At 37.0% G+C, this 72,089-nt stretch overlaps 1 protein-coding gene across 4 annotated transcripts; it reads right to left on the reverse strand.

Annotated features, from left to right (window-relative positions):
- Nucleotides 1–38,652: 38,652 nt before the first annotated feature.
- LOC145030903 (purple acid phosphatase 22-like) lies at nt 38,653–40,792 on the reverse strand. Of its 4 annotated transcripts, none has more exons than XM_078979348.1 (5): nt 40,620–40,792; nt 40,113–40,404; nt 39,450–40,018; nt 39,231–39,319; nt 38,653–39,072 (listed from the first exon to the last, which is right to left on the reverse strand). In XM_078979348.1, exons 1-5 carry the CDS (start codon nt 40,755–40,757, stop codon nt 38,853–38,855), a joined length of 1,308 nt encoding a protein of 435 aa, XP_078835474.1. In that variant the 5' UTR covers nt 40,758–40,792; the 3' UTR covers nt 38,653–38,852. The 4 variants fall into 4 exon arrangements, with proteins under 4 accessions (XP_078835474.1, XP_078835475.1, XP_078835476.1 ...); XM_078979349.1 differs by having other exon boundaries at nt 40,576–40,621; XM_078979350.1 differs by lacking the exon at nt 40,620–40,792 and adding an exon at nt 40,497–40,577.
- Nucleotides 40,793–72,089: the final 31,297 nt, after the last annotated feature.

A 72,089-nucleotide genomic window follows, 5' to 3' on the forward strand; every position in this document is an offset into this window, starting at 1 on the left:
GATGTCTTCCAACACTAATGCTTCAGGCTCTAACCCAACTGGTTCTTTCTCTCTCATGAATCTTTGTGGGAGGGTCATCTTTGATGGTTCCAACTTCATGGATTGGATTAGGAACATTAGGATGGTTACTCGTTATGAGGACAAAGAATATGTCATTGATAAGGAGTTAAAAGAACTTGATGAGTCTACTGCTACTCCTGAGGAGATCGCTGAATTTAGGACTCATGAGAGAGATGCTACTAAGGTGGCATGTATCATGATGGCCACGATGACAGCCGAGCTCCAAAACTCATATGAAGATTTCTACCCTTTTGAGATGCACCAAGACCTGATGGAAAGGTACCATCAGAGTGCTCATCAGGAGCGGTATGAAATAATCTCCTCCATAATAACTACCCGCATGAAGGACGGTGAATCCGTTATGGGCCACATGCAAAAGATGCAAAGGTATGTGGACCGTTTGCTGAAGCTGAATGTTAACATCCCCTAGGAGTTGGCAATTGACATCATTTTGCACTCCTTGCCTTCTTGTTATGAACAATTTCGAATGACATATCATATGAACAAGGAAGTTACCCTCAGCAAGATTCAAGGACTCTTGAAGACCACGGAATCCGGTCTTAAGGGTAAAGCGGTTGTTACCTCTACTACTCCTACTCTAACATCTACCCCTGTTTTAGCTATTGGGCAAGGCAAAGGGAAGAAGAGGAAGCACCCTTCGAAGGGTACCAAGGGAAAGTCTCTTTAAGGCTCATCATCAAAGACCAAGAACGGTTCTGCCACTCCTTCTGCCATTCCCAAGGATGCTGAATGCTTTTATTGCCATGAAAAGGCATACTGGAAGCGAAACTGCCCTAAGTACTTGCAGGACCTAAAGGATGGGAAAGTGAAACCCACCCATGCAGGTATTTACACTATATTGTCGAATTACTCAACATATTCTAACTCTTGGGTGCTTGATACAGGATGTGGTATTCACAAATGTTCTGATTTGCAGGGCCTAAGAAGAAGTGAGAATGTGGAGCACGGGAAGATAAACTTGATCATGGGGAATAGGAAGGCTTCACCTGTTTCCAAGATTGGAGTTTATAATTTGTTGCTTAATAATGGGTTAAAATTAGATTTGAATAAATGTGTGTACTCGTCTGAAATGGAGAGGAATATTATTTCTTTTCATGCTTTGTACAAACAAGGTTTTACCTTTTCGTTTGATAATGAATGTGGTGGTATTAATGCTTTCTTTAATAATGTGTTTTATTTTAAAGCATTACCTTGTGATGGTGTGTATGAAACTGTGTCGATTGTAGACAACTTAGGAAATAATGTGTTGTATATTGATTCTTCTACTAGCCTAGATAAAGCATCATTGTGGCATTGTCGTCTTGGACATGTAAACAAGAAACGCATAGGCCAACTCCAAAAGAGTGGAGTCTTGGAATCATTTGACCTTAAATTGGATGATAATTGTGAATCTTGTCTACTTGGAAAGATGACAAAATCACCCTTCATTGGAACCTGTGAGAGGGGTGAGGGTTTATTGGACCTAATACATATTGATGTATGTGGGCCATTCAAAACCGTCACAAGGGATGCTAATCGGTATTATGTGACTTTTATTGATAGATATGGGTATGTCTACTTAATCAAACATAAGTCCGAAACCTTTGAAAGGTTTAAGGAATTCAAACAGGAAGTAGAAAATCAATTGGGCAGGAACATTAAGATGCTTTGATCCGATCGAGGTGGTGAGTATCTTAGCACCGAGTTCCTTGACTATCTTAAGGAGTGTGGGATTGTCTCACAATTGACTCCTCCCAGGACACCACAGCTGAATGGTGTAGCTGAGAGGCGTAATCGAACCTTGTTGGACATGGTTCGATCTATGATGAGTCGAGTTTCGTTACCAATCTCTTTTTGGGGGTATGCCTTAGAGACTGCCGCCCATATCCTTAATCTAGTCCCTACAAAGAAGGTTACTAAAACACCTCATGAGATGTGGACTGGGAAGGTTCTGAATTTGGACCACATCAAAATTTGGGGTTGCGAGGCTTTCGTGAGGCGTGAAACTCATGATAACCTTGAACCCCGAAGTGAAAGGTGTATTTTCATCGGCTACCCACAGAAATCCTTCGGTTACCTATTCTACAAACCCAGTGAGAATGTGGTCTTTGTAGCACGAAGAGGGATCTTTCACGAGAAAGAATTTATAAGCCAAGGAGACAGTGGGAGGTAGATTGATCTTGAAGAAATTCAAGAATCAATTGGTGAAGGAACCTCAGACACTAGCAATCAACCTGAGGAGGAAACTCCTGTTGATCCAACTGACGAGTCTGTACCTCCAAGGCGTTCGACACGGGTTAGGAACACACCTTCGTTTTATTATGGCTTCCATATTACTACAGAAGGTGATACGTTTATCAGTGATAGTACATTGGTAAATTTGGATGAACCTAGCAGTGTTAAGGAAGCCATGGCAGGCCCGAAGTCTGCTAAATGAAAGGAGGCTATGGACAGCGAGATGCAATCCATGTATGACAATCAAGTTTGGAACTTGGTTGACAATGTACCAGGCCATAAAACAGTCGGGTGCAAATGGATCTTCAAGAAGAAGACCGACATGGAAGGAAAAGTGCATACTTATAAGGCTCGACTGGTTGCGAAGGGTTTTACTCAAACTCAAGGTATTGATTATGATGAAACCTTCTCTCCGGTAGCAAAGATTAAGTCTATTAGGGTTATGTTAGCCATTGCAGCATTTCATGATTATGAAATACAGTAAATGGATGTCAAAACCGCTTTCCTTAATGGAAAGTTGGCTGAGGATGTGTACATGAACCAACCAGAGGGTTTTGTCAGTGCAGAGTACCCTAATAGAGTATGCAAGCTTGAGAAATCCATTTATGGATTAAAACAAGCATCTCGTAGCTGGAATCTTTGTTTTGATGAGAAGGTAAAAGAGTTTGGCTTATCGAGAAGAGAAGATGAGTCTTGCGTGTATGTCAGAGCTAGTGGGAGTATAGTTAGCTTCTTGGTACTGTATGTGGATGACATACTACTCATAGGAAATGACATCCCAACCTTGCAGGAGGTTAAGTCCTGGCTTGGGAAGTGCTTTGCTATGAAGGACCTAGGGGAGGCTACCTATATCCTAGGGATAAGGATATTAAGAGAAAGGAGTAGAAGACTAATTGGACTTAGTCAGAGTATCTACTTGGATAAGGTGTTGAAAAGGTTCAACATGGAGAATTCCAAGAAAGGAGATTTACCGATCCAAAGCAATACCAAACTGAGTAAGACTCAGAGTCTGCGTACAGAGGCAGAGATAGCTGAGATGAGCCAATTACCGTATGCTTCCGCAGTTGGCTCAATCATGTATGCTATGACTTGTACCCGCCCTGATGTGGCATTTGCTTTGAGCATGGTCAGCAGGTATCAGGGGAACCCTGGCAAGGCTCATTAGACCGCGGTAAAGAACATTCTCAAGTATCTGCGGAGGACTAAGGATTGGGTACTTACCCTTGGTGGCAGTGATGACTTGAAAGTATTAGGGTATAGTGATGCTGGTTTTCAGACTGATAGGGATAATTTCCGCTCTCAGTCAGGCTGGATCTTTACCTTAAATGGAGGGGAAATTTCTTGGAAGAGTTCCAAGCAGGAGACGGTGGCTGATTCGACTTGTGAATCAGAGTATATAGTAGCGAGTGAAGCAGCGAAGGAGGCGATATGGCTAAAGAACTTCATCGGAGACCTTGGAGTTGTACCATCTATTAAGGAACCTATAGAGATTTTCTGTGACAACAATGGTGCAGTTACCTTAGCCAAGGAACCAAGAGATCATGGCAGATCCCGACACATTGACAGAAAATATCACTTCATAAGACACAAGATTGAAGAAGGACTCCTTGTGACAAGGAGGATATCGTCGGATGAGAATCCTGCAGATCCCCTTACGAAGGGACTGACGAGGGTTAAGCATTTTCAGCCTGCAAGACGCATCGGGCTGAGGGACGATATTAGTTTTACATATTAGATAGTTTTCCTGAAACTTGTAAAATGTAATCGACGTTTGATGATGAATAAAATTTTTGATTTATTTATGAGTAAAGTGTTACTATCATTGTCAATTATTTACTATTGTTTCAGTTTTGCATGTTTTGACTTCCAGAATAATTGATTTATTCAAACCTCCACAATCGATCATACGTCGGAAGTAGGTATGAATCAAGATTGTCATGAATTAGGTTTGTAGATGCCTTAAAGGTGTTTAGACATAGCAATGGTTGCTACAACATTCATGAGTACTCATAAGTTATGAGTATTGGTATAAACCCACGCTCACCTGTATCACTTCATGGAATTTATCTCGAGTGATCGTGAGACGGTAATATCATATAAATGTTTAAACCTAGAGATATGAGTTGTTACCTATGAAGTGGTTGTGCATTGATTGCACGTAAACGCATCAGTAACTTGATGTTATAAAACGTGCCTTTGTGTACAATTCAATAAGTAGTAGAACAAGCATATCAGTCGAAGTTTATCTGTTCCTTCTAGAAATAGAAGCGATATTTGGGCCCCTCGATGATTTTGTGTTGACCCATGTACCAGGCCAGGTCAGAACTAAACTGATGTGTTCAGTGAAGTTCTTCATCAAACAAATCGGAAAATCGAGAAACAACTGCTAGACAATAAGCAAGACATAGTTCCATGTGTTTGTCCGGCTGATATCATGAGAACAGAGGATTATGTAATCACTTATCTAAAATGGCGCTTCATAGTTTAACAAAGTCTTCATAGTTCAAGGGAGTTTTCGAGAGCTACGATTGCTGGTTGGTTCCTAAACTTATAGGCAAATACACTTATTAGACTTATCCAAGTGGGAGTCTGTTGGATAAGGTGTCTAAGTCCATAACTTATTTGGTATATACTTGACCCGACCGGCATGGTCCATTTGGGTTGCATCTCATCCAAACTATTATGGATAATTTTATGAGAGTTATACACATATGTTTATTAATATATTATGAGTTAAAATATATTAATATGAAGTTACGTTATTTAATTAGTTTTTATCTTAAATTAATTATGAATTAATTTAGAGATTAAAAGGAAGACTAATTAAATTATGGGCTATTTGTTTTATATAGCGTGGGCTAATACTCATTTGCTAATGGGCTAGGCTTATGTGGAAGTCCATGGATGATCCATGGAGCTTTTAACCCATGGATCCTTGGAAAAGGAAAAGACATGGGTTATTAGGGTTTCACCCTAACCATACACACTATATAAGCATGCTTATGGAGCATGAAATGGAGCCTAAGAGGAAACTAGTGAACTAGTGTGTGTGTGTGCATGTGTGTGGCTGATTTTATACAAGGGTGTATACTCTCTCAAAGTGTTCCAAGAGTTTGTGGTGTTTGTGATTCCATTTGAGGCATTCACACTATTGGTGCTTGGCCCTCAAACTCCTTAGAACCAAACTCACCAAAAGGTATGTAATCTCTTCTAACTCTTTTATGTTGAAATGTTCCCCGTGCCATGTTAGATAGGTTATAAACCTTGGAAAATTATTATTTTGCATGTATTTAGACAAACATAGATCCAAGGTTTATTAGGGTTGCATGCACACTTAGTAAGTGTTAGATTGCTCAAAACCCAACAATATGTGTATGTTATTTTCCCATACTTATGTGCTTGAAATTAACTCACTGTGCTGATGCTGACACTTGTTTCTTGTTTGTTCTTGTGGCTTTTGCATTGGTACATGTAGCTTGATTTTGATGGCCTGATATGTGGGTGGGATCTTTTTGCATATTTATAATATTTTGATTAGTGGTGATGATACTGATGGGTTTTGAGCATTCTAACACTTCCTAAGTGTACATGCAACCCTAATAACCTTGGATCTATGTTTGTCTAATTATCATGCAAAGCTGAATTTCAAGGTTATATTCCTATCTAGCATACATGGGGAACAATTTTTAACTTGAATGAAAGATAGAATAACTTACCTTGTTGATGCTTATGTTCCTTGAAACCTTGTGAGCCTAGCACCCCAAGTGTGATGCCTCAAATGCTTCACACAACACCAAATGCTCTTGGAAAGACTATTGAGAGAATGCACACTTCTTGAAATCGGCCTAGCCCTCTTGTTTCATATGTTTAACCGATTTTGGTGGAGAATAGGATTCGTATACAGTGTTGACACATCTAGGGTTACACCATGTAAACCCTAATGTGTCATGACTCTCCATTTCCATGACCCATGGGTTTGTAACTCCCATGGAGCATCCTATGGGTGGAATCCAACTTGATAATCCATGGAGCCTCTTGGCCCACTATACAAGATATGGATGATTTACATAATCAACCCATATATTTAATTAGTTATCTTTTGATCACTTAATTAATTCTAAATTAATTCTTGATCAAACTAATCAAATAATATTATTAATATATTAGAACTTATAATATATTAATAATCTCCAAATGTTATTTCTCTCATTTAGTCTATCCAATTGCATCGTGCCATGCAACCCAAATGGACCATGCCGGGTCGGGTCAAGTACATACCAGAAATAGTTATGGACTTAGACACCTTATCCAACAGTCTCCCACTTGGATAAGTCTAATAACTATTACTGAAAGTATGACTTCAGGAACTGATCGACAATCGTAGCTCTTTTCAAGGTTTCTCGGAACTGAGAAGATGATAGTACGCCATTTAAGATAAGTGATCATATAATCCTCTGTTCTAGATATCAGCCGGAAAAATACACGGAACAATGTGTTACTTATTGTCCAGCAGTTTGTTTCCCAATTTCCGATTTGTTTGACAAAGAACTTAATTGAACACATCAACTTAGTTCTGAATGGGCCCGGTACATAGGTCAAAACAAAATCATCGAGGGACCCAGATATCAGCTTCTAATCCAAGAAGAAACAGATAAACTTCGACTCTTATGTTTGTTCTACCACTCATTGAATTATACACAAAAGCACGTTTTATAACATCGAGTTACCAATGCGTTTTCGTAGAATCAATGTATAACCAACTTCTAAGTAACAAATCATATCTCTAGGTTTGAAGACTTATATGATATTACCGTCTCACGATCACTCGAGATAGAATTCCATGAAGTGATTCCAGTGAGTGTGGGTTGAGTCCAATGCTCAGAACTTACGAGCACTCATGATTGTTGTAGCCTTGTCCAACACCGTAGACCTCTGCAACCAATCATCATAGTCTTGATTCATACCTACTTCCGACATATGACCGACTGTGGAGGTTTGAATAATATGTTATACCAAACAACATTATTCTGGAAGTCAAAACATGCAAAAGAAATATAGTAAACGATCGACAAGAGATAGCAACACTTTACTCATAAATAAAACACCTTTTATTCATCATCTAATGTCAATTACACTTTACAAATTTCGAGGTTATCTAACTACTAAATCTAATATCATCCTTCAGTCCTATGCTCCGAGCATGCTGGAGATGCTTAACCCGAGTCAGTCCCTTCGTGAAGGGATCTGCTGGGTTCTCATCCGATGACACCCTTTTTGCTACGAGGAGTCCTTCTTCTATTCGATGTCTAATAAAATGGTATTTTCTGTCGATGTGTCTGGATCTCCCATGATCCCTTGGTTCCTTGGCTAAGGCAACAACGCTTTCACTATCACTGGAAAATTTCCATTGGCTCTTTAATAGCTGGTACAACTCCAAGGTCTCCGATGAAGTTCTTTAGCCATATAGCTTCCTTTGCCGCCTCGCTCGCTGCAATATACTCTGATTCACAAGTTGAATCAACCACTATCTCTTGCTTGGAACTCTTCCAAGAAATTGCTCCTCCGTTTAGGGTAAAGACCCAGCCCGACTGAGAGCGGAAATTATCCCTATCAGTCTGGAAGCTAGCATCAATATACCCTACAACTCTCAAGTCATCACTCCCACCGAGGGTAAGGACCCAGTCCTTAGTCCTTCATAGGTACTTGAGGATATTCTTTACCGCAGTCCAGTGTGCCTTGCCAAGGTTCCCCTGATACCTGCTAACCATGCTCAGGGCAAAGGCTACATCAGTTCGAGTACACTTCATAGCATACATGATCGATCATACAGCTGAAGCATAAGGTATTCGACTGATTTCTGCTATCTCAGCCTCAGTGCTAGGGCTTTGTGTCTTACTCAATCTGGTGTTACTCTGGATGGGTAACTCTCCTTTCTTGGAGTCTTGCATGATGAATCTCTTCAGCACCTTATCCAAGTAGGTACTCTGACTAAGTCCAATTAGTCTTTTACTCCGATCTCTCAAGATCCCTATCCCTAGAATATAAGCAGCTTCACCATGGTTCTTCATAGCGAAACACTTCCCAAGCCAGGACTTTACTTCCTGCAGGGTTGGGATGTCATTTCCTATGAGTAGTATGTTATCCACATACAATACCAAAAAGCTAACTATACTCCCACTAGCCTTGACATAAACACAAGATTCATCTTCACTCCTAGAAAAGCCAAATTCCTAGACCTTTTCATCAAAGAAAAGATTCCATCTCCGAGGTGCTTGCTTTAATCCATAAATGGATTTCTCAAGCTTACACACTCTATTAGGGTACTCGTTGCTGACAAAACCTTCTGGCTGACTCATGTAAACATCTTCAGCCCACTTTCCATTAAGGAAAGCGGTTTTGACATCCATTTGCCAAATTTCATAGTCATGAAATGCAGCTATGGCTAACATAACCCTAATAGACTTAATCTTGGCTACTGGAGAAAAGGTCTCATAATCCACTCCAGGAATTTGAGAGAAGCCCTTTGCAACCAGTCGAGCCTTATAAGTGTGTACATTACCATCCATGTCGGTCTTCTTCTTGATGATCCATTTGCACCCTACTATCTTACGACCTGGTACATTCTCAACCAAGTTCCAAACTTGATTGTCATACATGGATTGTATCTTTCTATCCATAGCTTCTTTCCATTTAGCAGACTCGGGGCCTGCCATGGCTTCCTCGTAGCTGTTAGGGTCATCTTGACCTACTAGTGTCCCATCACTAATAAGTGTCTCACCTTCTGCAGTAATATGGAAACCATAGTAATGCTCAGGTGCACTCCTAACTCTCGTGGAACGCCTCATAGGTACAGATTCGTCAATTGGCTCAACAGGAGTTTCCTCCTCAAGTTGAGGGCTAGTATTTGAAGTTCCTTCACCACTTGACTATTGAATTTCTTCAAGATCAATTTGCCTCCCACTGTCTCCTTGGCTTATAAACTCTCTTTCTCGAAAGACTCCTCTTCTTGCTACAAAGACCACATTATCACTAGGTCTGTAGAAGAGGTAACGAAAGGATTGATGTGGGTAGCCGATGAAAATACACCTCTCGCTTCGAGGTTCGAGCTTATCATGAGTCTCGCGTCTCACGAAAGCCTCGCAACCCCAAATCTTGATGTGGTCTAGTTTGGGTACTTTACCAATCCACGTCTCATGAGGAGTTTTGGCAACTTTCTTTGTAGGGACTAGATTAAGGATATGGGTGACAATCTTTAAGGCATACCCCCAGAATGAGATTGGTAGCGAAGCTCGACTCATCATGGAACTAAACATGTCTAACAAGGTTTGATTACGCCTCTCAGCCACACCATTCAACTGTGGTGTCCTGGGAGGTGTCAATTGTGAGACAATCCCACATTCCCTTAGATAGTCGACGAACTCTGAACTAAGATACTCACCACCTCGATCAGATCGAAGCATCTTAATGGTCCTGCCCAATTGATTCTCGACTTCCTGTTTAAACTCCTTAAACCTTTTCGAACGTCTCTGACTTATGCTTGATTAAGTAGACATATCCATATCTACTATAATCATCACTAAAAGTCATATAATAACGATTAGCATCCCTTGTGGCATGTTTGAATGGTCCACACACATCCGTGTGTACGAGGTCCAACAAACCTTCACCCCTCTCACACGAGCCTGTGAAGGGTGACTTTGTCATTTTTCCAAGTAAGCATGATTCGCAACTATCATTTGACTTTGGGTCAAACGACTCCAAGACTACATCCTTTTGGAGTTGGCCTATGCGTTTCTTGCTTATATGTCCAAGACGACAATGCCATAATGATGCTTTATCCAAGTTATTATTATTAGGAGAATCAATACACAAAACATTATTTCCTAAGTTATCTACAACAGATACAGTTTCATACACACCATCACACGGTAATGCTTTAAAATAAAGAACATTATTAAAGAAATCATTAATCGAACCAACTTCATTATTAAATGAAAAGGTGAAACCTTGTTTATACAATGCATGAAAGGAAATAATATTTCTTGCCATTTATGGCGAATAACAACATTTATTCAAATCTAAATTTAACCCACTACTTAGCGAGAAAGTATAAACTCCAATCTTGGTGACAGGTGTAACTTTCCTATTCCCCATGATTAAGTTTATTCTTCCTTGCTCCACATTCTCACTTCTTCTTAGTCCCTGCATGTCACAACAAATGTAAATACCACAACCGGTATCAAGGACCCAAGATTTAGAATGGGGTGAGTTATTAGAAATGATAGTGTAAATACCTGCATGGTTGGGTTTAACTTTCCCATCCTTCACATCTTGCTGGTATTTTGGGCAGTTCCGCTTCCAATGTGATTTTTCATGGCAATAGAAGCATTCAGCCTCTTTTGAGTCATAAGAAAGAGTGACGAAACCTTTCCTGGTTCCACTTGAAGAAGAGCCATCACGGGTCCTAACCTTGTTACCCTTCGAAGAACTCTTTCTCTTCTTCCCTCGACTTTTCCCGATTGCCAAAACCGGAGTGGAGTTTGGAGTAGGAGTGTTAACAACCGACTTCCCCTTAAGACCTGATTCAACGATCTTGAGAAGTCCCTGAAGTTTGCTGAATGTGTCCTCTTCCTTATTCATGTGATATGTCATGCGGAATTGATCATAGCACGATGGTAAGGAGCGCAAAATGATATCTATTGCAAGCTCCTTAGGGAAGTTCACATTAAGCTTCAGAAATTAATCCACATACGTTTGCATTTTCTGCATGTGGCTCGTGATGAAATCCCCATCCTTCATCAAGGTTGTTATCATGGAGTAGATGATTTCATACCTCTCTTGTCGTGCACTTTGATGGTATCTTTCCATAAAATCTTGGTGCATTTCATAAGGGTAGAAATCCTCATAGGACTTTTGGAGTTCCGCTGTCATCGTGGCGATCATGATGCATGCCACTTTCGTAGCATCCCTTTCATGTGCCTGAAAATCAGCGATCTCCTGAGGAGTTGCAGTGGTCTCATCAATCTCCTTAAGCTCCTTGTCAAGGACATATTCTTTGTCCTCGTAGTGGGTAATCATCCTGATGTTTCTGATCCACTCATTGAAGTTGGATCCATCAAAAGTGACTTTCCCACACAAGTTCATAAGGGTAAAGGAGCCATTAGGATTAGAGCCAGAAGCAGCATTGTTTGAAGACATCTGAAGGAAGAGTACAAGATTAGTTTAGATATTAACAGAGTCCTTAATAAAACACCCAAATGTATTATTAAGGCTAGGATCCAATCACAATATATTATAACTTAGAAGAGGTAATCCGTAATCCAAGCTATAACATATTTGAAAGGTAGGTGAATGACGATTCACCAATTTCCACCACGAAAACCGAAATATTAGATATTAGGTTTTTGATTGGTTCTTAGAAATTCCTAGATTCTTTGAGATTCAATGAACTTTTCAAAGGCATGTTTCAATCTCGAGTGTGCCCTCCAAGTTTTGTGATTGGGATGCCGAGGATCACAAAACGAGGTGTGAAGTAACCATGCAAATCACTTGGTACCCTTAAAGTTTATCACTCAATCCATATGCCGGTAAACCACACACGCTCCACCGATACTATAATAAACCTTAAGTCAACCTTTACCTACCTTGTTAAGTCCAAGTTAGTGTGCCGGTTAACCACACACGCTCCACCAACGACTTAAACAAAGTGAAAAGTGTAATTTCATGGATTAGCACCTTATTCACATTTTTCCTAAAGTAACTAAGATTGGGAATTTAATAAAACATTTCGTTACTTTATAATATTCATCATACTTTTAATGAGAATTTATAACTCCTTGTCTTACCCGTTCGGCTAACGACCCTCCACCAGTCAAGCAAGCGGTAGGTGAGAGTGGACACCCATTAAGTTGTCATTTTATAGGCAACAACCTTATACCCACCTTATAGACCAGCTTCGTGAATGTGGCGTACTAGCGGTAAGACGACTTTGTTCTTATACATACACACACACACACACACACATATATATATATATATATATATAATTATTAAATTATAATAATATAAGTATAAGGGTTGAATTTTAACTTTTAAAATTCTAGGGGTTGGAACTAAAGTTTTAAAAAGACTTTACTTGTTCCAAAACTTGAGGGCAAGTTTTGTAAACTTTCAAAACTTTTCATTTCTTGTAACTTATGAGTTTAATAGAGTAATAAAAATGAAGACTCTTTATTTTTCTAGCTCTTGTGTTCTTTTAATGGTTTTAATTCAAGTGACTTTTGGTTTTCCATAACTTGAGGACAAGTTATGGACTCCATCAAAACACATTATGATCAAGAATTAATCTACAACATAGGTTACAAATAATTCCTATGATCATCTAAACATCATAAGAACAAGAACATGAATATGAACACTTTCATAAATCAAAATTACGTTGAAAACTTTGTAATTTTGATAACTAGTTGTTGTAAATGAATTAGCAAAGACATTACACCATCTAAAACAAGTTTTCAAGTACCAAAACAGTTTAGGGTAATGTTTCTAGTCCATTTCCAGCAACTAAAGTCGAAAATCTGCACTTTGTCGATCATACTCGCCGAGTGCATGAACCTACTCGACGAGTAGGTTGAAGATACAAGTGAACTCGACGAGTCCCCCCATGGACTCGGTGAGTTCAACAGTCAGACAGCAAGTTTTTCGACTTTTTTCAACTTTTTAGCACAAATAACAAACAAACAAGCCTAGGCTCAGATATCACTTATGGGTTTTGAGCATTCTAACACTTCCTAAGTGTACATGCAACCCTAATAACCTTAGATCTATGTTTGTCTAATTATCATGCAAAGTTGAATTCCAAGGTTATATTCCTATCTAGCATACATGGGGAACAATTTTTAACTTGAATGAAAGATAGAATAAGTTACCTTGTTGATGCTTATGTTCCTTGAAACCTTGTGAGCCTAGCACCCCAATTGTGATGCCTCAAATGCTTCACACAACACCAAATGCTCTTGGAAAGACTTTTGAGAGAATGCACACTTCTTGAAATCGACCTAGCCCTCTTGTTTCATATGTGTAACCGATTTTGGTGGAGAATAGGATTCTTATATAGTGTTGACACGTCTAGGGTTACACCATGTAAACCCTAATGTGTCATGACTCTTCATTTCCATGACCCATGGGTTTGTAACTCCCATGGAGCATCCTATAGGTGGAACCCAACTTGATAATCCATGGAGCCTCTTAGCCCACTATACAAGATATGGATGATTTACATAATCAACCCATATATTTAATTAGTTATCTTTTGATCACTTAATTAATTCTAAATTAATTGTTGATCAAACTAATCAAATAATATTATTAATATATTAGAACTTATAACACATTGATAATATCCAAATGTTATTTCTCTCATATAGTCTATCCGATTGCATGGTGCCATGCAACCCAAATGGACAATGACGGGTCGGGTCAAGTACATACTATAAATAGTTATGGACTTAGACACCTTATCCAATATATACCAACTTGAAACTTCATGTGATGTTTCATTTACACTTGGGTTTTACAACTTTGGATTTTGATGAATTACTTTTGAAAGATTTCCTAAGTAATATTGGTGATGTTTTATTAATAAGCCTTCTGCTAACGTTTTCTATTATGAATTGGCTAAAAATAAAAGAAATTTATGGGTGAAAAATCAAGGTGTTAAATGTGGGTATCAGAGCCATGCTATGAGCAAACTAAATACCTAGGCCGATGTTCAGACTCATAGTGTTGACTAAATTACTTGCTTTAGACTCTTAAGGGGGAGGGTGTGTGATGAGAGTTATATGTTGCTTCTTATATTCATGTAGGACTCTTATTGTTTTCGATATCAGTAAATATCATCTTTCCTTTCTCACGGATCCTGAAACTGTTAATACTACTTATTATTCAAGGAAATAATTCCATCCTTTAGGAATTGCAATCGAAGGGTATCAAGAAGTTTTCTACATAAAGAAAAAAGTATTCAAGCATGTTGCATTCCCAATGTATCGAGTTGCTTGTGACCCACAAGCTTAGTTATCCCAAAACATTCATAGTACAATTAGTATTACATGTATGGGGGAAATGGAGGATCATCTTAGTGTGATTCTTGGGATGCACACATTCAACAATGTTGCAAGTTGTTGAATTATCTTAGGTTGATGCCAGAGTAAAAAGAAAACCTTTTCATAGTCTAAGGATTCTAGCAGGGCATGGAAAGATGGAAAATGAAATAGGTGTACAAGCCTCTAACCTAAACCGGGGAGAAAATAGTATTTGAGGTACTGCCAAAAGCAAACATTTATAAGTGTGAGCATTAATATTGGACTCGTACTATCATAGCACATAATATATGTTTGGGACTGGAGGAACCACGAGGAAATCCAAGATTCTAGTGGAGAACACTCATAGGTGGAATGGAAGTTGGCATGGTATACCTTTTTATGTCATCGTCTTTTGTGCTCGATTTGTAATACCTCATAGTCCATTGAGTTATGTGTTAGATAATGAGGTGCTAGTAGGGAATTCTATTTTGGTGATGGAAAATTCATAGGCTGATCGATCGTTATTTCTGATCACACATTTCCTATTACTCTGATTCTGATAGGAATAAAATCATTTGATGTTGTCCTTGTATGGATTGGTTATCGACCAATCAAGCTGAGATCCCTTGGTTTGAGAAGTGTGTTCGTATCAATCCTGCTGAGGGAGGGAGTATTATAGCTTAGGGGGGAAATTATATGGGGTCTATACCGATGATTTTTATGATGAAGCCACGCAAGTTCCTGGTGAGAGGTTGTGACATCTTTTAGCTCAGGTGATCGAGAGTCCAAGGAAAACAGAGGATCTTGTTGATGTGGAAGTGGTCAGGGAGTTTAGTGATGTTTTACTTAATGAGTTACATGGTTTACCACCACCTCGAGAGGTAGAAGTCTGGATTGATCTAGTTTCAGGTGCAGCCCCAATAGCTTAGGCGGCATATCGGTTAGCTCCATCAGAGATAAAGTAAATGTGGAGTCAGCTTCAAGAATTATTAGAGTGGGGGTTTATTAGACCGATTTCCTCACTTTAGGGAGTGTCGAATCTCTTTGTGAAGAAGAAATATGGTTCTATGTGGATGTGTATTGACTATAGGGAACTTAATAAATTGAATATGAGGGATAAGTATCTACTCCTAGGATTGATGATCTCTTTGATCAGTTGCAGGGAGCTAGTCACTTTTTGAAGATAGATTTGTGATTGGGGTATCATCACGCATATGTCTGTGAGTAGGATGTTTCTAAACCGCTTTTAGGACACATTATGGACATTAAAAGTTAATGGTGATGTCATTTGTTTTGACGAATGCACCTGCAGTTTTATGAACCCGATGAATCAAATATATCGACCATTTGTGGATAAGTCAGTTATAGTATTTATCACTGGCATTTTTGTATAATCTCTAAGTGTTGAGGATCATCAGATGCATTTGTTAGAAGTTTTGGAGACTCTTTGCAGGGAGAAACCTTTCATAAAGTCCTCCAAAGGAGAATTGTTGTTGAGGGAGGTCTAATTTCTTGGACACATTGTTGGTGGAGAAGGGATCAAGGTAGACATAACCAAGATAGTAGGAGTCAAGGAGTAGCCAATGACAAAGAATCCTAGTAACATTCATATTTTCTTTGGTTTGGCGGGTTATTCTAGGAGATTTATCAAAGTCTTCTCCAAGGTCGTGGGTTCGCTGACCAAGTTGGAGAAAAAGACGAAGCAATTTATTTGGACTTGTAAGCAGGAGGACGCATTTAAGAAACTGAATAAGCTCTTGTGTGAGGCTCCTGTTTTATCTCTTCCATGGGGGAATAAGGTTTTTGTGATCTTTATTGATGCATCATTCAAGATCAAGTTGTGTACTCATGTAGATGGGAAAGTGATCACTGACAGTTCTTGACAGTCGAAGATCACCGAGCGCAATTACTCGCTACATGATTTAGAGTTGGAAACCGTGGTATTTACACTCAAGTTTTGGTGGCATTACTTTTATGGAACGAAGTGCACACTATATACTGATCATTAGAGCTTGCAACATATTTAGAGCCAGAAAGAGCTAAATATGAGGCAGCAACGATGGATAGAGTTACTTGCAGATTACATTACAAGATTAGTTACAACCTAGGGAAAGAAAATGAGGTAGCTAATACACTGAGTCGTAAGGTGTTGAAGGTATCTTATCACATAAAGTTTACAAAATTGGTTGTGATACCAATTATATTTAAGTAGTTACGGCCTGCTCAAACTAAGTGATTGAAAGAAAACCATGTGAAAGAGGATGTAATGGTTAATAAGTAGGCACGTTTGGTTTAGGATAGTCGAGGACTTAGGACCTTTTAGGTGTGATTGTGGGTTGTGAAGGTGGGTGGTTTTCATGACACACTGTTATGAGACACTCGTAGATCACAGTATTCAATCAATCCAGGTATGATGAGGATGTATCATTACCTAAAAGCCAATTATTGTTGGTCAGGTATGAATCAAAATATAGCAAAGTACATGGAAAAATGTGTGATTTGTATGCAAGTCAAGGCTAATCACCAACAACCATATAGGGAATTGTAGCAGTCGGAGATTCCCGAGTGGGAATGGGATAAGATTATGATGGATTCTATTACAAAGTTACTGAAGACTTTTTGGGGTAATGATGTGATCTGGGTAATAGTGGATCAGTTGAAAAAAAGTTCCCACTTTCTGGCAACTAGAGAAAACTAGAAGTTAGAAAAGTTTTCGATCGAGATAGTTGGTTTTCTTCAAGGTCCTGACGGAAAATTCAAAAGGAACTTGGCATGAGAATGCATTTGAGCACAACCTATCATCCCCAGACTGATGGGCAAAGTTAAATGACAATACAAAGCCTGGAGGAAATGTTACGAGCTTGTATTATTGATTATGATGGGAGTTGGGATACCTATTTTCCATTGGTGGATTTTACGTACAACAACACCTACCACTTGAGTATCGATATGACACTGGATGAGATGATTTATGGGAGGAAATGTCGCACCCCCATATATTGGTTGGAGTCGAGTGAGAAACAGCTCACAAGTTTGGATATTATGCAAATTACTATGGATAAAGTGAAGATAACTCCTGATCGTTTCTATGTGCCACGCGGAATGAAAAGGAAGTAGATAGATTAGAAGTACCGATCCAAGACCTTCAAGGTGGGCGAGAAACTAATGTTGAAAGTCTCACCTTGGAAGATGATTATTTTCTTCGGAAAACAAGCCAATTTAGGAGCTCGTTACATTTCTCAACGAGTGGTGTTGGGGTAGATCGATGATCAAGAATATATTATAGAGTGACCACAAAATTTGAAAGGAATCCATGATGTGTTCCATGTCTACTATTTGTGGAAGTGTCTGGTCGAGGAGTCGATCATACTACCCTTGGATGAATTAAGAGGCGACGAGTTGAAGCTATTGGTGGAGGAACCCGAAACAATTTTGGAGTTTGAGACGAAAAAATTATACAAGAAGCAAGTGAAGGTTGTAAATGTTCTTTGCAAGAAGACGCATGGTGGTGGTATGATGTGGGGGCATCACGATGACAAGAGGGATTGTAATCCTTGCAGGTTTGTTATGGCTTCTAATTTTGGGACGGAATCCTATCTAGGATGGGAGAATCGTTACGACCCGAATTTCTATCCATCATCGATTGTCACAACCCCAAACCGGAATGACGTAAATGTTCGGGGGCAGAGGATGTCATGTTTAGTATCACCAGACATGCATCATGGTAATCAAAGTAATAAACAAATATTTAATTGGAAAGAAAGTGTTTACAAAGTATGTGGTGCACATAACATATACTACATATGTAAATAACAAAACAAGACATGAAGCTATCAGGTTCCATCTTCTAAATCCCAACGCACGTACCTATCTACTAGTTTGCTGAGAATACAAGTTATTTTGGAAGAGTTGATCATCATTTAAGCTGGTGAATTCATAAGTATTTTAGTGATGTTTAGTATGTTGAAAGTTCTTTTTAGAAAAGTCTGCATGTTCCTCCAGAAGATCCTATATCTTCTGATACCATGAAAGATAAGTAAAAATGACTCTACAATCCTTTCTATGAGTACTATTATATAAAACCAAGAGTAAACGAACAATCGATTGTGTGTATCCTCCTAAGCCTAGAACCAAACAAGGAACCTGGAATGGGGTGGAAGACACACCTCCCATTGTTTGTTAGATGATCGTTGTATATAACCCTAGCTTATTCACTTGGTACTCACAGAGTTAATTGTAATAGTTCCTCTATATTTGATGAAAACATTCCTTTAAGGAAAACCCTTATTTCCTTTAGTAAAAATGGTAACCACAATAGTTCCTTTTGTAATCACTTAGTTTATACAGGCTATATATAATCTAATATCGGACAGATAGATAATTGTGTGAATCTTCCCTAAGCCAACAACTAAACAAGGAACAGGAAGTAAGGCGGAAAGCACACATCCAACTACCTATCGGATATTATATATAACTCTGATGTATAAACTAAGGTATTTTGGAATTAACCACTAAAGGTCCTTTAATTATATTAGTTTAATAAAATGGATTAAACCCTTTTTGCTGATAAGTTTGTAGTTTAGTCTACTTTGAGTTCTTTCTGAAAAGTATGTTCTTGTACTAGACAACGATGTAATTGAATTAGTATACTATGACCTGACCTATACCTGGTACTCCTTATTATTACTTGGTGTATATAATATATATATATATATATATATATATATATATATATATATATATATATATATATATATATATATATATATAACTAAGATCGGACAGATACTAGACTGGGTGCATCTGCCCTAAGCCCACAACCAAAAAAGGAACGGGAAGTAAGGCGAAAAGCAGACATCCTACTATCTCCTAGACCTGATTAATATATATGCTTGATGTACACACACTAAAGAATCATAAAGTTAGCATTATAGGTCCCTTTCTACTTAATTTTCATGTTACGAATAAGTTATGTATTTTATTTATTACTGTCACGTACTTTACAAAGATACTCTGTATAAATAATTTTGATTCAATATATTGCTATCATCTCGTGCCTACTAACCCTAGTATGTGAAATCATACTGGCATTAATGCAAACCCGTAAATATATATTAGTATGTTTTATCACCTAGTATGTGAAATCGTACAAGCGTTAATGCAAACTCAAAAAGATATATTAGTGTGTTTTATTACTTCGTGCCTGCTAACCCTGGTATGTCAAATGGTACTGGTGTTAACGCAAACTCGGAAAGATATATTTGTATGTTTTATCACTTTGTGCTTGCTAACCCTGGTACGTGAAATCGTACTGGTGTTAACGCAAACTCGGAAACATATATTAATATGTTTTATCACATCGTGCTTGCTAACCCTGGTACGTAAAATCATATTGGTGTTAACACAAACCCAGAAAGATATATTAACATCTTAATTTATTACAAACAATGAATTAAGGATACGATGGCTTCCTAGAGTACTAGGAACATCGCATAAGTGTGTAATTATTGAATTATTCATCTGTTATGGTTATAGTGTGTTCCTCCCTGTATTTGTTATAGTATGCTCCTCTCTGTACTTGTTATAGTATGCTCTTTTTTGTACTTATTATAGTAGGCTCTTCTCTGTACTTGTTATAGTATGAACTGAACCCCTAAACTATAGCTGTTATAGTTTACTAGTATGTTTACTTAAACTGATACTAACTTTGAAGAAAAGACTCTTTTTATCTACTAAGTTATGATTGTACTTTAAAAACAGAGTTTTGTTAACTATAAAGTAACATATCTTTAAAAGACTTTTTGAAACGGTTTGATCACTTAATAATGCCTAATGAATCCTTAAAAAGATGTTTATAGCAAAACATTTACCCAATTGAAATTGTGTTCAACTTGTATTCCCCCGCTTAAAAGCATTAAAAACAGTTAAAAGATTGGTTATATGGGTTTGAACTCACCTTATGTGGGTGATTCAAATGAATATGCGCGTAAGGATGAGAACATCCACGAATGAAGTCTCGATACACAAACGAGTCCTATATGACATATAATGGCATATATTGGCTTGAATGTAGTGTTTATAAGAAACCACATGCAAGTAAACACCTTTATGGACAAGGAAACACTTGGACGAAGTGTTAGAATCACATGTGATTCATCTAAAGGGAGTTTAGGGCCACAATGAGGAGTGTGTGGACATGGGTGTACGGCCTGAGAGTCTACAGCTGTACACTCATGGTAACAAGTGCACAAAATTTTGCTTGGATTATAGGGAAGCTTGTGGGACTATTGCTCATCAAGTGTTGAAGCTAGATATGCACTTTGGAGACCCTTAATGGGTGTTTTGAGGGGTGTACGGCCACACATGGTTGTATGGCCATACACTCCTTATGATCTTGTGTTATGCTCGTTTTTACAGTGTTAAACTAGTGTTCCCAAAATTTACTAAGCATAAGGAAAGAGTACTTACAATTTGGAGGCTCAAAAGGTTTCACAATCACCAAGAACAAGTGTGTGTTCTTGGTGTTCTTGGTGAAATGGATGAAGATTTGAAGATGTAGCCAAAAGTTGATTTCCATGGATGAAATCACAGGGTGTTACAAGGTGAAGAAGGATAACAACTACTAACAATGGAAGAAAGGCTTACATTCTTGGGGATCGGGTGAGAAGCTTGATGATAGTTGAGAGAAAACTCGAGTTTTTAACTTAGAAACTTAAGAAATGTCTTACAAATGGAAGGATATCACTCTTATGGAGGGGGTGTAGGGCCAACATGGGTGTACGGCCGCACACACATGTGTGTATGGCCGTAAGCTCATGTGTACGAATGTACACTCCCTTTAATGGAGTGTTCGGCTCGATTTCAATGCGAAGAACTTACGCAACTCAATCCTATACCCAATGCTTGTATGTACTAAGCTTTGAACCCTGAAATGGATTCTAAGCAATGCTAAAAGATAGCATAAATGAGTCTGACACTCAGTTGAATTGAATGGCTGGAATTTTCAAAGAAAAGATTTTTGGGTTGTCACATCATCCCCCCCGTTAGATGGAATTTTGTCTCAAAATTATCTTTTTTAGTAGTACAACTGGGGTTGTACTCCTTTGATTAGTAGAATACTCACTCATAAACCTAGAAACTCTGCCCTAATGTTCATTATAGGATTCATACTTGGTCCATCTATCATTTCCCCGTGTATACAAGTCGTATATAATTAAGATTAGTAAGACGATCGGATGTGCGACTCTGCCCCAGGTCCACAACGAAACAAGGAACGAGAGATAGGGCGGAAGCACACATAGTAAATCTGCGTAATCGTAATCATATACTACTCTCGTGTATACAATGAATAGTGATAGGTGGACTGCATTCATCCTTAGCCTCCATGCTCAAACTCGGTCTGCTGGATGAGTGGTATTTCTTGGCTGTCTGTGGAACAAACAACAACAATACTTCGTAGGGCAAAGTACTCTTCGCATGAGTACTTCAAGGTTTAGAATACGAGAGACAAAACTGAGGTCTAGGTCGGACTATCGTTATGAATGATGAGGGTTTTGGGAATTTGACTGTCAAAGCCATAGAAACATATGAACTTAGTATGGTGAGGACCACGCCAACTCATGATGAATGATAGAAATGGACTCTTTATTGAACAAAAGTTTGGCCGATTTGAAAGAGACGTCTTCTATATGATGATGTACTGCTAGTGTGTTTGACAATGTACTCTTTGTAAATATTCTAGTGCTTTCTGTTTTCCACTTGATATTAACACTTCTACGTATCGTATTGCGATGAGCGAGTACATACAATGAAAGTGCTTTGATAACTAGTTTCAATACTTTATACAATGATCCTCCTTGGTACCACTATGATCGCCTGCCATATACAAGTTATGAATAATTAAGATGAATAAGACAGTCGACTGAGTAACTCTGCCTCAAATCCACAACCAACCAAGGAACAAGAATTAAGGCGGAATCAATCACTCTAAGTCTGCAAAATCTTAGCTATGCACAACCTTGATGTATATGCAAATCCATCATAGCTTCTTTGAATGGATCTTTTAGTTATCTTAAAAACTTTGACTTGTTTCAATAAGTGAGTTATTTTAGTTACTTTTAAGTGTTTTTCCTAAGTTTTAATCATATATAAATATAAATTAATTTTTAAAGTAATTACTATTTTGAAAACGTACCACTGGTCGCTGGGGACTCTGGGGAAACTTCTCCTGCGGTGATCATCAGAATCCGTCCGTCTGCACCTGAGTTCTTTGCTATCGAGCAGTCCCTTTGGTGGTGTCCAATCTCACCACAGCCATAGCAGGCTTGGTTTTCTTCAACACCGGGGACTTGGGAGATTGGTTGAGTCGATGCCCTGTAGAAATGGAATGTGTGTCGCTTTCTGTGGCAGTTTAGGCACTGCATTCCTGACATACTCTAGTGTGGTGATAGTTACACTTTCCACACTTTGGGAGAGTTCCAGCATATCGACTGTCAAGTGCTGGTGTAGCAGGTATTGTGGCGGCGTATATCGTACCCATTTGTTGCTTCTGCGGGGTTTCCTGTGTTGTTCGCTCCTTCCTCTTTTTCCCCAACTTTCGTTTATTGTCCCCTTCCTTAGATAGCTAGGGAACGGGGACCACTATACCATGGATGTGACAACCCAAAACATTTACATTATGAAATCGATCCATATATCTATAATTCACGTGAAATTAGCATTTTTTAGCAAAATGTTGGGTCCACACGAGTGTCTTAGGCTTAGTATATCATAAATGTGGGCCATAGGAAGGGTTAGGAAGGGTGTTACATCGTAAAATCTAGCCAAGCACACCGAGAAAGGTGTGTGCAGCCAGCCAACCGCACACCCAACCGCAAACCCCTTCAGCCTCACACCCGACCCTATATATAGTAGAGAACCCCTTCCATTCACTTTTGGCGGCACTCTCTTCCTCTCTCTACTTTCTCTCTCTAAAAGCGTCACCCAAAAACACTAAGAAGGCCTCCAAAAAACTTGTTATAGAGGTAAAACACTTGAATCCAAGCCCAAAACTCAAAATGTTCCTCGTGTTCTTCACTCCTTGAAGGAGTGTGGCCACACACCTTCATCAGGTGGTCGCACATATCTAAAGCACCATCCAAAGTGAGAGTACGACCACATAATCGACACATAGGAGTCAAACAAGGAGTGTACAACCGCACATCCCAATGTATGGCCGTACACCCCTGTGTACGGCCGCACACTCTAGTGTGCAGCCTCACACTAAAGTCTAGCCGCATTCCCCAGCCACACACTCATTTTTATGGTTATACACCCACCCTAATACTCATATTTAGCCTTAAACTTGCATAAATCATTAAGTATAGAATACGAGACACTTAGTCCTAGTGATTCCAAGTCCTTAGAGTAATTTCTCATCATTTTAGCCATGAAACACCCTAGCTCTAACTTATATATTTGTCACCATATGATTAATAGGGGCGACTTGCGTTCAGAGCATCCGTTGACACTCGACACTCGACACTCGTAGCAATATCACACTTGAACCCTACGTCAAACAATGAGTTCATACCCCTTTAATTGACCCTTCAAATGTTTTTAATTATTTTATGGGGGGGGGGGGGATACAAGTTGAATCCAATACATTGCAAAACTAATCACACGTGATTGATGGCTTACTATCACAAGGATTTTTACATTTTAAAGTATTTTATTAGAAAAATTATTGTAACTGTTTATCAAACTCATTTTTACAAATCAATTGTCTTGTCTTAAAACCATTTTAATATTTTCAAAACCTAAAATTTATTTTTCGAAATCATATCTACACTAATATAATTATATAAATAGGTAGTAAAGGACTTAGAACTGATAACTGACCTTATTTCCTGTTCTTGTTTAATTGTGGGCTTAGGGTATTAGGTTATCTGTTTGATTGTCATTTAATATTTAGTTATATATCTTGTATATTTTTGTTATATATAAAAGTTTTCATTCTAGATCGATACTTCTACATACCAACGACACTAAATCAAGGACTCATTTTAACTATAATAAGTATAGTTAAGGATTACTACTCATTTTGATATCACTATGATACACACTATGGACAGTACAAGTACAAGACTATATGTACAATGTACAATGTGAAGAAAACATTTTACACTATACACTATACTAAGGTAACACTACCCGCTATAAGAAGAAATACTATAAACTACATCAAGAGGACATCACATAGTATACTAAGAGAACACTATATACCATACGTAAGAGAATACTATAACAGAATGTGAGGCACTATCTCTATATACGACCTATCGATATGCGATCGTTGGATAACCATCGCCTTCTGGAGGGAGATCAACCACTACGTTTATAGATCTATACGGGACAGATTTTCCCCCATCCCGACTGCTAGCTATAGTCCGAGCCTTTTGGCCCAAGGATGACAAATACTACTACACTATTGGTGACCTGGAGGGTCGGCCACTGTACTACTATCACTCAGTATGATCTCATACGAGTGGAGATTTAAAATTTAATTAAAAAACATACCGAGGTGCATACAAAATTAACACTATCCGGAGTTTACATTCACTATTATATTTAACTGGCAGGGGCGCTGCTGGAGTCAAACTCTATTCCTTCTCTATAATGAACGAGTTTAAAACTGTATTTTCATTACTGACATTCTCACGAGAAGACTATTACCTTTACAATGAAACGAACTTACAAATAACCTAGTTTTGGTAAAATACTACTTTTGCTGGAAAATATCGAATTTTCTATGAATGAAGCTACTTTCAAATTTTGATAACAATCATTTCACTACAAGATTGTAAACACTTTTATACAAGCAACGACACTAAATACTTATGAACTCACCAGCTTTATGCTGATACTCGTTTTCAAAATAACTTGTCTTCTCAAGTCAAAAATAAACAGGTACTGATGCAGCTTTTGGGAAGATGGAGCATATAAGACTCATCTTTTATTTTGTTTATACTTTTTGTATCTACATAAATGTATAGAACACGCTTGTATTACAATTATTATATTAATGCAATGGACGTGGTTGCTTGTTTTTACTATTATGCATTGTTATGATACTGAACATGAAGTCGTCCACCCCAGAATGTATTCCGCCGTTCTCGGTTTTGGGGTGTGACAGATTGGTATCAGAGCATTGTTTATAGTGAATCAAGTATATCAACCCATAAAAGATGTACGAACTATAAACACTTCGGGACTAAAATACTCTGACCAAGAATAGATACTTTTAAATACTAAAATATTTAACTAAGTATATGTATATACATTCATGAATACAAAGGGTCAGTATCATATTAGAACAGAACAAAAGTATTAAGACTGTTGAGTAGCACAATTAGGCTTAGAGACATATAGTCACATCTGGGTGGATGTAGCCCCGGTCCCGAACCCTAACCCCCGCCAGGCCTTCCACAGTCCGACGCCTGCATGGGTGGAATGCATAGAAACGTGGGGTGAATAGCAAAATCAACCCATGCCCTTCAATGGAGACCGAAGCTTCTACAACACAAGTGAAGTAGGAACGACGGACAGAGTCTTGCCCATTCTGGTCCGAAGAGTTGCCCGCAACGAAATTCAAGGCAAGGATGCTCTCCAGCGTGTCGTGGAGGTTAATACAAATGGAGGACTGCACTCCCTTCGCACCAGCCACCTGGAACATGCTAATGAGAGGTTTGCAGCAAGCCACGAGGCCTTGCTACAAGCATTGGCCGAGACCCGGGCTGAAGTCGTAGAACTCTGAGTTCGCCAGAGTGTCTACGAGCGACACCTCCTCGACATGGAGCGCCATCTAGCTAATCTTCGAGTCCACCCGAGAAACATCTGTCGCCGCCGATGAAAGATGACTAGCGCATCTTTTCTTTTGACTTAGGAATAGTCTTTAACGTCTTCTTTTGAATGAAACACTTGTCTATAAAATATTCTCATCTTTTAGAATGCTATGTAGTTATCTAGACTGTCAATCATTTTCTCCTAATGGTTTGATGTAAGGTCTACCGTTAGGCCATTTTTCCATAACTCATTTACATCAGTAATATCATTAATATTGACAGTTATCTAACCTATTGGGAAAAGTCTATACTCTTATGTCTCCCTACTCGGTATATGATCATGTCTGACAACTTGTGTATGGTGGTTTAATTCATAAGACACTCTCATCATACTCGCCATTGTTTCTCACTATTATCATCATCCATATAAAATTTTCAGCAAAAGATGCCTCCCCATAAGTGCCCAAACAAAGGCAGACCTGAGGCTCAAACTCCTCCACCACCACCCACTCCACAGTTCGATCCAGTGATGTTTCAAACAGCTGTAACCGCAACTCTAGCTCAAATAAATTCTGGTGATGCAAGTGGCGCAGGAATGGGCGGAAATTCTAGACATGGTGAAGATCATCAATGGGCATAGGGATGCACGTATAAGGATTTTATGACCTGCAAACCAACCTTCTTCAATGGGACTGGAGGAATTCTTGCATTATCTCAGTGGTTCGAAAGAACAGAGGCCGTCTTCGAGATGTGCTCGTGCCCCGAGGAAAGCAAGATTAAATTCCCCGCTTGCACCTTCACCAAAATGGCCTTAACATGGTGGAATAGCCATGTTAAATCACTCCCTCTGGTAATGGCCAATGCTATGGGTTGGGACACACTGAAGGACCTATTATTGAGAGAGTACTACCCTAGGGGCGAAGTTCAGAAACTTGAAGAGGAACTCTGGAACCTTAAAATGAAGGGAACTGACATAGTAGCTTATACAGCCAGGTTCTGCGACTTGGTAGCTATGTGTCCTAACATGATCCCTTCTAAAAGCAAGAAGATTGAGTGATACATCTGGGGTTTAGTACCCCCGTATTGAGGAAACGTTTTAGCATCACGCCATAATACTTTTGACAGCGCTAAGGAATTGGCTCAACGGTTGATTGATCATGAAATTCCCTCCATCCCATTAACAACCACAACGATTACCATTGAGCCAACCACGTCGTCCGACAACAAAAGGAAGTGGTTGGACCGTAAGAAGGGAAAGTTAACTCAATCATCCCCGAAAAACCAATAGACGGTGGCTATTCATGCTGCCACTACTCCTGCTGCCCCTACACCAGCCAAAACCTATGTGGGAAACCTACCGAAATGCACCAAGTGCTCTTTCCATCATCACGACCCCTATCGTGAAATGCACTGCACTAATTGCAATCAAAAGGGCCATACCATCCGTTTTTGCAAGTCTCTACACAAACCCATCAGTCAAGTTCCCAGTACTGAAGTGAGTCAAGCCTGCTATGGTTGTGGAGAGGTCGGACACTTCAAAAGAAACTGCCCGAAAGCTAGGAATGTGGGAGGAACAGGAAGAATACTTGCTATCGGTCATAATGAAGCGGTGGCAGACCTCACAGTAGTCACGGGTACGTTCCTTCTCGATAACTCTTATGCTTGTATCATCTTCGACAGTGGAGCAAAAAGAAGTTTTGTAAACCAAAACTTTAAGCACTTACTTAAACAATCCTCACAACCATTAAAAGAAACCTTCATAGTAGAGATGGAAAACGGAAAAACAGAAAGTTCTAAAAAGATCTACATAGGTTGTACCCTCACACTAGATGATCGTTCATTTCCTATCGACCTCATACCAGTATCGATCAAGAGTTTCGACGTTATCATAGGAATGGATTGGTTGAGTTCCCATTCTGTTGGTTCTTGGAAGAGGATTGAGTTAACTTGCCCTTCTTTCGGTCCCACCGCTTCCTCTTGTTGTCGGATGTCTTGGTCGGTGTAGTGGCTACCGTCGTGGTTGTTGATGGAGTGGAAGGAGCTTCATGATCAATCAACCTTTGGGCCAATTCCTTGGCACTGTCAAAGGTCGTAGGGTGTGATGCTAAAACATTCCCTCGATACGGCGACACTAAACCCTAGATGTATCGTTCAATTTTCTTGCCCTCAGTGGGGATCATGTTAGGACACAGAGTTACCAGGTCGCAGAACATGGCCGTGTAAGCCACTATGTCGGTCCATTTCATCTTGAGGTTACAGAGTTCCTCCTCGAGTTTCTGAATCTCACCCCTAGGACAGTACTCCCTTGTCAGAAGGTCTTTCAGTGTGTCGCAACCCATGGCATTGGCTGTTACCAAGGAGAGTGATTTGAGATGGCCATTCCACCACGTCAAGGCCCTTTCGGTGAAGGTGCAAGCTGCAAACTTTATCTTGCTCTCTTCGGGGCACGAGAACATCTAGAAGATGGTTTCAGTCCTTTCGATCCATTAGGACAGCACAATGATCCCTCCGGTCACATTGAAGTACGTGGGTTTGCAGCTCATGAAATCCTTATAGATACACCCCAGTATACGTGATTGGATTTCACCATGTCTAGAGTTGGTGCCCATTCCGGCTCCACTTGCATCACCAAAATTTACTTGGGCCACAGCTGCGGTCACAGCTACAGTTATAGTTGCCTGGAACATCACCGCATCGAACTGTGGAGGAGGGGGTGGTATTGGAGTTTGATTCGCATGCGTGCTTTTGGTCGTACGCTTGCGGGGGAGGCATCTTTTATTGAAAATTTTTTTAAAAAAAATCGACAACAGTGAGAATCGATTAGAAGTACGATGAGAGTGTTTCATGGACTAAATCGCCATAGTTTAACTGTCAGATAGAGTCATAAAACAGGGTAGGGAGACGTAAAAGTATAGATTTTTCCAATAGATTAGATAATTGTCAATATTACTCGTATTACTGATGTAAATAAATTTGGGAAAAACGGCCTAACAGTAGGCCTTACATCAAACCATATGAGGGAAAATGTTTGACAGTTTAGTAGAATACATAGTGTACTAAAAGATAGGAATATTTTACAGATAAGTGTTTCATAAAGCACAAATACGAAAGGCTATTCCTTAGTCAAAAGAAAAGATGTGCTAGACATCTTTTAACGGTGATGGGAATTCTTCAGGCGAACCCTAAGGTCTTCCATATGACGGACCACTTCTTGGAGGTGTCGCTCATGATCCCTCTAGCAAACTCGAAGTTCTATGACTTCAGCTTGTGAGGCAGCTAGCTGTTGCTGCAAAGTCTCATTAGTCCTTCTGGTCCTCTCCATCGCCTCTTCGAGGTGGCGAATGCAGACCGTGTTGACAACAGTGTTGGCATCAATCTCCACTATTTGGCCGATTGTTGCTCGACCTTGCTCCATATTTCGAGCAATTCTACGGACTATGATGGGTAGGTCTTGATCAGCCGAGCCACCCTCGCTTATGTTGTATAAGCTTCGCTCCCCGTTGTAGGGTAAGGGTTGACCTTGTTTATCGCTCCAGCGATTCAAGTTTGTTGCCCACAAGGGTGTGGGACCCTGAAATGCTGGTCGGGGGTTGTTAAATGGGGCTTGACCTACTGGGGTAGGCTGTTGACTTCGGGCTCGGAGTTAGATCCATCCGAGAAGCCTTTTGCGTGATAATCATCCAAAGGGATTTGATCCTCATCATCGGACTCAAGCCATCCCGCATTCTCGTGGGGTGGAAAGTAGGGGTCACCATGATGATGGAATCCAACCATGAAATCTACACGATAAAAGGGATATAAGAATCTTATATAAATAGACATACTACTTAAGATAATTATTAGATCATCTCTATTAGTTATGTCAATACTCGTGTAGTGTATATTAGTTATATGAAATCGAAGTATGATAGTCCTTCGAATAAGTGGTCCTAACTCCAAATCCACAACCAAACAAGGATAGGAAATGAAGCAAAGATCACAGATTCTGAGTCTATAACACCTGAATTTCATATAACCTTAGTGTATCCACTTAACGTCTATTGACCTACTTGATAGAGACCTTTTTAGTTCTCACATATGTAATTTTATAGTAATGCATAATACTCCTATAGTATTCTTGTTCTAATGTTCTTGTAGTAGTGTTGGTAAGTATTTAGACTTGTTGCAACACCACAACCACTCTTAGGCACATGCTAGTCACTCCTAGGAAAATGTAGTTGATCAGGCTACATCCACCCATATTTGACTATATGTCTCTAATCCTAATTGCGTTGTTCAGCAATCTTAATACTTTTGTTCTGTTCTAGTGTGATACTGACCCTTTGTATGAGTGGACGCATATATATATATATATATATATATATATATATATATATATATATATATATACTTAGTTAAATATATTATTACTTAAAAGTATATATTCTTGGTCAGAGTGTTTTAATCCCAATGTGTTTATAGTTCGTATATCTTTTATGGGTTGATATACATGATTCACTATAAACAATGCTTTGATACCAATCTGTCACACCCCAAAATCGTGAACGGCGGAAACGTTGTGGGGTGGAGGACATCATGTACAGCATCATAACAATGCATAATAGTAAAGACAAGCAACAACATCCATTGCATTAATATAATAATTTGTAATACAAGCATGTTCTGTACAGTTTGTAATACACCAAAAGTATAATCAAAATAAAAGATGGGTCCTGTATGTGTTCCATCTTCTCAAAAGTTGCATCTGTACCTGTCTACTGATGACCTAAGAATACAAGTTATTTTGAAAGCGAGTATCAGCATAAAGCTAGTGAGTTCAAAAGTATTTAGTGTTATTGCTTGTATAAAAATGTTTATGGTCATGTAGTATAATAATTGATATCACTGTTTGAAATTAGTTTGTTCCCTAGAAAATCCTATATTTTCTAGTAAAAGCAGTCTTCTACCAAGACCTGCTTGTTTACATGTTTTATCCTTTGAAAATGTAAAGGTTTTCCCCAGTGAAACTATCAGTATGAAAATATAGTTTTAGACTTTATTCATATAAAGAATTTGGGAAAAATAATGTTTTACTCCCAATAGTGACACTGCCGGCTTAATGTAATGAAAATTCAGACTCCAGGTAGTATTAAGTGTACGATACACCTCGTGGAATCTGTGTTGCCTTTAATTCTTAATGTGTTAATTAAAGGTCTGAATGTGAACTCGTATGTAACCATGCTGATTAACGATCGAATAACTGATGACCCTCCGAGTCATATGTGGAATGGTGACATTTTGTCACCCTGGGCCTAGTCGGCTCGGACTGTAGCTATCAGTCGGGATATGGGAGTGTCTGTCCCGTATAGATCTATACACACAATGTCCGCTCTCCCTCCAGGAGACTCTGGATACATGGTGATACCACTATGAAGTGTCGTATCGAGATGTAGTATGTTACATTCTAATTATAGTATATTCTCTTGTATAGTGTATAATATATTTTTATGTTATAATGTGTCGAGTATTCTCTTGTATAGTATATAGTATTCTCCTTTTATAGTATTTATCATGTATTGACTCACAACTATACCGATTCTAGTAGGTATCATGTTAATAGTAGAAATGAGTAGTAATCCTTAACTATACCTATTATAGTTATATAGAAATATTGATTTCATGCCTTTGATATACAAAGGTACTGAGTTGAAGTGAAGACTTTTATATCTATCACAAATATATATGATATATAACTAAGAATTCAACGGCGGTCGGACAGATAACAATATACCCTAAGTCCACAATCAAACGAGAACAGGAAGTAAGGTGAGCTATCAGTCCTAAGTCCTTCAAGTCTTACTTATATAAATATATTGGTGTAGATATGGTTTAGGAACAAAAGAAGTTTTAAAAGAGTTTGGGAATAGTTTTATAACAATTTAACATGAAAATGAGTTTGATAAACATTTAAAGCAGTTTTGTTGGCACGATAGTTAAAAATATAGGAAATCCTTTTTGGTTGCAAGTTATAAATCACATGTGATTGATACTATAACTTGTTTGATTCAACTTGTATTCCCCCCATAAAAGCATTTAAAAATGATTAAAAGGTTGATTAAGGGGTATGAACTCACCTGCAGTGAGTGGAGTGGATGGAAGTGTCGGGTAGGATGCTAGGTGTCAAGTGAGGACTTGAACACACACACGGATCCTATGTAACATGTAATGATACATAAATGTATCTAATTAGTTATTTAATCACTAATTTAGTAAGTAAAGACTCTCTAATGCATGAAAACACTTTGATTCAAGTGCTAGGAGTGGTAAGGGTTGTATCTAAGGAGAGTATGGCCTCATATTCGAGTTTACTCCTCAAATCGTGGCCCTTAGGGGTGTTAAGAGTTTCTGGACCATTTCCCCCATGCATTTATGGCCGTAAACTCATAGGAATGGTGTATTTGTGTGTTTCAAGGTCTCATGCTTCAAAAAGAAGTGCTCTTGGGTTGAATCAAAGGCTTAGGAAGTGGTTAGGGCTCGAAATGGCACTCCTTTGGAGTTTGTGGCCTTTGGACCACTCCATGGGAGTTTACGGTAGTAAACCCTTGGGTTGATGGCCGTAAAATCTTCACCACTTCATCCTTTTCATGTTTTGTTGTTCTTAGATCATGCATGCAAGTTTCTAGCTTCTTGTCCAAGCATTAGGACGTGTTAGGGGCATAAAAACACCCTTTGGGGGTGTTTACGGTTTTGGGAGTTCCCCAAACTGTAAAATCATGTTCTTGGGGATTGTTGGTGTTCATTCCATGGATTTATAAGCACACTAAGCAAATAACTAGTTAGGAAGAGTATACTTATTTATAGGAAGCTTGTAAGAGTGTTTAGGACCCAAGAACACTAGTGTGTGTTCTTGGTGTTTTGAAGATCTCTTGAAGATCTATGTAAAAACCAAGAATCCATGGATGAAATGATGTATAAACACTAGATTAAGTGTTGTATGAAAGAATCTAGGAAGGAAAACACTTACATTTTGGCGGATTTGAAGAAGTGTGTGATGATACTTGAGAGAAAAGAGGCGGCTGTTCTTGAGCTTGAAGGAGTGAAGTGAGGAAGTGAGGGAATAAGGGTAAACTCATGCTTTAAGCATGAGTTCATGATCAAGAGGGAGCTTACGACCCAAACTCCCCAATTTTGGCCTTAAACACCTTGTTAAGGTGTTGAAATGTTAATTTGTTATACCTTACTCATAACGATACTTCCTTTTGTTTATTCGTTGGATGGGAATAAAATAAAATAAAATAAAACACCCAAATGCACTTAAATCCTACCCAAAAATGTACTGAATTGTTTTCGACTAATATTTGGAGTGTTTGACTGTAGAAATTATACAAAATGAAAATTTAGGGTTGTCACAAACACATCATGGCATAAGGTTTTCTGTAATAACCTTATCCTTTATCCCTATAAGTCTTCAACTGATTTATTACATGGTAAATAAGGTGAACATAGTCTGTTTGACATTATCTGTAATAGCTTAGAATATTTTTCAAGCAGAAAAAATGAAGAACATGATAAATTCCTAAATTGAGTGAGGTTTATGGGAAAATTGATTGGAGATGAAAATTCATTTCCTAATACGTCTCTTAACCCGATGGTAGTTCATGTTTTGACCCTTAACAGGTGGCGGCCTACTACCCGGATGGTTGTTTTCTTAAAAAGGTCACATCTTTTGCATACAAAATCTGCGTTTTTTTGTTCTTTATAGCCATCCTTTCTTATTTTCATGAACTATATGATGAACCTATTGTTGTTGCATAATAATGTCTAATACGTATATATCTTAAAGTCATATGTACTAAGCCATTACTATGTATATTGAAACTGTTTGTTTGTCAATGATTCATATAAATCAAAGACTTAACTAATATTATGGATGCATTTCAAAGTAAAAAGTTTATGAACATCAAAATAAATTGATTAAAACTCATTAGGTCTTCTATGATAGTGATTGAAATTAACATTCTTTTGTTACCCATGACATAATTCTTATAACTGTCACACATACATATCGAGCCTCCGTAAATAGCTTCATCAGTTAAATGTAAAACTAAATGAAACCGTAATGTCAAAAAATACAGGAGGATATATTACTTCTAATTTGCATAATATTTTAGTGATGACTGCCATCGCTTCCTTCATATCCTTCACTAATAGTGTTGTCAAGCACAACTTCTTAAAAAACATACAAAGCTCTACTATTGGTGTATAAGTACCTTTGGCCAGAAGCCCTTTAACTCCAATGGGTATCAAGCATTGCATATGAACATGGCAGTAATGAGATTTAAGCCTAATGATGTTAGCATTGTTTACATTCACTTTTTTATTGATGTTAGATCCAAACCCATTCTATTGTTTAACATCTTTTATAAACTCCCAAAATGTATGTGATCAGTTTTCGTGAATGAATAAGATGGATGGGGTTTAAGGAACTTGTTACCATTTTTTTCACCATTAACTTTTCTTAATGCTCAGTTTTGTCAAGTCAGCCCGAGAATTTGAAGTGTCTTTAGAATTATCATTCATCAAAGAAGTAACTAATATGTTGTAACACATATTTTTTTTTTCAGTATGCATAACATCGAAGTTGTGTTTCAACTCAAGAGAATACCAATACTCAATTTCAAATATAATGATTTTTAGACCAATTCGTCTCGAAATCCTCCTAGTCTCTCTTAATACAAGCTACTTTATGTGGTGGACAAGACAATAGATGATCTAGTTGAGCTAGAATTTCTTCATCACTAAACTGTCCTAGAGGGTCTATTGTCTTGTGTTGGCCGTGATAGTCCAAACTTTTTCTCCATGGATGATACATGTGATGGCCAACATATACAAATTTGATTGAAACTCGGTATGAGAGGGTGTCTTTAGTACAAATCGCACAAGCTTTATACCCTTATCCCCTCTAAACGGATAGACTACTACGACCTGGAAAGTAGTTTATTGTCCATAACAATATCGCTTTCATATTAAAGAATGTACATGTCTCTTCTTTTATGGTAAGTAACCAAAAATCTACAATTGCTTCATTCATAGTCATGGTGGAAGATTGTAAGTGCTGTGTATAACGGACCATGTGCTATGAGGATTATACATCTTACCAAATTGATTAAAACCAATAGTATTAAGCCCTAAGTGTATGTTTCGGGGTTCCTTCGAGAAGTTAGGACACTTCATATCAAATTTTTTCATGAAGTACCATCAATGGGATAACACATCATACTATCTTTTGTTCGTCCGGTATTATGCCAGATGATATTTTTAATTGTGTGTGTAGAATAGTACGAACATTGTAAGGTAACGGGAAAGTATCATAACACCTTATGAGCTACCTTCTTACGATTTGTATTTTCATCAACCCACAGACTCTCTTTACAAACTAGACATCTTTTAACAACTTATGTTCTGTCTGGAAAAGAAAGCATTCGATTTTATATACATGTATCGACTTATAACAAAGCCAATATTTTTAAGGGTCTTTTTTGCTTCATAATGAGACCAGCGCGGGGGGGGGGGGGGGGGGGGGGGGGTTCCTCCAGGAAATATTACCTGCAACAAATGAACAAGTGGACCAAATGACCTTGACATGTATCAACTTTACTAAAAGCTCAACGGACAAAAACGAAGTACATTTACGATATAATGCTTATTGTATCTTTGGGTTCCCTTCGTTGCAGTTTGTATCATTTCCAATCACACCACCACAATGTCAAGAATAACGCCGACCATCTTATTACTATGCATTATGTCTTCTACAATCGGAGGAACTATATTTTTGCCTTAAGATTTCCATTTAATATAATATGGACTAAAACCATACTAAAGTGTATGGAATTTTAGTATGGTTAGTAGTATAAATTTCATTGTGTCATATTTCTTACATGGGAATCTGATTTCACCTCTGTCATCGACATGTACTTTGGACCTCACGAGAAAAGATTCGAGTCCTTATTGGAACACTGTAGACTTACAGTTTTCAATAGTAGTCCATGTTTTATCCATAAACATGTTGTAGCTAAACTTAAGTTAGATTTATTCTTTACTCCAAAAGAACTAAAAATCAGATTGAATATTTATAAGGATAGTTAACCACTAAAACGGATGGAATATTCATAAAGCTAGAGTAAAAATCTACGATTCAAAAATCGGACAGAAACTGTAAAAAAATTGGACAACGATAAAGTATTCACACGGGTAGGCTTCTAATCCAACTTTTGTACTATCTTACCTCATATGTGAATATGTATTACATGCTTAACTGTTTCAGAAAAATTCGACAATATTTCCCTTTAGCTCCTAAGTGTATATAAAAATATATATATCCGAGGAGAAAAAGAGAAAATAACAAGTGAATATTTCTTAAATAATCAAACATATCATACGTATTCGGGCAGGTATTTCTGGGTTCCTGAGGATTTAAAACGAATGGACTTAAATTTAAAAATTTAATTTCCTATTATACCATTTTATTTTAAAAAATTAAGTTCTTAAATTATAACTTAATACATTCCGCATCTTATACTTTTTGTTTTTTTTTTTATTATTTATTATATTATAATATTTTACTTTAAATAACTTATTAGAATTGTACTATATTTTTGTTATTTATAACATCTTATTTTTTCCATATTTTTATTATTTATATCATCTTACCTTTGTTTTCCTTTTTCTATTATGGCATTAATTGCACCTCATTAGATTTTTTATAAAATATTTCTTATTTTGTTTTTCTATTATAGTATTGTACTTTTAATAACATTGTGAATTATAGCATCTTACTTTTTTGTTTTTCAATTACTACATTGTACTTTACATATTATAAAGTTTTGAGAATGAGCCTAATTGATTCATAATATTTGACATATAAATACATATATGTACATATATACCAAATACACATATACACATACCAAATACATACACACACACACACACACACATATATATATATATATATATATATATATATATATATATATATATCAATCACACATATACACATAAATCTTTCAGAATGTTTATCCTTCTTTCTTCTAGAACTCACTAAAATTTGTGAGAATGTTTATGATCATACATCTTTTGTTATTCTGGATCTTCATTTGTTAGTAGTAAGAACAACTTCAGTATTTGCTCCTGGAGCAAAAAGGACCTTGAACATTAGTTTTAAATTGTCCTTCTTTGGTTGAATGATATAAGTCAACATCTAATCTGATAAGGTGGTCTTGTATTCGACCCTTCCATTGATCATAATGCTTTGGCAACTACATTAGAGCTTTTGTTGTTAAACAAAGAAGATTTATGTATTAGATCATTATTGAGGTATTGAAATCTCCATTGATATAAAATCAAAAATTTATAAGTAACTTAAGAGAATTGTATTTCGAAGATAGAAAATAGATTTGAGAAAGCAAATTCAGATCGCCTTTTAAAAGAAATGATATTTCAATAAATTACTCAGCAATCGGTATCTTATTTGGTACCACTTGATGAGAACTGAAATCAAGATGATGAATCGAATATGCAGAATGTAATGAACAATTATGTAAATAATACGTTTAGCTCTCTGATCGATTACCTGCAAAGATTACACAGATGATATGAGTAGGCTCAAGGAAACGTTAACGAAAAACAAGTAGAGACATGTCTATATATACATGACAAAACCGATCTACCAACTAATCTAACATACATAAACATGCACACATAGATACATGATAAGATCAAACATCGTCCTCAAACTAACTTACATTTATTATTAGGCGCATTTTAGTCCATGTAATAATCTATACCGAAGGAGCATTTTAGTCCATGTAATAATCTATACCGAAGGAGCTTAATAAGCTCTGCCAACTACTTTGATAAACCTACGAAAAACATCATCTTCGGAATGCCTTCTTGAAATATGTCTTCAAATAATCATCTTCCGACTTGATACAACACAGCCTGAAACTTACACCACCAACGTCCCTGTCATACCTATTGATATTGCTATTGTCACGGCCACACACGCGCCTTTGCCCTCGTCACCACAACAACCACTTCCATCGCTACCAACCTTTGGTCAAGTCCGATATTTCACGTTTAATTTTCAGATTTTTGATCAACAATTTTCCACAATCATTGCTCTCCAAATTAAGTTAGCATACCTTCACAAGAACGTCTATTTTAAGAGAGAAGGGGGGGGGGGGGTACATTTATAACTTCGCATTGAGTTTAACTCTCCTTACTGATATTAATTTGAGAGTACCACTAGCTCCTTATTTTTAGCATTTCCTGTACTATTTAATGGGACTTTCATATACTATTTAATGGGACTTTAAACCTCTATTCTCTAGAATTTTAATTTCAGAATCGAAAGATTTTTTTTTTCAAATAAAACAACCACAAGAATATCCAAGAATAAGATGGATGCATATGTATAAATATTGAACGGAATGCTATATTTTACGCTTTTATATACTAAATTCTGTTGATGGGTACTGCAAGTTATACAATAATTCTTTTTCCTAGCTAAGCCTTGATCAATCTCAGAAAATCTAGGCAATCTGAAAAGAACATAACTATAGAAATCAAGTACTATTTGTCTGCATCAGACAAATGATGGTCAGAAGAAGATTAATTAAAGCTCATCGCGTTGAAAAGTTTCTCCTCGGGTCTTTACGCTACATGAGGATGCCGAGCTCAAACCTTCGAACCAAACATTATCTGCCGCAAATGAGGCCGAGTCATTGTTGCGGTGCCATGACCAATGAGCATGTGTCTCATTCATTATTCTCAATCGACCATGTCCAAAGCTTGCCTCTCGGTAAAGCGATATTGAAGGAGAAGGATCTTTATATCTAGGTTTTATTTAATATGAGCATCAAAATTAACATTAGCATATGAAAATATCAAAAGAGAGTTAGTTCCAGAAGTAACCCATGGTTTTTAGTGTATACTGGACCTCAAGGGTCAAATCAATAAACAATTATATATGAGGAGAGTTTTAGACACTTACGTCATGGCAAGACCTTCTCTGTTCCCTCCATCGCCAATGGTTATGTATATTGGACCACATGGATCAACTTTATTGTCATACACCCTAGTCTGAAATAATAACTTTTATCAATAAACATGAAAAAAGAAAACCTCCCGTAGCTTTTACACTTTAGCTAGCAAGATATATAAGTCCATTATAAAAATTTATTGCGCATTTATGGGAAGGCTTAGAGCTTACAAATCGTTCGTATGCATGAACATGGCCAGCAAACACCATGTCAACACTTGAGTTACGCAACATCTCTTCCATTGCTACCCGCATACTTTCACCTTCTCCTTGATGAGCCAGATTGGAGTTATACCATGGCGCATGGAGGAGCACGATAACCCACGGTGTTCTTGATCTATCAATTTTAGCCATGTCATTTGATAACCACTTATATTGATCTGAATCAACACTAAATTCCGCATATGAACCTAACATGATGATGTGAGTTCCCACTACATCAAATGAGTAATAGAGATTTGATTCAGAGCCACTTTCTTCATGTGGCATGGGCCAACGCGCGTTGTAGGCTTTGAACCCATTGGGGTAGATGATCGGGACTATTTCTTGTTCATGGTTCCCTTCTGTCACCATCCATGGCCTTCGGCTTGCATATGGCTCAACCAAACGCCCGAATGTGTCCCAAAGTGGTTGATGTGAATCTGCATAAGATAGATCACCAGGGAGGAGCAAAACGTCGTAGTTGCTTGCATTAATATGGGCAAGGGTTGAACTTGTCCATTCCGTTTGTCCAAGGTCACCTGAGTTCACATGTGGTTAAGTTTTTATAAAATTATTAGTACAAATAAAATATGTTGCATTCTATAAAGATGTGAATATTGCATATTTGCATACCAACAATTACAAACTCAATGGGAAAGGTTGCAGGCGGTGTTCGAAAGTTAAACTCTGGTCCGGAGCCACCACACCTGTAGTAATAGGTGGTAGTCGGATCTAGTGGTCCGATTGTGACATGGTGGATCTCCCCGGAAGTATAGAAGAAGTAGTTGTAGGACGAATGTTCTCCGGTGGCTGATGAGTCATATTTCGACTGAACTTTTCCGTAGTCGACTCTAGAGGGCACATCAGTTTCTTCGGTTATCCATGAAACCTTCATGAAATTCTTTCCGACCAATGACACATGCACCTAAAAATAATACGGTTATCAACTTATCATTAAATTAAACCAATGTTTGCGCTTAGAAATATAAGGAATACAACTTAGCCCATTTCATATACACGAGATTCTAAAGAGGTAAGATATGAGAGATTTCGACATTAAATTTCAGATGAAATCATTATCGTTATCAGTTCTTACACAACAAAAACACAAGCTTAATTTCATATGAAGAGAAGGGAGACCTGTTGAGGATGAGCCTTTGGGCCATCGTGAAGGGTGTAAACTAGTGGTCGTGGTGGTTGACGGAAAAACTCGACGGGCCCATGGTGTGGTACGACAAAGGAAAGGATGGGGAGTATGAGGAATAGTAACGTTGCCATGGTTGCGGTGGACCAGTTGATGAGACTGAAATACATGTGACAAGCGCAATGGCTACAAAAGAGACATAAAACTATATTTATATATGTTTATTATTATTATTATTATTATTATAGTTGTTATCTTTTGTTTATTATTATTATTACCAACTATTGAAAAACAAGTTTGTATTTAAAAGTAATTGTATAATCTTAATATTTAAAAATATATGTTGTCCAATATAATAATTTTTATAATAAAATGATATATATATATATATATATATATATATATATATATATATATATATATATATATATATATATATATATATATATATTCCACTCAGTATACAAATTTACACTTCAGTAAACTCTATATAATTTAATAGATTATCACGTCGTTTATTGTTTTCTTTTTACTTATTGTTACTTTTTAAATACTTAATTACCATGAAATTAAAAATTAAATATTATAATTAAAATTAACATTAGTTAAAAATTTAAAATTTAAAAATTAAAATAACATAAAAATTATATATATATATATATATATATAAGTAAACAATTTTTTTAGGCCATGTATTTTATCGAAAATAAACCGAATATACCGTTGTTCATGATTTTCGTCATCTTTTCATAGAGATCAATGATTACATATAAAAACCGAAATTTGTTTTTTTTTTTTTTTTTTTTTTTTTTTCGAAAAACTCACTTCATTTTCTTTGTTGAAAAGTTAATGTCTATTATTTTATAGAAAAAAATTAATAAATATATCGAAATTCATATTTTTTGTACTTTTTAAACATAGATTCATATTAATGAGAAAATAAAAAAACAATATTTCAGCTCAGATTCACATTGTGAACCTGTTCAGATTCATATTGTAAATCTGTTTAGGTTCACATCGTGAATCTTCTTATATTCACTGTATCCATAATAGTAAGTCGGATTCACAAAGTGAATCTGAACTGATCGAGCTTTTTGACATTGTGATGTTAAAAATTAAAATATTTACAATATAGATTCATAGTGTGAATCTACACTGATTGATAATTTTTTTTTATGAATCTTCTCAAATTCATAGTGTGCATAATAGTAAGTTAGATTCACAATATAAATCTGAACTGATTAAAGTTTTTCTCATTGTGAATGTTAAAAATTAAAATATTTACAGTTTAGATTCACAGTGTGAATCTACACTGTTCGAGTTTTTTTTTTTTTTTTTTTTTTTGGTCAGTGTTGATATTTATTAATAAAGTATAAAAAATTATTATTTTTGGTATAATTAGTTATTTTTATAAAATAAACTTAAATATTGACAAAAAAAAAAAAAACAACAAAATAAAGTGAGTTTTTTCAAAAAAAAAAAAATTATTTTTTATATATCAATATAGATCTTTAAGGAAAGAGGAAAAAAGATCGAGAACAACGGTATATTCGGTTTTGTTTTTTTGATAAAAAATGTGGCTTAAAAAATATTTTAAACGAAAAAAAAGGTGAGTATTTTATAAGGACGTTGATTTTTTTGTATAATTCGGTGTCTGTGCGTATAATGTAAAAATATACATTTGTTTCCTTAGTCGTTAATCATTATGATTTCCGACGCTCATGAATGATTCCTTGGTTCCTTATATATATATATATATATATATATATATATATATATATATATATATATATATATATATGTGTGTGTGTGGAAAAGTGAATATACCCTTAAGGGTATATAAGCTTAGGTACCCAAATTCACCATACTACGTCGTTTTGTATCATATAATACATTATAATTGTCCTATGTTCTTATAATTTAATTTCTAAGTTGACTTACTTCCATGATTTTTATAAATTACACATTTATCTTCCTCTTAATTTTTATTTTCAACTACAATAAATATAACTTAATAAGTGTTCAACAAAAATATGTGACATAAGAGAAAAATAATAGTAAAATTTCAAAAATTTTGAAATTAAATCAAGTTAGGGGTTGAAGTTTAAGAACCTTATAATGAATATATCAAACAAAACGACGTATTATGGTGTGTTTGGGTACCTAAGCTTATATACCCTTACGGGTATATTCACTTTTCCCATATATATATATATATATATATATATATATATATATATATATATATATATATATATATATATATATATATATATATATATATATATATATATATATATATATATATATATATATATATATATATCATCTTAGAACCAATCAAAAACATAGAACCATTACATTATATTGTAAAAACCATATTCATTGTCACTAAACATTTGAAAGAAATATGGTGATAAGAATTACCATTAAACGTACGGAAAAAAATGTTTGCTAACAATATTGAAACAGACACCATTAATCGAATAAAGCGTGAAATTTTGTACCATGTTCAATCTATTTGAAATTTCGAAGATTTTATGATTAAATTGTTAATAATTCACTTTTGAACATCAGAAACATTTAAACATTCATCAAGCATCAATGGAAGCTCAAGAAATTGAAATTTATATCAATATTGGATCGTCAATAAAGAGAATATCGACATATTCATCAACATCTGTTAGCAATGTACCGGTTTCTTATCAATCTTATGACTTAGGTCCCGTTTCATAGTTTCTGTCTGGGAAAGTGCTGTTTTGTAAAGTATTGTCTGAGAAAGTTTTCTGACTGAGAAATAAACCATACTGTTTGATTGTACATTTGATTGACTGTGATAAATGATGAAAAAAAGTAATAATTCAATAAAAAATAAATTAAAAAAAAAAACTATTTAAAAAAATTAATAATCCAATAAAGAAAGAAAGAGTCGGGGTTTGGTGTATAATTTTCTTTTCAGCCCATTCAGCTAGAAAGATATGATTTTGGGGCTCTCTGAGAAAGACATATCTTACCGGGAAAAACCCCTTCTTTGGTGCAAATCAAATGTCTTTCCGGTCCATTCAGCCAGAAAGATCCGTTTGAACCTGGAAAGACGCGTATCAAACGGGGCCTTAATTTTATACTTTAATTTATGTTCTTGTCGGTTTCATAGCTTAACACGTCTGAACATCTACTTAGTATATACCTATGAAAATTCGATTGAATGTTCATTCATGAACATTCATTTAGTTTTATAGGCACGATCATAACCCTTTTGTATATTCCTGTGACTCTTTGTATAAAGTTATTTCTTAGTTTGACCTGTGTTTGAACATATACGAATGAACAAAAAAAAAACAAAAAAAACTATGCATTGTATTTCATGAATGAACATCAACCTTTAATTTATTCACGAATGAACATCTACATTCATTAATGAACTTTCCAAAAAAAACACCAACTTAACAAAGGAAAAGAAACTTTTAATTCATGAGGTCGGTTCAGTTAATCATAACACTAAATTCATTTTTGAATTAGAATCGTTTTTTGTTTATTATAAAATATGTTCAATAATGAATAATTGTGACAGAGTATGGTTTTTCAACTACAAACTACATGTTTTTACTAGAATATACCGTTCAGGATACAAGTTATATTACTATCCAAATATGGCTAATGATATAAAGATTGCACAAGGACAATTATTCAATATTGTATTAGACTGCCAAAAAAAATATGTTGAAGAGGAGGTTTTGATTTGTGAAAATAACTACTTAAAAGGAGACCAAAATGTGGATTTGTTACTCACAGGATTATGACTTGCAGCAAATCAGGTAAAGGACAAGATGTTGAACATGATGTACTCAATGTTGGTAGGCAAAAAAAGAAAATCAATACCAAAAAATGAAATGTCTTGTAGCTAGCTGTAAGGTTCAGGTTTCAGAAAGCAGAACAAACATAATGACAAAATTTTTAATTAAAGTAAGAACCTATAAAATAATAATCACAAATTAGACTATACTGATGAAAAGTTCATTAATGATCAAAGTACACATAACATTGGTCCTACAAAAGCTTATTCATTGATAAAGACCTTAAAAGGAGGATATGATAAGGTTCTTGGAACAAGGTTAATTCTAAAAATTATGTTAGGGATATGAGGTCATATATTGGTGTTAGTGATGTGGAAATGGCTATGAATAGAATGAAACTAAGGAGAAAAACTGCACATAACTTTTCATTTGATTATCGAGTTTCTGAGGATGATGATGAGTTAATTGAGTTATTTTGGGCTAATGAACGAGCTAAAGCAAATTATAAAGTATTTGGGGACATGGTTGCGATCGATGCAATTATACGACAAATATGTAAGTTTTAGAGCATAAAAGTCTGATTTATAGTTCTAATAGTTATATCTCTTTGTAGAAACGAACAAACGTTCTTATATCAATATGTTCATATAAAAAAAAATATTCATATATGAAAGTAAGTGCATGTATGAACATTGGTGCATACATGAGATAATCAATTTTTAACAACCTATGTCATATATATGTCTGGTACAACATAATAGTTGTACCATTCACATGGATAGATGATCACACACGTTTGGTTAAATTTGGGGCAAACTTACTTAATAATGAAATGGTTGATTCATAGACATGATTGTTGAATTCTTTTTTGGCCGTGTTCGGTAAAGAAACAAATATTATTGTCACCCATCACGATGCGGTTATGAGAAAGGTAGTTATAACAATTTTTAAGAGTCATGATATAGACTATGTATGTGGCATATTGGAAAAAAGCTAAATGATAAGGTATTTGAAAGTAATATCTATTTTTTTACTATTTTTTTTTGTACATTTAACAAATATATTTATATATTAAGATTCTAATGTATAAAATATGTGTCTTACATATAAGCATGTCTACCCATTTAATCTATTGATTTCAGGCCTAGAATTTTATCTCTAATTTAGAATAATAAAATAGATCGTGATCAGTTTGATAGTATGTGGTGATGATTGATGAATGAGTTTAAACTTAACAAAAACAAATGGTTAGCAATATGTTTTCAATAAATGATAGATAGATACAATCATATCTCAAAGATATACCATTAACGGGACTTATGCATACGATTTCGAGGTCAAAAAGTGAAAAGTCGTTTTTTTTGTGGATACCTGAACAATCACTTGAATCTTCTTGGTTTCACATTTTTGTTTGAGAATATGATGGAAACACAAAGATATAAATAGTTTCTAAATGACTATAATTCATATTCAACCACTCATGTGTTACAACCTCGTTAATTGATAGTGGAAAACGCATGTAAAGTCTACACATTTGACATATTCAGAATTATGCAAAAAGAAATTGTGGATTTTGTTTATTTATCACTACAAGAAAAACACGATTTTGCTAGGGAAGTTTGCAATGGAACGTATTTTTGTTGCTAATCTGCAATGGATCGTGCTATGAAATATCGTTTCATAGCAAAGTTTCTACCACATTGTCTACGAAATTTATTTCCAATAGCGAGCATGGCTTGCTATGGAAAATGCTACCGATTACATATCTGTTGCTATTATGCTATCGATCTTTCTATGGAAAAAAACATTCGTAGATATTTTGCAACGATATTTTTTATGAAATCACTTTCCGTTGTACTGCTGGTATGTAATTAATTATCGTGGTTATTATGCAACAAATTTTTTCAATGGAAACCAATTTTATAGTTTTTTTGCTTTGGAAGTACCATTCGTAGGTATTTGCTAGGTAATTCTGCTATTTTTTTTACAAAAAAACATTCGTAGCAATTTTGCAATGATATTTTTTACGAAATCACTTTTCGTTGTACTGCTGGTATGTAATTAATTATCGTGGTTATTATGCAACAAAATTTTTCAACGGAAACCAATTCCATATTTGCTTTGCTATGGAAGTACCATTCATAGATATTTTCTAGGGAATTCTACTATGGAATTTGATTTCATTTTCTTGTTTTGCTATGGAGCAAAAAACCATGCTAATTTTTTATGACATTTATTACGAAATTATTTTCCATAACAACGTTGATAAGGAGTAGCTAAAACTCATAAATATTTAGCTATGGAAATTTGCAACGGAATAAAACCCTAGGAATTTTTAGTATTAAGCAATTATATGTTGCATCTTTTGTTACCAATTCTGCTAAGAATTACTTTATTGTAAAGTAATTATGTTTATGTTATATTGAATATTTTTTTTTATCATTTCGATGTAAAAAAACTGGATTATAACTTAAACAATTAATTAATAGGATATTTAATGAAAATATTGTACATATAAATATCTCAAAAAACACATGTCCCATTTCAGTAAATGATTTCAATGAACCAAGGAATGATAAATTTTATTTTATTTAATTCTCATAAAGGGCATTAATACATAACATCTCATTTACCAATTGGCATGCAAAAACTGAAAACTAGACAATGTAACCATCATTCTATAAAAAAACAAAAACATCTAGTCAATATCTTCTTCCTCCTTTTCTTCTTCATTGCTCGATTTACTATATTCATAACTACCCTCGCTGTCATGAATACCATCATTATCGTCTTCATGAATTTCATATTCTTCATCAATGTTATTTTTATTATCTAAACTGATGCTTCACATGTCGTGATCACCATAATTGTTTGTATCGGCTGTAGTTGGTATAATGATTTCATTAGTTTCAACTTCATCTTCTTAGAAAGCAATGCCTTTCTGAGGATGACTTTCACATATATTAGTCCAGCCACAAAGTTTAACTTTAAATACAACCCACTAGTCCGATTTTTTTGTTTTCAAACTCGGGTAAGGAATGTAACACACTTGAGTGACTTGCATGGCTAAAACAAACAGCTCGAACTTGTTGTATTTGCTTTTGACGTTTATCTCGACCAAGTTATATTGTTTGTCAACCTTATCTCCTATGTTAGGTGTTGGATCGTACCAATGACATTCAAAGAAAAATGTGGTTTTAATTGGTTAACCAAGATACTCGACTTCTAAAATTTCCTCAACCTTAACGTAATAATCACATCCTTGGCTACTAACACACAATCCTCTATTTATTGTTGATTTGTTCAAACGATAAGCTTCTGTGTGACACTTGTAAGCATTAGCAAAGCATGCACTATATAATTTCACTCTTTTGAATGACACTTTGGAAAGGTTAGATATATACTTTTTTTTTTTATCTGGATCCTACTTGCCTATATGACAAATGATAAAACATTTAAATTGTGATAATTATAACCATCACAAAAAATAATAAAATTAAAAAAAATATATAAATTAACACCCATATATTTTTAAAACCATTCTTCAAAGTTCTTCTTAACTTTAGCTGCAAGCTCCTGTTCATCCATATCCCAAATAAGTTCATTCAAATCTTCTTCAAATGTTATGTATTACCATTCAAATAACATTTTTAAAGTTACTATGATTTAATAAACAAAATAATGCATGTAAATGTAACTCAGATAAATTACAAATGATTTTTAATTATAATAAAAAATGGAGTATATGTTACTTACCTGATGTAATGTTTGATCTTATCTTCGTTAAGGAGTATGTAAGTTTGGGCAGCATGCAATTCCTTATCTGACAACATTCTATTCCTGAATCTTCCATAATGCCGGCCAGAATATGAAAATACATCTAAAATTTCATTGTTATCATCAGGTTGCTCATCTCCTCCCCCATCATCATTTCGAGACACTTTCTATTATGTGTGGGGACACCAGTCCCGAAATAATGAAAGCAAAATATTGATGGTTCACGAAGCAAGTAAGCATTAACAACGGACCCTTTCAATTGAGCTTTATTTTTCACATCTTTATTCAACTGATGGAGATATCTATAGTAATGAAGATTTAAATTAGCTTAGAAAAATATCAACATACATTTTGATGTAACATACAAACATTTCAAATGGATACATCCACCGATATTAAACAGGACCGACTATCTTTGCTTCATATCGCAAATGTACTGGTAAATGTTCCATGGAGTTAAAAATACCAGGGACAAAGATGGTCTCTAATTTACATACAATTATTGAGATCACCACTTCAATCATTTCCATGTCTTTGGTTGTGATTGATGTTGTTGTTAATGTTTTGAAGAAAATACTCAACTTTGTTAATGCTTCCACATATGTTTTGGAAACATCTCACGATATGCAATTGGCATTAACCTTTGCATAAAAATATGACATCGTGGATTTTCATTATGACATCGTGGATTTTCATTCTGAAGAGTCTACACCCGGTTAAATCAACACACCCCTCGAATTAGAAATATAACCATCGGGGAAACATAATTTCTCCACCCATTCGCATATGGATTTCTTTGGATTCTAGTATAGAGCATAGTATACTTTATGATCATCTTCGACTACTCTTCTCTTCCTACAATACAGTTTTAGATCTCTTTTTGCTGCTACGTTATCCTTCATCTTCGCTTTGACATCCCTTATAGTGTAAAAAAGTTCTCAAATACATTTTCACAGCATGCATAACATCAAAATTATGTCTAATGGTGTTTGTTTCCAATATGGTATATCCCAAAATATTCTTTTCTTTTTCCAACCATGATCACATGCTTTGTTTACATCATCAACATTTAGTTCATTCACTTTTACAAACCTAATTGTTCGATTTCACTTAAAGTTTGTTCACCATTCTTACATGGAGGAGGACCTTTTATCATTACACAATTCCTATTGAACTTATTTTTATCCTTTCTATATGGGTTATTTACCCATAGAAATCTTCTATGGTAGTCAAACCATGACATCTTATTATCATTCTTTAGTCTAAATGCTTGTTTATATTTCCCATAGTGTAGATATGCTAGCTTACCTATTATAGACCATCCTGACAACATTACATATGCTGGAAAATGGCATACTGTCCACATCAAAGCTGCTCGTAAATGGAAAATTTGTTTTAAAGATATATCATATGTTACTACGCCTTCTTCCCTTAATTGCTCAAATTCTACAAAAACTAATTGCAAAAATACATCTATTTTATGTTTAGGGTATGAAGGTTCTTGCCCAAGTGCGTTCAAAAAATGTAAGGCCATTTCATGCACATAGAAGGTGACAAATTATAACGTGTTATAATAATAGGCCAAGATGAATATTGTTTTCCAAATGCTCCATGTGGTGCAAACCCATTTGTACTTAGACCTAATCTAACATTACATATTTCTGCTACAAATGAAGGATGAATTTTGTAAAATTGCTTCCAAGCTTTTGAATTGGATTGATAACACATTGCTCAAGCATCATGTCCATGATCATCGGAGTGCCATTGCATAGAAGCGGTTCTTGCTTGTGAAGCATACAGTCTCTTCAACCTTCGAGTCAAAGGAAAGTAATGCATTCTCTTAATGGATACGCGAGAACATCTGGCCAAATTTTTTAAGCGTCTGTACCTATCTACATTGTAGAATTTTCACCGATAAAGATCCTTGTCTCTCGTCCAATATATTATACATCCAGACCTGCAGCAGTCAATCATCTCCACAGGGAAACCTAATGCTTGTATTAAATTTTTGCTCTCGTATAAACTACCTACCATATTATTCTCCTCCGGTAACACATCATTTTTTACTTGGTAGATAGCATCATAACTTTGTTCTGATATGCAGTACTCTGATTTTATATTCAATATTCTAGCTACATCAGGCCATTGTGTGACTTTTTTACTTCCATATCACAACTCTTTATCGACTGCCTCTAGCATATCAAATAATTTTTTTTTATCTAGTGCATTTGGCTCATCCTCAGGATTACTAGTATTAAAATGAGGAGCTATTTCATCCATGGCCATTTCTCTAAAAGTGAATTCATGTTAATTCAAAGTTGTGTTTGAATCTTCCACCCCTACAGACTTATTGTCATCATTAATGGATGTTTCGCCATGTTTATCCGAAAACCAATATTCCATAACAAAACCTGACTTGTACAAATGATGCTTAACAACATCAGAGTCTTTATATGGTATGTTATGACATTTGATGCATGGACATTTGATTCTATCTTCTTCCATTAACCTTTGTTGACTGGTAGCAAAGTCTATTGCTTTTTTCAATCCTTTTATGAAAACATGTGATACACAATCATAATTATCTTTTCCTTCATACATCCATGTTCTACTCGTATTGTTCCTGCTGTTAAATCTGTAAAATACACATTTAAATAACACTATATTATGATCATTAATTTTGCTTCGAATTAATTGATGAGATTTGAAGTAAATATATATGTACAATATAAATATTGCAAAGGTACCTTAACAACAAATTGTTTAACAAAATTAATGATCGAATGATGAACCAATCTTTAAATATTTATCATTTGAATAGATGAATCACTTTGATGATTTGATAATGGCGTTGAATATTAATGAGGGAACCTGTGACAACCGTTGATTTCGATGTGGTGGATGGATACTAGGTCAAAGTATTTGGTCGATATTATTCAATAGTAGGTTAAAAATCCTGTAAATGCAAAGCCTAAACTGTAACCCCAAAATAACTACAGAACGAAAAAACAATGATTGATGTTTTTAAAGAATTATAATGATAGAGATTCAAAGGGTAAGAAAAAAAATATTTTGAAACTTACCATGATGTAATAAATGATCAAACATAAGCAAATTAACATCATCAACTTACTACTTTACTATATACTATACATAGTGCATAGTCTAATTACCAAATCTAAAATAGAATACATTTTTGTATTGATATTAAACCAAATTACAAATCAATATTATCATTTCACCAAATTACAAGTATCTATTCACATTAAACAAAAATACATATATAATATGCATCACTAATTATGTGAATCAAACAACCATCATATAACTTCTCTAAACTAATGCCAAACATCTTAACAAACTCAACCAAACGTACATCCCACAAAATAATATCACAATTAAACAACCAACTGTGTTTATGAATAAAAGATTTTCATATATGCTCACAAAAGGATGCTTTGCAAAACTTTTATGCAAGCCATGGAATTGTATATGCTTTGATCTCCTTCCCCTAACTTCTTCTTCTATTAATCTAAGCATTATTTAACATGATCAGAGCTTCTTGCTTCCTTTCACTGCCTTCAACCATCAACAACATTCCTAGAATGGATATCCCATCCATCTGTCCCTTATCGGTTGCATCTTGAAGCAACTATTTCCCTATTTCATCTCTCCTAACAAAAAATACTTCGCCTGAAATACATTAAGTGATCATACAGTTTTAGTATAAAAAAAATACAAATATAGAAAACAATTTGAATGTGTAATTATTAGAATGCATAAAAAAAGACTACCATTCGATCGTTGAAGAGTGTGTGGGTTTTTCAACTCTCTGCATCTGCGGATAACTTCATCTATATCAACACTAAATGGACGAAACCTTAATCGATTTGTATCCATGGTTTGATATATTTCTTCTGATCTTGAAGAATCTCAAAAGAGTTGTTAGTGTCGAATTTGTTGTAATGTGTGGAAGTATGTCTTAGTAGTTTCGAATTGTATTTTATCTAATTACTAAGGCATTTTATGTTTCGAAGTATCTTATATAGGAGTTGTTACCTAGAGATGGATAAGAACTTTGGATATTTTCTCTCTGTAACTGTGAAGCATAATATGAGCTAAAACAAGATTTTATTTAATCCATGTGTTCTTAATTCTTGTTACACTAATTTTGTTTTCAATTCTCGATTCAATACTTCATCAATTGATATCAGAGTAGGAATCATATCTCTACGATCTGATTTTCATTCTAAATCAAAATTTTTTTTTGAATATATTATGGATTCAAAAGTTTCCATGCTTTTTGTGTAATATCCAGTTTCGGATTACCCATGATTAAGGTTCATGGGCCACGAGTTGGGGGCTAGGAGGTCTCGAGTTGAGGCGAGTTTCTAGAAACGTAGGGCATCTCATTACCTTTCCGTAGGTATGAGGATTTTTGGAATTCGAGTCATTTCGAAGATGGTATGGAAGCTTAGGAGAGTTGGCAAGATAACTCCCTATGTGAGGATTTTGGCAGCGAAGTATGCTAGGCGTACGTATGCGTACGTTTAGCGTACAGATGCACGTGTTTCTTAAGCAAGAGCCACCTAATATGTAACACTCAAAATCAGAAAGTCCAAGAAGGGAAAGAAAACCCAAATTCAAAGGGTCAACATCTTTGAGTCCACGGAGGAACTCAACGAGTCGGAGCGGGATCCATGGGATCGATTTAGTAACCGACTCGGCGAGTCAGCAAAGAGGACTCAGCGAGTCCGGTCTGAAGAGGGGAACCCTAAATTTGGGACTTTGTGCACTATTTAAGCATCTCATTCTCTACCTTAGGCTTCCTTGTAGCCTTTCTTATCCAGAATACAAAACCCTAAGCCTCCATTGTTGCACATTCAAGCTTCTAGTCATTTTGGGTGACTTAAAGGAAGAAGGTAGAAGGGAATCATTGGGGATTCAAGGAGTGGTAGTAGATCCAAAGTTTGTGGGATTTTTTAGAGAATTTGAAGCTCAGGGAGTTAGTGGAGTAGCAGTTCAGAGGGAGTTGTCACACAGCGGCCAGAGGGATTACCAGCAAGTTCAGTAGTACCAGGTGAGTTTCCTTTTGTGTGAATGGGTCTAAGGCCACAATGCCGGCTCATGTAGGTATGAGTAGGAAGACCCCTAGGGATAGCCCTAGGCACTGTATGCCAGTATGTTATTTAGGACCAAGGTCAATTGATAGCGGGCGGGTGCCCAAGGAAGGCTTTGCATGATAGAGTATACTTGTTGTTTGTATGATACTTGTATATGCCTGGTAGGGAGGTGAGTGTGGGCGAGGTCCTGTATCTCACCAATAGTAGAGTGTGGACGGTGTTCCACATCTCATTAGTAGCAGAACAGGGGTGAGGCCCAAGTTAGGGAAAGTGTGAGTGTGGGCTGGGCCCGTATTCTAACTATTAATAGGAGCGTGGACGGGGTTCCATGACTCATCGTTAGTAGGTCAAGGGCGAGGGCCAAGATAGGCAAGGCCTTAGGATAGGATTCACTAGTATATGTTTAGCTTATGTGTTATGATATGTTATGTGCTATTATATGTTAGCGGGCGAGGTAGTGACAGGCGAGGGCTAAGTGAAACAGATCTGTATCGGAGTGGGGCCTGGAGCAGCGGGGCTGTTGTAGCGGGCGAGACCCGAAATAGAGGGCGTGGCCTAGTATGTGCTATACGTATTTTTATAAAGGTATATGGTAGGGTGGGGAACTCAGTAAGCTTCGTGCTTAAGGTTTTCAGTTTTGGTTTCAGGTACTTCTGGTAGCGGAGGGAAGAGCTCGGGGTGATCGCATGGCACACACCATTGATACGTCAGCCTGGGATGTTTTACTCGAATAATGAAAATATGTTTTGGAAATGATACTCTGAATTCATGTTATGACTTATGATATGTTTTATGAACATGGCTTTGGTAATGATTTAAAGAAAAATTTTTGCTACTGATTTTTGGGACGTTACATAGTACATTGGGCGTACCAAGGGGTACGCTAGGTGTACTAGGCATAAAAGGAAACCCTAATTAAGTGAAGTCTCAATATAAAAAGAAAGATATGGTCTCATTTCTGGCCACATTCCTCAGTTATTGAACCCTCTCAAACCCTAATATCCATTCTTGAAGCTTGTGGTGGCCATGATGAGTTTGTTTGTGTTCTTGTGGACTTTTGAGAGTTAAGAAGGAGCATGGAAGGGAGTGAACTTGAACAATAGGCTGTGGATCTGAGCTTTCTTGGGGCTAGAGCACCATTTGAAGGTATAAAGCTCTAGGGTTTCCCTCTCTTTTTGTTTTGTGCATATTAGGGTCTATTTTAGGGTTTTTGTTCCCATGCTTGAGGTTTTATGAGTTGATGCACTCCAGAGCTTACTAACCGGTCCTTTGAAGTGTTTCTAGTGGTGGAGAACCAAAAAATAAGGCCTTGATCGTGTGAATCTACCCATGCATGAGATATGAGCATTTTGGGTTAAGAAAGTAAGAGTTTTTATGTGTTGTGACCTTATCAGCCATGCAAAGGCTTAAAGTTGTTAACTTTATGGAGTAAGAGATGTTAGGAAGTCCAGATCCACGACTCGAGCTAAGTTCTTAACGGGTTAAGACCCAGAAAATGGATTAAACGAGTCTGAAGGTACGCGCGGTGTAATTACAGTATGCCCCTCGTACTGGGTTGAGGTCCCCGATCAGTTTCTTGATTGTTTGGGTACGCTGAGCGTACCAGGGGGTACGCCCCACGTAACTTCTTCTGGGGGTTTTTGGGCTAAGCATTGTGTTGGGCCTTGAGTGTTGGGTGGGGAGTTTGCACCTCATGTAATAGAGTCTTGGACTAGAGAAGTGTATGTATGTTCTTTGGGCCTTTGGTTTCGACTTTCCCTTTTGGTTGGGAATTGGGCCGTGTGAGGGCCCATTTATTATTGGGCTTTAGTGGGCCCAATGGGCTTAGGACATTAATGGGCTTTTAGGTGGTCTATATTTAGACCCAATAAGTGAGAGGTTGGATTTAGCTTCTCATTAAGATTTATTGTGGGTTTGGCACAGAGTTAGAGTCCGGTGCGTAGCAGCAGTGATTATAGGAGATGTTCTTCATCCGTGGTGAGTATTCTCACTATACTTTACCTAAAGTGGTAATTAGAGTTATGTGATAGAGTATTTTGTATGCTATTTGTATGATGTTATACACTACATTATTTCTATGTGATTTATGCTATGTATGTTTCAGAGTTTACAGAGTTAGGTCTAGAAGGTCCACAGAGTTAGGACCAGAGGGTCCACAGAGTTATAGGACTGGAGGGTCCCACTAAGACACATTAACTAGAGTGTCAAACAGAGTTATAGCCTCGAGTGGCTAATCTGTGTTGTATGTGGTATTTTAGGGAACTCACTAAGCTTCGTACTTACCGTGTTATGTTTTATGTGTTTCAGGTTTTCTTCTCAGGATCGTGGGATGGCACCGACTTGATTGTACACACCAGAGAAAGAGTTAGGAAGATCCTGGATTACCATTTTATTAAACCTAGAGCTATTTTTTGTAATATTAATAGATGACTTTTTGTGAAATATGTATTGAGAATTATACGTTTTCAAAAGAAAAATTGTTTTGAAATTTACGGTGTTACAAGTTGGTATCAAATCCTTGGTTTGAGGATTCGGATGTGCCTTCGGGTATATCTGGACTCAAACTGAGGAAATGAGAAAATTTTCAAAATAACTGATTTTTCTAAACGAGCAAGAGTTTTTAAAAGAAAGCAGGAAGGAGCAGTATGTGCAATCAGCCAGGGCCCGAACGGTGATTTCCCAAAATACCATTGCTTTTGTGTTACGAAATATGTTATGAAATATTATGCATGCTATAGATAGGCTAGGTATTTCATATTTTAGGAATAGAGTGACCTGATTTGTGATGCCTTAGCATAGGAGTTGCTATCATCTATGATGCACTTTCGAGTATGCGTTGAGTAAGAGTATCCAACAGGAATCCTATGTAGAGAGGGATTTGGGTAGAGGAGTAATCTAGTAGAGATACCTAGATGAGCAATTGCGAAGCCTACCGAGAGAGTAGCTAGATACCCGCGAAGGTAGAGTTGCAGAGTTCAGTGATATCATTTGAGTATGAGTATAGCTTGGGAGTTATCACCTATAGCGGATTATATGTGTGTATTCAACGCCCGAATAGTGCTTGCTTCGTGCTTTGTGGAAATCCTGATGATGGGAGTCAGCTACCAAGTGAATGTGACGATATTCAGCAGGTAGATGACTGGCATCATAGGGAGTTTCTCAGCAGATAATGGCGGAGAAGTGTGAGAACCTTGGAAGAGCCTAGGAAGTGGCCTCAGTCAGATAAGTACTCTAGCAGAGTAGAGCATTTCGCTGGGAAGCGAGTTCGTGTATGGGGATTGGTGATTGAGAGGGTTGAGCAGCTACCCAGGGAATTTGGGATGGTCCGTGTAGAGAGTATCGGTAGATGTGGCAAGTAGTATGGGCCCGTACTACTGAAAGCAAAGGACCCATATTCGATACACGGAGTATTCCAGACATTTTGAGTAGCAGATCGAGAGGTGATTTCATGGTTCAAGTACCATGATCAATAGCAGATTGAGAGGTGATGTCATGGTTTGGGTACCATGATTGGTAGTAGAGTGAGAGGTGATGTCATGGTTCGAGTACCATGCTTCGCAGTGGATAGTTTTTGTTCTTTTTCCAGTTATCCTATCGTGTTTGGGTTAATCTATGATCAGATCAGATAGAATATGGAGCAAAAGTCCAGAATGAACGAGTTTTAGTGGAGCATCCCTTGATAGGGAAATCGAGTTAGCTCCAAGGGATTGTTGGTGATATGCCAATAAAGTCCCAAGACTTAGAGATAAGTAGGGTCGGTGTGTTATGAAAGAATACGGTCTGAGTTGGTTAGCTGGCCGATAGTAGAGACGTCACCTTCTGTGACCCTAGTGGTGTTATTTCCGATTCTAGAGGGAGACGTGATAAGGTTTTGAGATTTCGGTCTCTGAGCTAGGGGTGAGCCTTATAGGATCGCACCGATGGTGATCCTCAATCAGATTATGTGGCAGTAGGTCTATAACGATGGAATGATATAGCTTGAGTAGGTTGTCAGTGGGGACTGAGATGGTCAAGGACCAAGATACACCCTATTAGGGTATAGTAGCACATGTGTTAGCTGCAGCGTTGGAAGAGGAAAAAGAGTATATCAGGGTGGTGACTCTTATTATCTTTGATGTGTATAGAGAGTGGAAATGTGGTTTCTGCTCTTATGATAAGGGACGTGTCGGAGCGTTGGACGAGGATTCGAGGATAAGGAGTATGATAGTTCATTATTTCCAGATTAGGAGTCTGGGTTAATATTGGACATTTGGGAGGTTCGATGAGGGTATGCTGTGAGATTCTGAATGACTAGAGGCGGTCATGATGGTAAGTTCTAAGAATTTCCTATGAAATGTGGGTATTTGGAGTTGTTTGATCTTTGTTGAGGAGGTCATCGAGTGTTGCGTAGCACCTTGCAGGATTGGGTGCGATGTTGCTGGTGGAGATAGTCCGAGGGATAGAGTGTTGGTGCACCAATTGGTGATCGTTTGAACCCTAAGTGGGGGAGGACTGGGTATTTGGTTGAGAGGATCAGAGATCTGTTCGAGATCGGTTAGAGATCTGGATATGGAAACCTGCGATGTGGATTCATGTGATCAGGGTTATTGGTGTTTGAAGTGAGGTACAAAGCGAGAAAATAGATGAGGAATATGTTAGGTAAAGGCTGAAAGGCTCCACGGCATGTGATCGTTGGACGGAGACCTTGTGGTGGATAGGAATTCTTTGAGGGTATAATGATGAAATCAAGGTGGTTGGCTCATAGGGTAGTTCGTTGGTTGAGGAATGCTGATTCAATGTTGGGCTGCTATGCAGTTTAGGAAGAGCATGAGTTGATTAGTCAACCAATTTCAGAGTCATTATGAGTATTCTGGCATGGGTATGAGAAAAATAAGATGAACTTTCTGATTGCCATCAATATGTTCTGGGTCGTTGACGATCCCTCCATATTTCAAACTGAGAATTTGAAATATTCCGAATTTCAGGATGTATTTTAAGAAGATCAGTGGCTGAGGCGAGACATCGTGAGGTTCTAGGGTGGTGTATCAAGGTATCCGAATTTAATGTCTTGGATTTTGGATAATTTTGGGGTCGCAAGTTGAGACGACAAGTGGATTATCTAAGAAAGAGGATTGTAGCAAGGAAAGGTGTTCTGTTATGATGATTTTTGTCAAGTTATCGTGGTGCATAATCAGTTTAGGTGCGTGCACCTATCTATGGATGGTTCGCAGAGCATGAGTAATGATCCAAGTGTGGCGTCGATTTGAGGATGAGATTGTGAAGTGGTATGAGTTAGTGGTGTGAGACTGCGAAGAGCTGCAGTTCAATGAGTTAGTGAAAAGGGGTGTGGTGATACTACGGGGAGCTGTAGTATCCACCAGATAGCGAGAAGGTGTGGCAATACTGCAGGATGCCATGATACTTGCCAAACAGTGAGGGTGTTGCGGTACTATGAGGAGCTATAGTACCCATCGGTATGAGAGAGGGTGTTGTGATGCTATAGGGAGCCGTAATACTCACTAGTAAGAGAGAGGATGTTGTGATGCTATGGGGAGCCATAGTACTCACTAGTTAGAGAGAGGGTGTTGTGATGCTACGGGGAGCTGTAGTACTCACTAGTTAGAGAGGAGGGTGTTGTTATGCTAGGGAGAGTCGTAGTGCGCACTAGTAAGTGATAGGTTGTTACGATGAAGCACTCTTGATCAAAGCATGACACAGAAGAGTCTTAGGCTTGAGTAGCCCTAATTTATGAGTTTTTTTGGAGCCTGGTGGTTAGACCAGGGGCGAGACCTGGGTCTCCTTAATGATCGGGAATAATTATATTCTGAGTAAGGTGTGGACATCGCAATCTGGGGGAATTAGACAAGTGAAGTACGCATGGGTTGCGGGTGACAAGCTATGAGTTGAATGGGTCATTGGGACGATTGGTTCCAATTGTGGATCAGACCAAATTCTCGAGTTGAGTTGAGTCCTGGTGGTGTGATGGATAGACGGGATGAGATTCTGGAATCGGAGGTGGGATCCATGTGAGGAGTATTGTAGTCATCTGATGTTTTAGACCTGAGTAGGCCAGGGCCTTGGTTCGGGAGGTGCAACGGGATGCACAAAATTACTGAGCAGTAATCGACAGAGTTCAGGGGTGATCTGATCTTCAATAAAGTTGTACTGTTCACTTGAGGGAAAGCGAACGGTGTGACTTGTGCGTCACTAAGAGTTGAGATTGTTATTATAAGATGGGAATCGGTGAAACCTTTTTGGGTTATGGGATGGGTGAGCTTGAGGTTCATCTATTGGGTTTATACGGGTCAGAGAATATTCCCAGGCGAGCATGATCTTTTCCTTTTGTATGAGATTGGAATTTTGGGTTCATCCTCTCAAATGGATCCTGATGATTGCCCTTGCAGTGGGTCCTGGAGGGAGAGGGAGATTATGACCCTTCTATCCTTTTGAGTTGCGATTGGTATTGATCAGGAAATCAGGGTTGGTAGGGTATTCTTAGAATTTGATAGTCGGTGGACGACTAAAAGGATAATGTTGGAGGATGGTCTGGAAAGGAATTAGACCGCAAGAGTTTGCAAGTTCCGAAGATTCAGATTGAGTACCATAGCGATATTTGGGTCTGTCCCTTTCAGGTCAGGAGTTCTTGGTGAGATCGAGTATATTTGGAAGTGATTGTTGTTTGGTTTGAGGACCTTCGGCGATGCTTCTTGGCTAGTAGGGTTTGATCTGTGTATGGTTATAGAGTAATTTCGATGGCGAAATCTGTTTCAAGTGGGGGATAATTGTAATATTCGGTTTTAGATTATCTATGTTTAAGGTTCATAGGCCACGAGTCACGGGATAGGAGGTCTCGGGTTTAGGCGAGTTACTAGAAACATAGGGAATCTCATTACCTTTCCGTAGCTATGAGGATTTTTTTTATTTCGAGTAATTTCGAAGATGCTACGAAAGTTTGGGAGAGTTTGGAAGATAAGTCACTAAGTGAGGATTTTGGCAGCGAAGTATGCTGGGCTTATGTATGCGTACGCTTAGTGTATAGATGCACGTATTTCTTTAGCAAGAGCCACCTAGTACGTTGGGCGTACCAGGGGGTACACTAGGCGTACTAGGTACAAAAGGAAACCCTAATTAAGTGAAGTGTCCCTATAAAAGGAAAGAGATGGTCTCATATCTGGCCACATTCCTAAATTATTAAACCCTCTCAAACCCTAATATCCGTTCTTGAAGCTTTTTGTGGCCATGATGAGCTTGTTTTTGTTCTTGTGGACTTTTGAGAGTTAAGAAGGAGCATGGAAGGGAGTGAAGTTGAAGAACAGGTTGTGGATATGAGCATTCTTGGGGCTAGAGCACCATTTGAAGTTATAAAGCTCCAACGTTTCCAATTTTTTTTGTTTTGTGCGTATTAGGGTCCATTTTAGGGTTTTTTGTCCCAAACTTGAGGCTTTATGAGTTGATGCACTCCAGAGCTTAATAACCTATCCTTTTAAGTGTTTCTAGTAGTGGAGAACCAAAAAAATAAGACCTTGATCGTGTGAATCTACCCATGCATGAGTTATGAGCATTTTGGTTTAAGAAAGTAAAAGTTTTTATGGGGTTGTGACCTTATAAGCCATGAAAATTCTTAAAGTTGTTAACTTTATGGAGTAACAGATGTTAGGAAGTCCAGATCCAAGATTTGAGCTAAGGTCTTAACGGTTTAAGACCCAGAAAATGGATTAAACGAGTCTGAAGGTACGTGCGGTGTAATTACGAGGGATTGTTGGTGATATGCCAATAAAGTCGCAAGACTTAGAGATGAGTAGGGTCGGTGCATTATGAATGAATACGGTATGAGTTGGGTAACCGGCTAATAGTAGAGATGTCACCTTCTGTGACCCGCGTGGTGTTATTTCTGTTTCCAGAAGGAGACATGATAAGGTGTTGAGATTTCGGTCTCTGAACTGGGGGTGAGCCTTGTGGGATCGCAGTGATGGTGATCTTCAATCAAACTATCTGGGAGTAGGTCTATCATGAGGGAATGATATAGCTTGAGCAGGTAGTTAGTGGGTACTGAGATGGTCAAGGACCAAGATAGACCCTATTGGAGTATAGTAGTACATGTGTTAGCTGCAGCGTTGGACGATCAAAAGGAGTATATCAGGTTGGTGACTCTTATTGTCTTTGATGTGTATAGAGAGTGGAAATGTGGTTTATGCTCTTATAATAAGGGATTTGCCGGAGCGTTGGACGAGGAGTCGAGGATGAGGAGTATGATAGTTCATTATTTCCAGATTAGGAGTCAGGGGTTAATACTGGACATTTTGGAGGTCCGGTGAGGGTATGATGTGAGATTCTGAATGACTAAAGGCGGTCATGATGGTATGTTCTGAGGATTTCCTATGAGATGTGGGTATTTGGACTTGTTTGATCTTTGTCGAGGAGATCATTGAGTGTTGCGTAGCACCTTGCGGTATTGGGTGCAATGTTACTATTGGAGACAGTCTGAGGGATAGAGTGTTGGTGCACCAATTGGTGATTATTTAAACCCTAAGTGGGGGAGGACCGAGTATTTAGTTGAGAGGATCAGAGATCTGTTCGAGATCGGTTAGAGATCTGGATATGGAAACCTCCGATGTGGATTAATGTGATCAGGGTTATTGGTGTTTGAAGTGAGGTACAGAGTGAGATAATACATGAGGAATATGTTTGGTAAAGGATGAATGGCTCCACGATATGTGACCATAGGATGGAGACCTTGCGGTGGATAAGAATTCCTTGAGGTTATGGTGATGAAATCAAGGTGGTTGGCTCGTAGTGTAGTTCATTGGTTGAGGAATTCTGGTTCAATGTTGGGCTACTATGTAGTTTGGGAAGGGCAGGAGTTGATTAGTGAACCAATTTCGGAGTCATTATGAGTATTCTGGCATGGGTATGAGAAAAATCGGAAGAAGTTTCTGATTGCCATCAATATGTTCCGGGTCGTTGACGATCCCTCCATATTTCAAAGTGAGAATTTGAAATATTATGAATTTCGGGTTGTATATCAGGAAGATCTATGGATGAGGAGAGACATCGTGAGGTTCTACGGTGGTGTATCGAGGTATCCGAATTTAATGTCTTGGATTTCGAATAATTTTGGGGTCGCGAGTTGAGACGGCAAGTGGATTATCTAAGACAATGGATTGCAGCAAGGAAAGGTGTTTTGTTATGACGATTTTTGTCAAGTTATCGTGGTGCATAATCCGGGTAGGTACGTGCACCTATCTATGGATGGTTCACATAGCTTGAGTAATGATCGCATCGTGGTGCCGATCTGAGGATGACATTGTGAAGTGATAAGAGTTAGTGGTGTGAGACTGTGAAGAGCTGTAGTTCAATGAGTTAGTGAAAAAGGGTGTGGTGATACTACGAGGAGCTCTAGTATCCACCAGATAGCGAGAAGGTGTGTCAATACTGCGAAAGCCATGATAGTCGCCAAATAGAGAGGGTGTTGCGGTACTATGACGAGCCGTAGTACCCATCGGTCTGAGAGACGGTGTTGTGATGCTACAAGGAGCCATAGTACTCACTAATAAAAGAGAGGATATTGTGATGCTACGGGGAGGCGTAGTACTCACTAGTCAGAGAGAGGGTGTTGTGATGCTACGGAGAGCCGTAGTACTCACTAATTAGAGGGAGGGTTTTGTCATGCTACGAGAGCCGTAGTACTCACTAGCCAGAGAGGAGGGTGTCGTGATGCTAGGGAGAGCTGTAGTGCGGACTAGTAAGCGAGAGGTTGTTACGATGAAACACTCTTGATACGAGCATGACACAGAAGAGTCTTAGGCTTGAGTAGCCCTAATTTAAGAGTTTTTGGGAGCCTGGTGGTCGGACCAGGGGTGAGACCTGGGTCTCTTCAATGATTGGGAATCATTATATTCTAAGTAAGGTGTGGACCTTGCAATATGGGGGAATTGGAAAAGTGAAGTACACATGGGTTGTGGGTGATGAACCATGAGTTGAATGGGTCATTAGGACGAGTGGTTCGAGCTGTGGGTCGGACCAAATTCTTGAGTTAAGTTGACTCCTCGTGGTGTGATGGATAGACTGGATAAGATTCTAGAATCGGAGGTGGGATCCATGTGAGGGGTATTGTTGTCATCTGATGTCTTAGACCTGAGTAGGTCAGGGCCTTGGTTCAGGAGGTGCAACGGGGTATTGTTGTCATCTGATGTCTTATGACCCTTCTGTACTTTTGAGTTGCGATTGGGATTGGTCAGGGAATCAGTGTTAGTAGGGTGTTTTTAGAATCTGTTAGTCGGTGGACGACTAAAAGGATAATGTTTAACGATTGTATGGAAAGGAATTAGACCGCAAGAGTTTTCCAGTTCAGAAGATTCGGATTGAGTGTCATAGCGGCATTTAGGTCTGCCCCTTTCATGTCAGGATTTCTTGGTGGGATCGAGTATCTTTGGAAGTAATTGTCATTTGGTTTGAGGACCTTCGGCGGTGCTTCTCGGCTAGTAGGGTTTGATATGTGTAGGGTTACGAAGTGATTTCGATGGCGAAATCTATTTGAAGTAGGAAAGAATTATAACATCCGGTTTCAGATTATCCATGATTAAGGTTCATGGGCCACGAGTCGGGGGCTAGGATGTCTCGGGTTGAGGCGAGTTGCTAGAAACGTAGGGCATCTCATTATCTTTTCGTAGGTATGAGGATTTTTGGAATTCGAGTCATTTCGAAGATGCTATGGAAGTTTGGGAGAGTTGGGAAGATAAGTCACTAAGTGAGGATTTTGGCAGCGAAGTATGTTGGGCGTACGTATGCGTACGCTTAGTGTATAGATGCGCGTGTTTCTTAAGCAAGATCCACCTAGTACGTTTGGCGTACCAGGGGTAAACTGGGGGTACTAGGCACAGAAGGAAACCCTAATTAACTGAAGTGTCCCTATCAAAAGAAAGAGATGGTCTCATTTCTGGCCACATTCCTCAGTTATTAAACCTCTCAAACCCTAATATCTGTTCTTGAAGCTTATGGTGGCCATGATGAGCTTGTTTGTGTTCTTGTGGACTTTTGAGAGTTAAGACGGAGCATGGAAGGGAGTGAAGTTGAAGAACAGCCTGTGGATCTGAGCTTTCTTGGGGCTAAAGCACCATTTGAAGGTATAAAGCCTCAAGGTTTCCCTCTCTTTTTGTTTTGTGCATATTAGGGTCCATTTTAGGGTTTTTGGTCCCAAACTTAAGGCTTTATGAGTTGATGCACTCCAGATCTTAATAACCTGTCCTTTTAAGTGTTTCTAGTGGTAGACAACCATAAAAATAAGGTCTTGATCGTGTGAATCTACCCATGCATGAGTTACGAGCATTTTGGGTTAAGAAAGTAAGAGTTTTTATGTGTTGTGACCTTATCAGCCATGCAAAGGCTTAAAGTTTTTAACTTTATTAAGTAAAAGATGTTAGGAAGTCCAGATCCAAGAGTTGAGCTAAGGTCTTAACGGGTTAAGACCCAGAAAATGGATTAAACGAGTCTCAAGGTACGCACCGCATAATTCCAATATGCCCTACGTACTGGGTTGAGGTGCCCGATCAGTTTCTTGAGTGTTTGGGTACACTAAGCGTACCAAGGGGTACGTCCCGCGTAACTTGTTCTAGGGGTTTTGGGCTAAGCATTGTGTTGGGCCTTGAGTGTTGGGGCGGGAGTTTAGACCTCATGTAATAGAGTCTTGGACTAGAGAAGTGTATGAATGTGCTTTGGGCCTTTGGTTTGGACTTGCCTTTTTGGTTGGGAATTGGCCCATGTGAAGGCCCATTTATTATTGGGCTTTAGTGGGCCTAATGGGATTAGGGCATTAATGGGATGTAAGGTGGTCTATCTTTAGACCCAATTAATGAGAGGTTAGATTTAGGTCCTAATTAAGATTTATTATGGGTTTGGCACAGAGTTAGAGTCTGGTGCGTAGCAGCGGTGGTTATAGGAGATGTTCTTCATCCAAGGTGAGTATTCTCACTATACTTTGCCTAGAGTGGTAATTGGAGTTATGTGATAGAGTATTTTGTATGCTATTTATATGATGTGATACACTACATTATTTTTATGTGATTTATGCTATGTATGTTTCGGAGTTTACAGGACCGGAAGGTCCACAAAGTCATGACTAGAGGGTCCACAGAGTTATGGGACTGGAGGGTCCCACTGAGACACATTAACCATAGGGTCAAATAGAGTTATAGCCACGAGTGGATAATATGTTTTGTATGTGGTATTTTGGGGAGCTCACTAAGCTTCGTGCTTACCGTGTTATGTGTTATGTGTTTTAGGTTTTGTTCTCAGAATCGCAGGACAACACCGACTTGATTGTACACACCAGAGAAAGAGTTAGGAGGATCTTGGATTACCATATTATTAAGCCTAGAGCTATGTTTTGTAATTTTAATAAATGATGTTTTATAAAATATGTATTGAGAATTATACGTTTTCAAAAGAGAATTTTTGTTGAAATTTACGGTGTTACATTTTGTTTTGAAAATCGTTCTTGATCTACAGTTGTGATTCGATTCTGCAATTGATTTGTTGAGTCTAGTATTTTGTTTGAAATCTCTAATCGTTTCAGCTATTTATTTCCAATATCTCTGAAGTTTTTCTAAAAACTTCATTCGTACATTCATGGCTAATTTTAACAAGAATTCAATGACATCCTATTCTCATGTGCTAGGATCTTCAATGAAGATTCCTATGCACATCCTTAAATATTATGATTAGTGAGATGATCGCATGGAAGACTACTTGAATGAGATTGATGAGGAGATTTGGTCATGTATTACTGGAAATGGTACTCCTCCACCAAATGTTGAAGCAAGTGGATCTTCATCTGGTACTCCAAGTGTCGTTGATCAAAGTGATAGATTGAAGAAGCATGAGAAAAGATGTATAAGGGAATTTCATGGTGCATTTCCTCCTGTTGTTTACAAGTATGTAAGAGGCTGTACAACTACAAAAGACATCTTGAACACTCTCAAAGAAAAGTTTCAAGGGAGTGAGAAAACTAATATCAATTCCGTTAAACACTGTTTGATTGAATTGAAAAAATTCAAACAGTAGGATGGTGAATCGATTGAAGGTTACTATGATCAATTGAACGCATTAATGTACAAGTACAATCGCCATGGAATTACACGAACAACCATGGAATTCAATATGACCATCATCATGGGTTTACGTAAAGAACGGAGGATTATGACACTAATGGTGAAAACTCAGCAAAGTTTCGACACATCAATGCTAAATGACTTGTATAATCTGCTAAAAACTCATGAAGGAGAAGTAAATGAAATAGCAGAGGAAGCGAAAATGAATCTTGGAGAACCATTAGTTTGATGTCGAAAGTTAATGAGAAGGAATCTGTTGAAAAGGAAGATTCTGATAATGAACGATTGTTGATGAACTCTGACGATGATGCTATTACATTTTACTCTAATAATAGTGTAAATAAGTTTTTCAAGAAACCATTTAGTTCAATGTCGAAAATTGGTGATAGAAAAGGAAAATTCATGACAAAAGTTGGAGGAGAAGAGAAAAAGAAGAGTGATGTAAGAGAAGAAGAGCTGAAACTTGAGAAGAAGCTTAAAGGGGATTCAAGAATCAAATGTAACTATTTTCATGGTTTAAACCACATGGCAAGTTACTGTATGCTTCGAAATAAGGAAGAAAAGAAAAACAAGGTGAAAGACGAAGCATACTATGTGGAACATTTGGAGGAAGTTTGGGCAAAAGCGAAAGGAATATCTCTTGTGGCGAAAAGTCAGGATGATGATGAAGGAACATACTAAATTTGATCTTCGGGTTCTGATGATGAGGAAATGCGTAATCCTACGCGTGGAGCCATGTATGCGAAATTTTAGGAGGAAGATGACGAAGTGGTGACTAGTCGTTGTTTTATAACCAAAGGATGAGATAAATCACCAATGACCACAAATGTACGTTCTATTCTTCAATCTTTCAATATTCCTTTAAATGCTTATGATTCTGAATTAATTGCTTTTGAAGATATTGTTGCTTATTTCGATACTTTGGTTATCTTTGCTGGTAATGAGGCTAAAATATCAACCACCCAGTTACTAGAGGTTTAGAAGCAGTTAGACTCCAAGAAATTAAAAGTTAAATATCTAGCATTACAGATTATGAATATGGTGTGTGATAGAGATTCGTTAAGTAGTGAAGTAAAAGTGATGTTAGGTCAACGAAACATCTATTGTAATTCTGCTAAACGACTTTATCCTAAATTGACTGCTTCACATAATTCATCTTATATAAGCAAGGACCAACATAGGAAGTTATTACATTTTCTTTTCTTCGAAAGAGAGAAGGTTGATTACATTTCTTATGAATGTGAGAAAACCATCGCAGAATTTGATAGAATTCCTGATGATAGGTATGCTTACAGAATTGTCAAAATTGTAGAATATCTTGTTGCAAATGAATTAGTTGATATTGCGAGTGATACCTTCACCAAATTTGAACAAATTAAAATTTTAAAAAGGACTGAGTATTCGACATATGATTCTCAATCTAGTTTTGCTGATATCGAAGATAATTCTTATAATATTAGTGAAGTTAGTGATATTGAGGATGTTTATTGTTCTCAGTTGACTATCGTTAATGTTACATCTAAGTTTAAAGGAAAAGAAAAGTGTAACGATTCGTTGGTCAAGATTGACACTGACAAACCCTCAACTTCAAAAGTTTGTGATTTCGATCATGTGAATGTCAGAGATAGTCAAATTGATAGTAGTGATGACGAAAATAATGTTGAATTTTCCCAAAAACCAACATACACAAACAACGGTTTGAAAGAAACAGAAATTCCACGAATTGTTGTTGATTAGGTATATGGAGATACGGAAAAATTCGACAAAGTACTGACTGAAAAGGGTGTTGATTATCTCGAAACTAATTCAATGGTGTATCCTAACTTCAAATGTCTTTCCAAATCAAGTATTTGTGACAAAAGGAAATGTCAATAAATACAAAGTTGAATTTAAGAAATTGCTTGAAGAAGATAATAAACGTACATTTGATGAAGGATTCTTTGCAAATCTAAGTATTATTGAAAATAATCTCACAAAGAACATCATATCTTATTCCTTCAAGATGTCAAGAAGGTTAGGGAGGATGTGAACTTCAAGATTCAGGAACTTCGAGAGGATATGTGCAAGGAGATAGCTATTGTGCACAAAGATTATCCTTCTATTAATCAGAAAATGGACATAATTGCAGATGCAGTTACGAAATTTGTCAAATTGTGTGAAGTACTTGGTCCTATGGTCGAACAAATGTCGAAAGATGAAGTTCAAAGCTTTTCAGAAATCTACAAACTGATGACTGAATTAAAAGAACTCATTTTGAAGCCAGGGTCTTCTCTTTTGATCACTCCAGTTTTTTTGTCTCAAAAGTTCCTTTTCTTCGAATCTGTTCTTCATAAACAGTTAGCCCCATTATCTCAACTTGCTAGTTTTTTACCAACAAGTGCTCGGCCTGTTGTCACATGGTTGCAAGGGGAGAAAGGAAGTATGTTGGTGAAGTAGCTTCTATAAAAAATGGTGAAGAAGCTAACATTGTTGGAAAAGTCTTTTCAACAAACATTCCCACAACAAAACCAATCATGTTGAAAGCTGACCCTGTGATTTCAATTGTTACAACTATAGGGAAAGTGTTAAAAGGCATTGTAATTAGATCAAGTGGAGAAGGGAGTGTTTCGAAACCCAAAGAAATCCCAACACTACAAGATAGAAGGAAAAAGGTTATTTTTGAATAATCAAAAAAAGAAAAGAAGGCAGAGGTTGAGGCTAAGATGGAAAAGAAAAGATAGATTCAAAGTATTTTGAGGCTTCGACAAAACAATCCTCCTCATCTGAACAAGGGAAATCCCAGGAAATTGAACAGCTAGGAAAATATCGAAGCTAAGGTGCCATACAATGAAATGCATGAATCCAAGAATAAACCCAGAAAGAGCTATGCAATCGAAAACACAGAAATGAATCAACTCGACCTCCCAATCAATGAGATGATGTTCATAACAACTCTGTATAAACATGTTGATCAATTCAAGAATCCAGATGATTTTACTCACATGAAGTTGGGGTTTCAGTTAGTTTTGGGGAAAGAACAGGAGGAAGTATGTCACTTGTAAAGATACTCCAAGTGTTGAGTATTACAAAAGATGATTTGATCGAAAATATGCTACAAAATTTTCGATATCATGTTGTGAGAGCTAACAAGGTGGCATGTAATTTCACCTTTTTTGATTTTTTATGAACTTGATGTTGGATTAATGTCTAAGTCCATAACTATAATTGGTAAGACTTAACCCGACCCGGCATGGTCCATTTGGGTTGCATGGCATCATGCACTTGGATAGACTATAATGAGATAAATAAGACACTTATGGTTATAATAAGAATAATAAGATTATTTAATTAGTATTGATCAAGAATTAATCTAGGATTAATTAAGTGATCAAAAGAATACTAATTAAATATATGGGTTGATTGTACAAATCATCCATACTTATATAGTGGGCTAATGCTCCATGGATTATCTAGTTGGGCTAAAACCCATATGATGCTCCATGGATGCTCCATGGTGTTTTTGTACCCATGGATCATGGAAATGAAAGCCCATGTCAATTAGGGTTTACATGGTGTAACCCTAACTATATAAGCATCTTATTCTTGACCAAAATCGGCCACTAGAGAGGGTAAGAAAGGGCTAGCCGATTTTCATGAGTGTAGAATTCTCTCAAGTTATTCCAAGTGTATTTGGTGTTGTGTAAACCATTTGAGGTGTCACACTTCGGGCACTAGGCACTCAATCTTCATGAAGACTTTCTACATCAATGAGGTATGTAATATATCTTGCTATAGTCATTGTTTTGTACGCTAGATTAGGATAATGCCTTGGATGTTCATATTTGCATGTATAATAGAGAAAACATAGATCCAAGGTATTTAGGGTTACATGTACACTTAGGAGTGTTAGAATGCTCAAAACCCAGCAGTGGTAACAAAGCCTAGGCTTGTTTTCTTGTTATACTTGCAAAAGTAGCTGAAAAAAACGAGTTTTGATGTTGTCTGCCAAGCAGACTCGCCGAGTCCAAGGCAAAAAGCATCCAACTCGCCGAGTTGGTTCGTGCACTCGACGAGTTGGACCCCCAGACAGCATAAATTCGAGTTTTTTTGGCTGGAATTGGACTAGGAACATTACCCTAAGATGTTTTTGAAATTATAAACTTGTTTTTGATGTGGTAATGTTCATGCTAATCCAATTATAAAGATAATTGTCAATAGATTCATGTTTTGTATTAGTTTAAGGTTTAGACTAATTACATGAAAAAGTTTGATTTGAATTATCTTATTCTTATGAGTTGCTTAGATTAATAGAAAAGTTGAGTGAAATAGTTGTTTTCAATCCAAATTAATCTAAGAGTTGATTCTAAAATGTGTTTTTGTAACTTGTCCTCAAGTTATATGAAAAGTCACATTTAAGATTCATAAAACTCATAAAAGTTGGCAAAGGTTACAAAATGAAGAGTCTAGTTCTAATTAATTGGTGTTATGACTCTATAATTTGTCCTCAAGTTATGGAGGACCAAGAGTCTCTTCATTAAATAATAATTAAAAAAAAGGTGTAACCTTAATTAATTCCATAAGTTATAAAATAAAGAAAAGTTAATTCTTTTATTAGTTTAAACTCTTCCATAACTTGTCCTCAAGTTATGGAACTTGAAGAGTTTTTGGATTAAAACCACTTTAAACACATAAGTTATGAAATTAATTAGTTTTGAATAGTTTCAAAACTTGTCCTCAAGTTTTGGAATTTGTAAAGTTTTCTCTTATGAATACTTTAATTTCAAGTTAGCCCTTAGAATTTTAAAAGTTAAAATTCAAACCTTATACTTTATAATATTATAAGTTAATAATAATATATATATATATATATATATATATATATATATATGTATGTATAAGAGTAAAGTCAGTCTTACCGCTAGTACGCCTCATTCACGAAGCCGGTCTATAAGGTGGGTATAAGGTTGTTGCCTATAAAATGGCAACTTAATGGGTGTCCACTATCACCCATCACTTGCTTGACTGGTGGAGGGTCGTTAGCCGAACGGGTTTGACAGGACTATAATTCTCCCTTCATTAAAAGTATTAATGATAAATACTAAGTAACTAAACTCTTAATAATACCCAATCTTAGTTGCTTAGGAAAATGTGAATAAGGTGCTAATCCATGAAATTACACTTTGCACTTTGTTTAAGTCGGTTAGTGGAGTGTGTGTGGTTAACCGGCACACTAACTCGTATTTAACAAGGTAAGCAAAGGGTAACTTAATGTTTATCATAGTATCGATGGAGTGTGTGTGGTTAACCGGCACATCGATTGAGGGGTAAACACTTAATGGCACTAAGTAATTTGCATGGTTACTTCACACCTTGTTTTGTGATCCTCAACATCCCAATCACAAAACCTGAAGGGCACACTCGAGATTGAAACATGCCATTGAACAGTTCAATGAATCTCAACGATCTAGGAGTTTCAAAACCAATTAAAACCTAATTATTATTTCGTTTTTCATGGTGGAGATTGGTGAATCGTTATTCACCCACCATTAAATATTTTATAGCTTGGATTACGGCATCCCTATTCTAAGTTATAAAATATTTTGTTGGGTCCTAGCCTTAATATTTCAGATTGGGTGTCATATTAAGGACTTTAGATCAACTATCTTGAATATCTCCCAAAACATGTCTGGTTTAGACATTTATGATCT

This window comes from Lactuca saligna, chromosome 2 (assembly GCF_052625555.1).
Source record: "Lactuca saligna cultivar CGN05327 chromosome 2, ASM5262555v1, whole genome shotgun sequence".
NCBI lineage: Eukaryota > Viridiplantae > Streptophyta > Magnoliopsida > Asterales > Asteraceae > Lactuca > Lactuca saligna.

Excerpts from the sequence above, each read along its gene's own strand:
- LOC145030903 (XM_078979348.1), bottom strand. The coding sequence starts at position 40,757 with ATGGCAACGTTACTATTCCTCATACTCCCCATCCTTTCCTTTGTCGTA. Across the intron at positions 40,019-40,112 it reads CATTGAGTTTGTAATTGTTG|GTGACCTTGGACAAACGGAA; the intron begins GTATGCAAATAT and ends ATGTGAACTCAG. Across the intron at positions 39,073-39,230 it reads AGAGAAGGTCTTGCCATGAC|ATATAAAGATCCTTCTCCTT; the intron begins GTAAGTGTCTAA and ends AATAAAACCTAG.